This window comes from Theropithecus gelada, chromosome 13 (assembly GCF_003255815.1).
Source record: "Theropithecus gelada isolate Dixy chromosome 13, Tgel_1.0, whole genome shotgun sequence".
NCBI classification, from domain to species: domain Eukaryota; kingdom Metazoa; phylum Chordata; class Mammalia; order Primates; family Cercopithecidae; genus Theropithecus; species Theropithecus gelada.
Genome location: NC_037681.1, coordinates 3,578,794 through 3,644,060, shown reverse-complemented (window position 1 = coordinate 3,644,060; position 65,267 = coordinate 3,578,794). Strand labels below are relative to the sequence as shown.

General features: G+C 41.1%; 1 pseudogene and 4 gene segments (V, D, J or C); 4 read left to right on the top strand and 1 right to left on the bottom strand.

The window, feature by feature from the left end:
• Positions 1–6,814: 6,814 nt before the first annotated feature.
• Positions 6,815–23,171, top strand: LOC112605312. The segment is given in 3 exon segments: positions 6,815–6,863; positions 7,239–7,558; positions 23,082–23,171. Coding segments are annotated over 3 exon segments (459 nt in total).
• A 1,441-nt stretch (positions 23,172–24,612) lies between these two features.
• LOC112605311 lies at positions 24,613–25,474 on the top strand. The segment is given in 2 exon segments: positions 24,613–24,686; positions 25,065–25,474. Coding segments are annotated over 2 exon segments (459 nt in total).
• Positions 25,475–55,547: 30,073 nt separating this feature from the next.
• On the top strand, positions 55,548–56,385 carry LOC112605310. The segment is given in 2 exon segments: positions 55,548–55,596; positions 55,973–56,385. Coding segments are annotated over 2 exon segments (462 nt in total).
• A 2,031-nt stretch (positions 56,386–58,416) lies between these two features.
• On the bottom strand, positions 58,417–59,333 carry LOC112605309 (annotated as a pseudogene).
• Positions 59,334–64,617: 5,284 nt separating this feature from the next.
• Positions 64,618–65,098, top strand: LOC112605308. The segment is given in 2 exon segments: positions 64,618–64,666; positions 64,791–65,098. Coding segments are annotated over 2 exon segments (357 nt in total).
• The last annotated feature ends 169 nt before the right edge of the window (positions 65,099–65,267 follow it).

The following is a 65,267-nucleotide window of genomic DNA, read 5'->3' as shown; positions in this document are numbered from 1 at the left end:
AAATTCCAGCCTGGTAAATTCTAGTCAGACTGATTCTCTGCTCTCGAACCCTATTTCCTGTTAAGATGTTTACCAAGACAATACGTGCACAGCAGGACATACACCCTCATCGGTAATTCTAATTTTGCCTTGCCTTGTGATCTTTATTGCCCTTTGAAGCATGTGATCCTTGTGACCTACTCCCTGTTTGTACACACACTCCCCTTTTAAAATCCTTAATAAAAATTTGCTGGTTTTGTGGCTCAAGGTCGCCTTCATGGTCCTACCAATATGTGATGTCACCCCCGGAGGCCCAACTATAAAATTTCTCTCTTTGTACTCTTTCTCTTTATTTCTCAGACAGCTGACACTGATGGAAAATAGAAAAGAAGCTACATTGAAATATTGGGGGCTGGTTCCCCTGATAAATATTTAGTACTATGTGGTCATAAGAAAATGGTTTAAAATATGAAAAAATGCATTATTTTATATGACACTATTTTATTCCTGAAGATGAATCTGAATCTTCTCTTTTAGTTGTACATGTATAGAAAAGTTACACTCTTAATAGATTCCATTGACAATAGTGCACTAAATTTATATACTTTTTTAATATGAGGGCTACAGTCTGATAAATATCTACACACATTTTGTCATGCAACTTTTAAACCTAACAGACATGCTTTCTGTTAAAAAAGCAATAGTGCTTTCTCCACCATAATACTAGAGAGGGCAGTTTCGTGTGAGTGGTAAAGGAGAGATAATGTTTGGAAAGTGGGAAGATAACAATTTCCCAATACGACCAAGTGTTATCATGTAGAAAACTATTCCCAAACCAGTCGTTTCTAACATGCATTTCACTTGTGTTACCACTAATCTGCATTCATGATCTGATTGTTCTGCCAAATAAATTTATGTGAATCCGAGTAATGAGTGATGTCTGCTACATGTGATGATATGGTATAGAGACACTAAAGACTGCCTGAATTAATAGAACAAGATTCTGATGCAGGCTAAGGGCTTAAATAATACTTGAGATGATTTATTTCAAGACAATAGATTCCATAGGAAGTGCAATTAAAATTCCAATGTGTCATTTCTGTTAGGTTTAAAAGTTCCATGGCAAAATGTATATAGATATTTATCAGACTGTAGCCCTCAAATTAAGAAACATAAGACACTTAATATGTTATTCAAAAATACTAATTAATGCATCATTGAACCTAAATGTTATTATAGAATACAGTGAAAGAAAATAAAATATGAGTAGCAAGAACAGGAGCTAAGCAATGCCATTGTCACCTTTAGCCCTCCTGTGATTGACAGCACCTAGTCACCTTGAGTTTCTGCTTTTCTGTGAGACAGGAGATAAAATCAAAACCCATTCAAGGTGGTTAGGTATTTTTTTTAGGAAAAGCAAACAAATGTACAACCTACATAATGCTGATTTCCCAAAGGTCTATATTCTCAAGTCAAAATGGTGAAAAATACATGATTCTAAATCTGAAAGGGGAGAGATACAAGGAGAATCACAGCATAATCAAATTTATTACAAAGAAGCCTCAAAATATGGTGGACTTAATGTGACAAGGTTTCTGTATCTGTGCCATGGCAGTGCAGAGGCAGGCAGGTGGCCTTGGTGTTGTGGGTGGTTCTTCTCTATAAGGTCACTCAGGTGGGCAGGAGGCACAACCACCCTCAGAACACAGCCTTCCTCCTTCCTCACAGTGACTTCCCCCATGGTCATCTTCAGCAGCATGAGGTGGAACTGAGTGGGGAGAAAGCTGCTTTCTTCTAAGGACCAAAAACAAAAACAGAAACAGATTAGACCTCGAGCTTTCCATCAGTGACAAATGTACTTTTGACTCAATCACATATTTGAGACATTTTCCGTTGAGTGGATCTGCATAAACCCACATTCGCTGTTTGTTTTTTTAATCTGAAAATGTGTTTATATGATTCTTGAATATACTTTTGACTATAAACTTATACATGTGGTAGCCTATTTGAAATTATCATTTACTATTTCATAATTGCTGCTAAAAAGTCATTGTTAAAATAATCTAAATAATCTGTGACTCTAACTGTTCTTGTTTGAAAGAAATGAAAGAAATACATCTTTTTAAGACACTGTCTTCTTTTACGCTCCTCATTTGACCCTCCTTTTTTTCTGATTCAATGTGTTGTTTAATTTGTTATTTGTGATTAATCAATAATTAATTTGCACAATCACAGAATCAAATGTCCTGTAAGTTGTTATGTCAAAGACCTGCCTGAAAATGGCAAACACACTCCACAATAAAAAAGAGACAACACCATGGTCTCAGGAACACTGGGAAAGTAGGAGTACTGGTGTCCCATTATCAACAGGGAGCCCTAGAGTTAGAGTCAGGTCTTTCTTGTGACCTGGGCACCTAGAAGCAACCACCGTGTGCTGAGTTGTGGGAACCTGCCCCGTGCCCTGAGACTGGAAGCATGGCCTTGGCTTTGTCCCACCTGCTATGGACTGAATTTAGCCCTCAGATTCATGTTGAAACCCTAATTTTCAATGTGACTGTTGAAATTAGGACCTCTAAAGACGTAATTGAGGTCATAATGGGGAGAGGTCTCTGATCCAGCAGGATTCATGTTTGTACAAGGTCCAGAGAGCTCTCCTTTTTCTTCTGTCTCTCTAACTGCCTTCCGCTCCACGGAAAGGCTGTGGGAAGACATGGTGAGAAGGTGTTATCTGCAAACCAGGACGAAGGTTTTTACCAGAAGACAAACCCTGCTGGACATCCGTCTGGGGGCAACAGAAATGTGGAAATTAAATTCTGTGGTTTATGCCATCCAGTCCCATGTTTTTGGTGTGGCAGCGCAAGCTGACTCATCCACCTTCCCCACTCTCTGTGAGCAGGAGCAGCCTCAGGAGGCCCTCGGGGACGTCGGGACCCAGCTTTGCTCCTCTTCCTCCTGCTTTTCCAACTCTCTGGTGAGGAGGGAGGACTCAGGCTTCGTCTTCAGTTTCTGTGCATTCAACATGAATGTTTCCTTGAGGATGAAATTTTTAGCCCATTTTGCTTTCTCATCAGAATTAAATCAAACATGTAAATTAAGGATTATGAAATGGGCAGATTATCGTGTATTGACCAGATGGGTGCTGGTCCAGGTGGTCAATAAAAAGTCTTTGTTAAATGTCTATCATCATCCTATAAGGACATCAAGATTTTCCTTATAAGATAGAGATAGACATTTTAACAAAGCCCGCAGAAGAGAAGCCAATTTGAAGACAGACACAGAGATTGAAGTGACTTGGACACAGAATTCTCAGGAAGGAAACAGAATCATTGCTTCACTTTGTGCAGTTTGTTAGTTGAGGTGGGCTTGGCAGAAACATTAACAAGCACAGAGGAAAAGCGCATCACTGAATCCCACAGCTGTGAGTACAGTTTTACAGGATTTCTAAACATTTATTTCCAAGAAAAAGTAAAAAACAATACTTCAACCATTTGGAAACAGGTTCAGCTTAGACAGGTCTGCAATAGGGTTTGAAGATGCAACATATGAACAACCCTGTTTTTTCCGGTGCCGGAGAGATGGATTCTCAGAAGCAGAAGATACGCATTCACGGAGCCTTCATTCCCTGAGCTCTCTGTGTTCCAGAGTGTTTATCTGTGAATCGATGCTCCAGTGAGTGACAATTTACAGTTAGTGAGATAATGCAGACAGCTTCCACCCCAGGTTCCTTGCAGCCAGGAATCCAGTCACAGGACCTGCAGCTTCACAAAGGGACGCTCCGTGGGTGACCTTGTCTTAATTCTCAACCAAAGAGAAACTCTCCCCTTTAATCAAAAATCTCTCCCCTTTAATCTTCATTGTGAAAAAAACTCTCCCCTTTAATCTTCATTGTGGCCCAGGCGGGGAACAGGCCTCTGTGTTTCTCAACCTCTCCACGGTAGTGTTGATTTGGACACTTTGGACTAATACCATCTGTAGAACAAAGTCTACAGAGTTGGAAACAGTGATATATAAATGAGTTAAAGGTGACCCATGTGTCCCGGCCCCTATGTCGTTTATTTCAAAACTGTGTTTACTTCTTAATGGCCTGTTTCAAACTCAAATTTTAAATGCAATTACTTTAAAAACACCCCAAGGAAGAATGTTTTTAATCTTCTAGAATATACTTACTTTGCATGTCGAGAAAATTTCAACCACTTCTGCTAGCAATAAGATAAACCCCAGTTATGCAAACCTTAAACCAGAAACTCCCCACTGTGCTGCTGTTCAGCGTCCCCCAGACATACAGCCCCTTGTCCAGTGACCCATCTGTTTTGAGAAGCAACTCTGGCATCTTATTCTCTGCACAGAGTCCTGCTGGGAGAAACTTGTCTCTGCAAACCTGTCAAAGCCTCACTCAATAAAGTCATGTGTGCGACCGCCCCCTGTGGTCATCTCTTCTCCTTGCTCAGCCCACAAGTCCTTCCAATCCCCTACAAATCAGATCACAGTGTCCACCCCAAACACTGACTCCAGGGTCATGAGCACAAACAATTCCACTTCTAAGACTCTCTTCCCAAGTCCTATTAATAATGCAGTTGCTCCCAATTCTATGGACCCCAAACTAACTGCACCAGGAAAAGGAGACACAGCCACAATAAACCCCACCTGTGTAAGTCCTCCCTCATTCGGGTGACCATGGTTCATGTTAGAGACACAGAGGCCTGTTGTACACCTAGATCCGAATGGAGGTGGTTTTGACATCTTCTGATCTTTGTCCACTGTGGAGTGACTAGCTTCTCCTGCTGTTGTCAAAGTCTTGGCATAAGTTTCATAGGAAATAGCAAGGCTGTCTTAAATTCATACACCTTAAAGAATATTTTGCAAAAATAGCCTTTTCAATAATTGACTTTTAGTAAAAGAAATCATGACAATTTTTTTGCTGTTACTCACTTTCCTGCAATTCAAGTTTCCATATTGGATAATGGATAGAACTGATTCTTCACTTAACACCCTTTGAGAATAATTATTTAGAACTTGCAATGAGATGCACCATCTCGCTCTATGTTAGTTTGGCTGATTGTTTTGTGTTTTCTTTTTCTTTTTCTACTGCCTCTGATGTTTCTTTTTTCCACTATTTTCATTAATTAGGAGTCTGACTTTTTAAAGACTTAGAAGCAGATTAGACTTGGTTAATAACATAAGAAAAGAAAAAGTCGGGTACATGAAAGTTATTCAATTTAATGAGAAAAGAGTAAATAAAATTGAAATAGTATAATATAAGCCTTTATTCTAATCCAACCTCTTAAGTACAATTCGATCTCCTTAACCCACATTATTGCAATGGAGTTCAATATTTAAAGATTAATATCATTGCTATTCAATTATTTTTTCCAGTCTTGGAAAAGATGTTATTTTGGTAGATATCCCGGAAGATATTTAAACCAAGCCTTCCTCTGGAATCTTACCTAGAACTAAATTTGTTTGCATTCTTGGGCAATTAAATGTAAATTTCTGCTAAATTACTCAAGATTACATAGCACTACAAGCTAGTCTTTCAATTGTTACCGGATTTTTTTTTTTTTTTCCAGAAATGTCACTGTCCTTGTGATGGTGTTTGATGTCGGCACCATTATTCAGGAGCTGTTCAATTAAATATTAAGTACATCACTAACAAATGAGTAAACATGAGATTGTTTCCCTTTGTAACGATCAGCTATGGGGCAGATTCACATCCCTGAGCTGTGCGCATCTTTACATGAAACCATGAAAATGTCAGTTTCAGGTACAGGTTACCCTGAGACATCAGACTGTAGATGCAGTCCTTGTGCTTCTCATGTAGACAATTTCCTTCTGAACTGCAGACTCATGGCTGTGACTGCACCGCATCTAGGCTGGGGGTGATTCAGGTGTCACTCAGTGTTGGCAATAACCTGGAAGCCCTGATAAGACCTGATCCCACATGACCAGGGAGATTGTGTGAAGAGAGTTTTCCTAAGAACCACTCGGGAAAACATCATGCAATGTGATTTCTTATTGGTCTGTATCATTAACCGAGGACATTCTTACCTATGAGATCCTGCTGGTTAATCTTGTATATGTGAGATGATTATGATGGGATTACCCCAGATTGAACAGTTGGTCACCACGAATTTTACATTCACTGCCTGAGGCACAATATTCTTGTGCCTTTTCCTCTTACTTATGCTGGGCTCTTGGTTCTAAACGTAAAGACCCACATCATTCGCCCTTTGAGGCCCTCAGACAGAACACTCTTTTGGGACCTACTTACCAGGTCCCAGGGAAAGGGAGATTCTAACACTTGCATTGAAAGATCTTCAACAGTTTTACTGGAAACAGCAGACACCAGGCAACACTTGAACTGGCTCAGGAGCACTTTTCATTTGCAGGCCCTCTGCCCGTCTGTGCTTGTGGGAATGGGGCTGTTTTCTTCTCTAGACTGACTGGAGGGAGTCATGCAGGATGGCATTCACCTCCCAGAGATGCATCCTGGAAACACATTTCCACATTGTCAGGGTCCTTGTGCTTTCTCAGTGTGGCATGCTCTGCACAATGTGTCCCTGCCCGAGGTCCCAACTAGCACAGCCAGAGCCTTCTTCCCTTGACCACATGCAAACTTGACTTGAACTATCTTTGTTTTGCTCCAACAAACATTTTATGTCACATTGTTCACAGAAGAGACATTCCCCCTGCCCCATCAACATTTTCCACACCACTGCACCCACCAGGGGATTTGCATACTGTCCCCTAGGGAGGACCTTCCCTTGTGAGTCTGAGATAAAAGCTCAGCTCTAACCTTGCCTTGACTGATCAGGACTCCTCAGGTCACCTTCTCACAATGAGGCTCCCTGCTCAGCTCCTGGGGCTGTTAGTGCTCTGGCTCCCTGGTAAGGATAGGATTAAAATGAGGTGGGAAAACAGAGTGGGAGGGTGAGTTCTGTGGGCTCCACAGCTTTCTATATTTATTTCAACCATGTGTACAGGCACATGGTCTATGCTCCAGCAAAGATAATTCATGTTTTTCTCTCAGGAATAAGCATGAATCATCTCCCAGGAACAATGATCAGTGCTCTGGTTAAGATTTTGAAAATAGAGGGTTCCCTGCTGACTAATAAATACTGGATTCATTTTAGAAAGTCTATTTTTTATGATATAAATCAAAACTTTAAAAATATGTAACCATAAATCAAAATCTTAAGGGAAATCATGAAAGTTGCTCATAATGGTCTATATAACCTTGCACTTCTCTGTTATTATTTCAGGATCCAGTGGGGACATTGTGATGACCCAGACTCCACTCTCCCTGCCCGTCACCCCTGGAGAGCCGGCCTCCATCTCCTGCAGGTCTAGTCAGAGCCTCCTGCATAGTAATGGATACACCTATTTGTATTGGTACCTGCAGAAGCCGGGCCAGTCTCCACAGCTCCTGATGTATTTTGCTTCATACCGGGCCTCTGGAGTCCCAGACAGGTTCAGTGGCAGTGGGTCAGGCACTGATTTCACACTAGAAATCAGCAGGGTGGAGGCTGAGGATATTGGGGTTTATTATTGCATGCAAGGTACACAGCTTCCTCCCACAGTGGTACATCCCCAAACAGAAACCTCTCTGCTGGGGTGTCCCAGCTGCTCACATGCACTGCTTGTCTTGGGAGCAGCTCAGCAGGGTCTCTGAGACCGCAGAAGAGGAGGCTGTTGGAGGAATCAGGTCAGAGTTTGCTTCTGAGGACTCTGGGATGACAGGTGCATGCCACTAAGCATGGTTAATTTTTATATTTTTCATAGCATCAGTACTTCACCATGTTGCCCAGCCTGTTGTCAAGCCCATGGACTCAAGCCACTCACCTGACGTGGCCTCCCAACCTTCTGGGTGTATAGGTGTGAAATATTGTGTCAGGTCAGTGCCCTGGTTTATGTTCCTGTCACCTTACACAGCCTTCACCCTCATAAGCAACAGGAGAATGAGGAGGTTCAAGGACGCTGTGAGTAACAAATTGGGACAAAAGGAAAAGGAGAATGGAATCTCATCTGAATCCTCCTTCCTTGCCTACATTTGTTGAAATTTATTGAGCAAAACAGCCAGACAATTGATTATTTCTGGCAAAACATGTTGAATACATCTTAGGGTTTAACAATTTTTGGTAAATTTTAAAGAAAATATTTGGTTATATGTAAAATTGATATTTTCCCACTTTTTAAATTCCTGCTTCTTCTATTTACTATTCTTCTCCGCTCCATGAGACAGTAGAGACAGGATTCTCCACTAGTTCTCCTCACGGGGAGCTGGCTGAGGACAATCAGCAACATCTTGGTTGTGAGTGTCAAATAGATTTTATAATTTCATAGCAGGCACAAGATACTAATACTAAAACTCTTTGATTACAATTAAATCTTGCTAATAGAAAAAGGGAGTTCTTGAAATTTGGAAAGTCGGTATTAAAAATAAACTGCAGGCATTCCAAGATGGCCGAATATCAACAGCTCCTGTCTACAGCTCCCAGCGTGATCAATGCAGAAGATGGGTGATTTCTGCAATTCCAACTGAGGTACCTGGTTCATCTCACTGGGACTGGTTGGACAGTGAGTGCAGCCCACAGAGGGCAAGCTGAAGCTGGGGGGGCATTGCCTCACCCAGGAAGTGCAAGAGGTCATGGGATTTCCCTTTCCTAGCCAAGGGAAGCCATGACAGACTGTACTTGGAAAATCAGGATACTGCCGCCCAAATACTGGGCTTTTCTAATGGTCTTAGCAAACGGCCACCAGGAGAGTATATCCCACGCCTGGTTCAGTGGGTCCCATGCCCACGGAGCCTTGCTCACTGCTAGCGCAGCAGTCCAAGATCAAGCTGCAAGGCAGCAGCCTGGCTGGGGGAGGGGCATCCACCATTACTGAGGCTTGAGTAGGTAAACAACATGGCCAGGAAACTCGAAGTGGTTGGAACCCACTGCAGCTCGACAACGCTTGCCTGCCTCTATAGACTCCACCATGGGGGACAGGGCATAGCTGAACAAAAGGCAATGGAAACCTTTGCAGACTTAAATATCCCTGTCTGACAGCTCTGAAGAGAGCAGTGGTTCTCCCAGCACAATGTTTGAGATCTGAGAACAGACAGACTGCCTCCTGAAGTGGGTCCCTGACTCCCATGTAGCCTAACCAGGAGACACCTCCCAGTAGAGGCCAACTGACACCTCATATAGCTGGGTGCCCCTCTGGGACAAAGCTTCCAGGGGAAGGACCAGAATGAATATTTCCTGTTCTGCAATATTTTCTGTTCTGCAGCCTCTGCTGGTGATACCCAGGCAAACAGTGTTTGGAGTGGACCTCCAGCAAACTCCAATAGACCTGCAGCTGAGGGACCTGACTGTTAGGAGGAAAACTAACAAACAGAAAGCAATGGCATCTACATCAATGGAAAGGACATCCACACCAAAACCCCATCAGTAGGTCACCATCATCAAAGACCAAAGGTAGATAAAACCACAAAGATGGGGAGAAACCAGAGCAGAAAAGCTAAAAATTCTAAAAAGCAGAGTGCCCCTTCTCCTCCAAAGGATTTCAGCTCCTCACCAGCAATTAACCAAAGCTGAATGGAGAATGACTTTGATGAGCTGGCAGAAGAAGGCGTCAGAAGGTCAAACTTCTCTGAGCTAAAGGGGGATGTTCGAACCCATTCCAAGGAATCTAAAAACCTTGAAAAAAGATTAGATGAATGGCTGACTAGAATAAACAGTGTAGAGAAGACCTTAAATGACCTGATGGAGCTGAAAACTATAGCACGAGATCTATGTGGTGCATACACAAGCTTCAATAACCGATTCAATCAAGTGGAAGAAAGGGTATCAGTGATTAAAGATCAAATTAATGAAATGAAGCTAGAAGAGAAGTTTAGAGAAAAAAGAGTAAAAAGAAATGAATAAAGTCTCCAAGAAATATGTGACTATGTGAAAAGACCAAATCTACATTTGATTGGTGTACCTGAAAGTGACAGGGAGAAAGGAATCAAGTTGGAAAGCACTCTTCAGGATATTATCCAGGAAAACTTCCCCAACCTAGTAAGGCAGGCCAACATTCAAATTCAGGAAATACAGAGAACACCACAAAGATACTTCTTGAGAAGAGCAACCCCAAGACACATAATTGTCAGATTCAACAAGGTTGAAATGAAGGAAAAAATGTTAAGGGCAGCCAGAGAGAAAGGTCGGGTTACCCACAAAGTCCATCAGACTAACAGCAGATCTCTCACTTGAAACTCTACAAGTCAGAAAAGAGAGGCGGCCAATATTCAACATTCTTAAAGAAAAGAATTTTCAACCCAGAATTTCATATCCAGCCAAACTAACCTTCATAAATGAAGTAGAAATAAAATCCTTTACAGACAAGGAAAAGCTGAGAGACTTTGTCACCACCAGGCCTGCCTTACAAGAGCTCCCGAAGGAAGCACTAAACATGGAAAGGAACAACTGGTACTAGCCACTGTAAAAACATGCCAAATTGTAAAGACCGTCAATGCTAGGAAGAAACTGCATCAACTAACAGGCAAAATAACCAGCTAACATCATAATGACAGGATCAAATTCACACATAACAATATTAACCTTAAATGTAAATGGGCTAAATGCCCCAATTAAAAGACACATACTGGCAAATTGTATAAAGAGTCAAGATCCATCAGTGTGCTGTATTCAGGAGATGCATCTCATGTGCAGAGACACACACAGGCTCAAAATAAAGGGATGGAGGGAGATCTACCAAGCAAGTGGAAAGCAAAAAAAAGCAGGGGTTGTAATCCTAGTCTCTGATAAAACAGACTTTAAACCAACAAAGATCAAGAGACAAAGAAGGCCATTTACATAATGGGAAAGGGATCAATTCCACAAGAAGAGCTAGCTATCGTAAATATATATGCACCCAATACAGGAACACCCAGATTAATAAAGCAAGTCCTTAGAGAACTACAAAGAGACTTAGACTCCCACACAATAATAATAGGAGACTTCAACACCCCACTGTCAATATTAAACAGAGCAATGAGACAGAAGGTTAACAATGATATCCAGGACATGAACTCAGCTTTGCACCAAGTGGAACTAACAGACATCTACAGAACTCTCGACCCAAAATCAACAGAATATACATTCTTCTCAGCACCACATCACACTTATTCAAAAATTGACTACATAGTTTGACATAAAGCACTCCTTAGCAAATGTACAAGAATAGAAATTATAATAAACTGTCTCTCAGACCACAGTGTGATCAAATTAGAACTCAGGATTAAGAAACTAACTCAAAACCACTCAACTACATGGAAACTGAACAACCTTCTCCTGAATGACTACTGGGTAAATAATGAAATGAAGGCAGAAATAAATATGTTTTTTGAAACCAATGAGAACAAAGACACAACATGCCAGATCTCTGGGACACATTTAAACCAGTGTGTAGAGGGAACTTTATAGCACTAAATGCCCACAAGAGAAAGCAGCAAAGATCTAAAATTGACACCCTGGCATCACAATTAGAAGAACTAGAGAAGCAAGAGCAAACAAATTCAAAAGCTGGCAGAAGGCAAGAAATAACTAAAATCAGAGCAGAACTGAAGGAGATAGAAACACAAAAAACCCTTCCAAAATCAATGAATCCAGGAGCTGTTTTTTCGAAACAATCAACAAAATCGATAGACTGCTAGCAAGACTAATAAAGAAGAAAAGAGAGAAGAATCAAATAGGTTCAATAAAAAATGATAAAGGGGATATCACCACCGATCTCACAGAAATACAAATTACCATCAGAGAATACTATAAATACCTCTGTGCAAATAAACTAGAAAATTTAGAAGAAATGGATAAATTCCTGGCCACGTACACTCTCCCAAGACTAAACCAGGAAGAAGTTGAATCTCTGATTAGACCAATATCAGGTTCCAAAATTGAGGCAATAATTAATAGCCTATCAACCAAAAAAAGTCCAGGACCAGACGGATTTACAGCCGAATTCTACCAGAGGTACAAAGAGGAGCTGGTACCATTCCTTCTGAAACTATTCCAACCAATAGAAAAAGAGTGAATCCTCCCTAACCCATTTTATGAGGCCAGCATCATTCTGATACCAAAGCCTGGTAGAGACATAATAAAAAAAGAGAATATTAGACCAATATCCTTGATGAACATCAATGCAAAAATCCTCAATAAAATACTGGCAAACTGAATACACCATGATCAAGTCAGCTTCATCTCTGGGATGCAAGGCTGTTTCGACATAGGCAAATTAATAAATGTAATCCATCACATAAACAGAACCAAAGACAAAAACCACATGATGATCTCAACAGATGCAGAAAAGGCCTTTGACAAAATTCAGCAGCCCTTCATGCTAAAAACTCTCAATAAATTTGGTATTGATGGAACGTATCACAAAATAATAAGAGCTCTTTATGACAGACCTACAGTCAATATCATACTGCATGGACAAAAACTGGAAGTATTCCCCTTGAAAACCAGCACAAGACAGGGATGCCCTCTCTCACCACTCCTATTCAACATAGTGTTGGAAGTGCTGGCCAAGGCAATTAGGCAGGAGAAAGAAATAAAGGGTATTCGATTAGGAAAAGAGGAAGCCAAATTGTCCCTGTTTGCAGATGACATGATTGTATATTTAGAAAACATCATCTCAGCACCAAATCTCCTTATGCTGATAAGCAAATTCAGCAAAGTCTCAGGATACAAAATCAATGTGCAAAAATCACAAGCATTCCTATACACCAATAACAGACAAGCAGAGATCCAAATCATGAGTGAACTGCCATTCACAATTGCTACAAAGAGAATAAAATACCTAGGAATCCAACCTGCAAGGGATGTAAAGGACCTCTTCAAGGAGAACTACAAACCACTGCTCAATGAAATAAAAGAGGACACAAACAAATGGAACAACATTCCATGCTCATGGATAAGAAGAATCAATATCATGAAAATGGTCACACTGCCCAATGTAATTTATAGATTCAACACCATCCCTGTCAAGCTAACAATGACTTTCTTCAAAGAACTGGAAAAAACTACTTTAAAATTCATATGCAAACAAAAAGGGGCCTGCCTTGCCAAATCAATCCCAAACAAAAAGAACAAAGCTGGAGGCATCACACTACCTGACTTCAAACTATACTACAAGGCTACAGTAACCAAAACAGCATGGTACTGGTATCAAAACAGAGATACAGACCAATGGAATAGAACAGAGGCCTCAGAAATAACACCACACATCTACAACCATCTGATCTTGGACAAACCTGACAAAAATAAGAAATGGGGAAAGGATTCCCTGTTTCATAAATGGTGCTGGGAAAACTGGCTAGCCATATGTAGAAAGCTGAAAATGGATCCCTTCCTTACACCTTATACAAAAATTAATTCAAGATGGATTAGAGACTTAAATGTTAGACCTAAAACCATAAAAATCCTAGAAGAAAACCTAGGCAATACCATTCAGGACACAGGCATGGGCAAGCACTTCATGACTAAAACACCAAAAGCAATGGCAACAAAAGCCAAAATAGACAAATGGGATCTAATTAAACTAAAGAGCTTATTCACAGCAAAATAAACTACCATCAGAGTGAACAGACAACCTACAGAATGGGAGAAAATGTTTGCAATCTACCCATCTGACAAAGGGCTGATATCCAGAATCTACAAAGAACTCAAACAAATTTACAAGAAAAAATCAAACAACTCCATCAAAAAGTGGGCGAATGATACGAACAGACACTTCTCAAAAGAAGACATTTATGCAGCCATCAGACACATGAAAAAATGCTCATTATCACTGATCATCAGAGAAATGCAAATCGAAACCACAATGAGACACCATCTCACACCAATTAGAATAGTGATCATTAAAAAGTCAGGAAACAACAGGTGCTGGAGAGGATGTGGAAAAACAGGAATGTTTTTACACTATTGGTGGGAGTGTAAACTAGTTCAACTATTGTGGAAGACAGTGTGGCAATTCCTCAAGGATCTAGAACTAAAAATACCATTTCACCCAGTGATCCCGTTACTGGATATATATCCAAAGGATTACAAATCACACTGCTATAAAGACACATGTACACGTATGTTTACTGCAGCACTATTCACAATAGCAAAGACTTGGAACCAGTCCAAATGTCCATCAATGATAGAATGGATTAAGAAAATGTGGCAAATATACCCCATGGAATACTATGCAGCCATAAAAAAGGATGAGTTCATGTCCTTTATAGGGACATGGATGAAGCTGGAAACCAACATTCTGAGCCAACTATTGCAAGCACAGAAAACCAAATACTGTATGTTCTCACTCATTCATAGGCGGGAATTGAACAATGAGAACACTTGGACAAAGGGTGGGGAACCTCACACACTGGGGCCTGTCATGAGGTGGGGGGATGGGGAAAGGATAGCATTAGGAGAAATACCTAATGTAAATGATGAGTTAATGGGTACAGCAAACCAACATGGCACATGTATACATACATAACAAACCTGCACGTTGTGCACATGTACCCTAGAACTTAAAGTATAATAATTTTTAAAAAAATTAAAAATAAAACTACTATCTGATTCAGCAATCCCACTACTGGGGATATATCTAACAGAAATGAAATCGATATGTCAGAGAAATACCCGCACTCCCATGTTTCTTGCAGCATTATTCAAAATAGCCAAGATACGGAATCAAACTAAGTGTGTAACAGTGGATGAATGAAGAAAGAACATTTGGCATGTATACACAATCGAATACTATTGTTTCATAAAAATGAGTAAAATACTGTCATTTGTAACATGGGTGAGCCTATAGGACGTTACGTGAAGTAAAATAAATCAGATGTAGAAAAATACCACATGATCTCACCCATATGTGGAATATAAAAAATAGTTAATCTTCAGGAAGAGGTTCATCAACAGTTACAAAGTTACAATCAGGTTAGGAGGAATAAGTTCTGGTGTTCTATTAAACAGTAGGGTGACTATGGTTAAGATTCAGGTATTGCAAAATAGCTAGAAGAGAGGTTTTTGAATATCCTCACCACAAAGGAATGATAAATGAGTGAAATGATAGATATGCTAACTACCCTGATTTGATCATCATACAACATATGCATATATCAAAACATCAAATTATACCCCATAAGTAGGTACAATCACAAAGTTTGTTTAAAAAACAATGCCTCTTCACTTGATGAATTATTAAATTAAATAAGCAGGAACTTTCTATAGTTATTCCCCGCAAAATTCAAAAAGGCTGAGTGTAGATACTGTGAGAAAAGAAACAATATTACAGATCTTGCTAATAAAGACTTTAATCATTATCTTATCTTCCCCCCAGGCCATTGTCTCTTCCCACACTCCAAAAGTAAGTATAACATAGGTGTATAGCCTTTTATTCCATTTATCCATTTTGGTGTATAGTTTTCCATTTCATAGATATAATTTAAAATATGTTAATATACTGCACGTGTTTTTGTATTATAGAATATAACAATATTGTTGTGTAATTTGCTTGTATGACTCTACATTACGCTTTAAGAACTATCCAATACATGTAGGAACAGTTACATAGTGATATATGACACAACAGTGTATCTTTTTTAACTGTGATATGATCTTATTACAACTTATAGTATAATTTATTTCTTCCTTTATTGATGACTAGTTTGTTTGCAAATTTTTGCTGTCATACACAATCTTAAGTAGAAAAAAAAACTGCATATACTGGAAGATGCAGTATACTAAGGATGTAGTATTTTCCATGGATCACTGAGGAAATACAGCATCCTGTATTTCTGTAAACTTTTTTATTTTCCAAAGTTCAGAATTTGAGATTGGGCAGACTGCAGGAATGAGCATGAATAGAACACTGAAAAGGTCAGCTACTGTTCAATTAAACTGCCCTTGATTATGGTGGGTGGGATGTGGCTGGTGGTGACCATGGCAGTTGATGATGTGGATCCAAAAAGGGGCCAAATATATTACTTGTGAAGAACCACAGAGTTGAATGCACTGCTGCCTGGCTTCCTGGGTGGAGCCTGTGACACTGGGAGTCTCACAGGAAAGTAATGTCTTGAGTAGGGCTTTAGGTCTGTAATCACCAAAGGTTTATTCAAGTCCCTGTGCAAGGAGACCTGAAGCCATGTCACTCAGTCTGAGTCAAATCACAGCAGCCAAGCAGAGCTTCTGAAACTCATTCTGCCCCTAGAGGAGGTCTAGCAGAGACCACTGGTTGGGTCTGGGAGATGTCACAACTACTGATATGCTGAGCAGAAGGCCAAGCAAGTTGTTAACCTGTAAGTTTTTGTCATAAAAAACAATAAAATGTTTTGAAATAAGTAAACATATTATTTTTACACAATGTGGTCATTACCTAAAAATAAATTTGATTTCTGTATTCTAGCAGTAATGGTATAGAAAAATGTGTGATTTGCATATATTCACTTAAAATAATTCTCTAAAAATATTTATGAATTATTCATGGGCATGTCAGTTACTTTCATGAGGTGATATAATTAAAGTAATGTTTGTATCAAAAGGATAAAGTATATTTTTTTCTGATAAAAAATGAATCATATCAGAAATTATTGTCTATTCTAAGATGATGGATCCCATGGTGAGTGAGTTTAAAATTGTGTTTCCAAGCAGAAGTGTCAATAAAAGAAAGCATGGAATATAGTAAATAATTTTTCACACATACAAAGAATAACTAGTCTTTAGAGTACTTTTCCATTCATGAGTGAGAACACACATCCAACCCGAAATCTGTTGATTTCATTCCCACAATCACCAGTGTGGAGACTAAAGGTAGCACAATTAAAATTACATTTTTAACCAGAAAGTACAAAAACGAAGAAAAGATGGTTCTTAGAAAATAGTTTGCAAAACAAAGAATGACATGTCTGTAGAAGGTATTCACAAGTGGGGACTCACATCTAACCAAAATTCAAGGGATTTCACCATCATAAACACTACTTTGGAACCTGGAGATGTTGCACATCCTCCTGTGAGCAAGACGCTCATTGGGACCCTGCACAGTGTGATGGCCCCAAACACAAAGCTCCCAAGGAAGCTCAGCCTTTCAGTGTGGCAGGAGAGGCTGCGGTGCTAGGGGCTATTTCCACAGCAGGTGGAATCAGGTGGACTCAGGCAGTTGGCTGGAGATTCTTTGAGGAAGAGTACATGAGGCCTCAGTCATGGGTACATGCTCCTCTTCTGTGTGAACAAGGGCCGGGGCTCTGTAGGGCACCTTCCAGAGCCTCTTCCTTCCTAACTATTTGGGGCACTCAAGTCACACAGACTCTCTAGGGTTGGCTGCCACATCCTCCCTGGAACAGCCACTAAAGTTTCCTGCTGTCCTCACGGCTGCAGGGATGCTCAGTCACGTCACTGGGAGGAGATCCTAGTGTGTCCTGTCCTTAGCTGCTGCCGCTGATGACCTTCAGGGCACTTCTTCTTGATTTTGCTAAGTGACCCCATAAGTGCCCATCGTTCTGACCAACATCCTCCTGACCAAGCATCAGGAGGTTAGAAATCAGCCTGCACTGCATGACTTTTGGCTTGTGAGCAAATTGTGAGCAAATCAGAGCTCACAGGAGTCTCATGTATGTGCAGCTCATAATAATATCATATGAGAATCTTATTCTAACTTTCTCAGTCTCCCAGCTCTCTGTGAGTATTTACTCACTCTGATCATCCACTCTAAAACATTCCTCTTGTGAAGCTACGGCAGATGTTTTTATTTTGAGACCGATATGATTCTAATGGTGGAATACATGATGTGTGCTTACCACATTCTCACATTTCCAAGAATAAATAACCCTTCTTTTGAGTGTAATTTGCCCCCCCTTTTTTTTAACTAGTTTATCAGGGTTGGAGATCAAGTGATTGATTTTAAAACTTTCTTGCTAAAGTGCATGAATATTGCTAGAAATTTGCTGCTTTTTCGTATTCCACAAATGTGGATATGCCATATATACTTTCAGTTCAAAATACTTTTTAATTTTCATTTTTGTTTTTTCTTTGTTCCAAATTATATTTAGTAGTATTTTACTTAGTTTTAAATTATATGGATTTTTTTTATAAATATCTTTTTAAAACTGATTTTTGTATTTCAGCAGTTTTAGGGGAACACGAGGTTTCAGGTTCTACTGGTGAGTTGTATAGTAGTGGAGTCTAGGCTTTTAGTTATCCGCCACCTGAAGCATGTATATTGTACCCAGGAGGAAAATTTTCATCCCTCCTCTTGGTGCACCATCTCCCTCCAAATCACTCTCTGTTGCCGATTTCTAATACAATTCTTTTGGTTATCGAGAATTTATTTTGTATGATTTATGTCGGTTTAATTTCACTGAAATATCTTGTGGCTCAAAATATTATGTATCTTAGCAAATGTTTTGAAAATAATTTGCTGTGGTTTGGTGGAGTGTTCTTTAAGCACTAATCTTGTCCAGATGGTTGATAGCGTTGTCCAAGTTGTCTGTACCTGCAATGGCCCAAGAAGAAGGGCTGTTTGCACTGCAATGTGCACCTGCTGCAGAGCACTTGTCTACCCTGAGCCCCACTCAAGGCTTCAGACTTTCATGTCATCTGGTGAGCCAAACCTGTATTCCAAGGGGTAGAATATGTAGCCTTCAGAAATCAAAAAAAGCCCACTAGGGGCTTCCTTCTTTTAAAGACAAACACACTCATTAAACACACTGGAATAGAAGAGTTATTGCTGTCATTCTGAACTCTGATTCTCTCCATGTTGATGTAGCACGCATTACAGTGGCCTTATTAATTATTAATGGACACACTTTTAGTGCTGTTCTATGACAGCTGTACAGATGAATGCCCAGCTACAAGGTGCAGGGCAATGCCAGCTGTGGTAAATCAGCCTCCCAACCACAGCCACCATATGAATAGGCAGCCACAAAGAGTCCCTAAGTCAATTCTGATCATTTACCTGATCTTGGTGCAGTATCTGGACTTGCTCTCTAATGAAGAGGGTCTAAAAATTTGACATTGTGATGTCCTTGATTCTGTTGCACCAACTTTCATCTGGTCTTTCTGTCAGTCACTCACTAGGGCACACAAGTCAAACTCTCCATATATATGATTATCTTTTTCCAAGTTCTAGTTAAAAGGTCTTTTCTAGATTTGCCTAGCAAATGAAATATTTTAATTCTATGAATAGTGTTGCGCAAATTGTGCCTCTCTCTGTGTCTCTCTGCAAATGTTAACATGAGGACAAATGTCATAATATGTTTCTCATTATTTTTATTTTCCTCTACATTTTCTGAGTAAAATAAACTGTTATGAGAGTACTATGAGTTTAGTTTGAACCCTAGACAGACTTGCTGAAATTGAATATGTTAGCATCAACCCAGAAACCAAAGATACTCGTCTTTCTTAATGACATACTCACAATTGTTATGTAGAACTAGATATTTGCTTTGATTTTCCACAGAATGAATAGAATTTTCTCTTTTATTTTGCCTTATATTGTTAATTTTTGTATAATCAGTTTTCCCGGGGTAACAGATTAATACATATTCTCATATTCAGTTTTAATTTCTTTTTATGGCTGCTAGGATTCTAGAACACAAAATAAATCATTTTGCAGGTTGAGGATGTTTCAAATTTACTAAGTTAAGAATATTAAATATGAGTAAGATGGAGCCAAGTAAGTGTCTAGCAAGAGATGATGCCTCTAGTCCTTTGTTAAACTTAGTAGTTACGTTCCTGATTGCTCCTGGGAGGTCAGAATTTATCTTTTTAAATTTTATTTTATTAATGATTCTTCATTCTCTTCCTCCTTGGAGGCATTTTATAAGAGCCAACTTCTAGAAGTACTGAAAAGCAAGGTCAGTTGGTTGTTCATGGAGCATTTACACTTGGGTGATTCTTAGCTACTGCTCTAGAGAGACCAAGTAACAATGAAGTTCAGTACCGTGAGGTGAAGCTGCTGCTTCCAGTAGGGCAGGGAGTCACTCTTTCCAGTTGTCAATGCAGAGATTGTGTTATTATTATTATTAACTATTATTTTAAGACAAGGAATGAGAACTAAATAATTTATTCAGCTCTTACCTGCTTCCCGTTCTGAAGTTTCGATTTTTGCTAGCAGGAGATGAAAGGAAGAAGCTAAAAGACAATTTCAGTTATTTTAGGAATCAGTTTACGTGAGTTAATTTGATCCCTGATTTTTTTCCTGAGAGTCTTAAAATTTCTTTAATTATAATTAATATGAGTATTTTATGGATTCTTAGAATTATTTAAAATGAAAGAAAAAGCTATGAGTGTGAGAACTCTCAAACTCTATTTCCGTTTTTTCTATAGGTAAATTATCTAAGTTAAGAGAAAAAAAGTTACTTTACTTTTTCTCACACAAATTGTCATATCAACTGCAGTTTCCACTACAGTTTAAAGGATAAATTTGCCAATTAAGTCTCAGGAAAGTTTTTGGGTTTACCACTTCCCATCTTTCAAGTAAGCCAGGGTTTATTGTATGGTTAACAAGGCCAATATCACATTCAAAGAGTGGAAAAAATTACTAACCTCCTAAGCAAGCTAAGGTTTTATGAAGACCTACTTTTGAGAGCAGAAGACCTTTTATGCAAGAATGAGAATTGAGAGGTAACTTTTAAGACACAGAATGCTCAGGAAGGAAACAGAATCATTTCTTCCCTTTGTGCAGTTTGTTTGTAGGTGAGGTGGGCTTTGCAGAAAGATTAACAAGCACAAAGGAAAAGCTCACCACTTAATCCCACAGCTGTGTGTATAGTTTTATAAAATTTCTAAATATTTTTTCCAAGAAAAAGTGAAGAACAATACCTCAAACATTTGGAAACATGTTCAGCTTAGACAGGTCTAGAACAGGGTCTGAAGGTGAAACACACAAACAATCCTGTTTCTTCCAGTGCTGGAGAGATGGATTCTCAGAAGCAGAAGATACGCATTCACGGAAACTTCATTCCCTGAGCTGTCTGTGTTCCAGAGTATTTATCTGTGAATCGATGCTCCAGTGAGTGACAATTTACAGTTAGTGAGAGAATGCAGAGAGCTTCCACCCCAGGTTCCTTGCAGCCAGGAATCCAGTCACAGGACCTGCAGCTTCACAGAGGGACACTCGTGGGTGGCTTGGTCTTAATTCTCAACCAAAGAGAAACTCTCCTTTAATCAAAAAGAACCTTCATTTTACCCCAGGTTAAACAGGCCTCTGTGTTTCTCGGCCTCTTCCATGGTAGTGTTGGTCTGGAGAATTTGGACTAACACAATCTGTAGAACAAAGTCTACAGAATTGGAAACAGTGATACATAAATGAGCCAAACATGGTCTGTGTGTTCTGACCCCTATATTGCTTATTTCAAAACTGCATTTATTTCTCAATGGCCTGTTCCAAACTCAAATTTTACGATGTAATTATTTTAAAAACAGCCCAAAGAAGAATATTTTTAGGCTTTTAGAAAATAATTACTTTGCATGTACAGAAAATTTCAACCACATCTGCTAGCAATAAGATAAATCCCAGTTATGAAAACTTTAAACCAGAAACTCACCACTGTGTTGCTGTGCGGCGTCCCCTAGACACACAGCCCCTTGTCCAGTAACCCATCCGTTTTGAGAAGCAACGCTGACATCTTGTTCTCTGCACAGATTCCTGCTGGGAGGGTCTTGTCTGCAAACCTGTGAAAGCCTCACTCAATAAAGTCATGTGTGCGACCGCCCCCCTGCGGCCATCTCTTTTCCTTGCTCAGCCCGCAAGTCCTTCCAATCCCCTACAAATCAGATCACAGTGTCCACCCCAAACACTGACTCCAGGGTCATGAACACAAACAATTCCACTTCTAAGTCTCTCTTCCCAATCCTTATGAATAATGCAGTGGCTCCCAATTCTATGGACCCCAAACTAACCGCATCAGAAACAGGAGACACAGTCACAATAAACCCCACCTGCATAAGTCCTCCCTCATTCAGGTGACCATGGTTCATGTTAGAGACACACAGAGGCAGAGGCCTGCTGCACACCTAGATCTGAATGGAGATGTTTCTGACACCTTCTGATCTGTGTCCACTGTGGAATGACCAGCTTTGTCTGCTGTTGTCGAAGCCTTGAGGTAAGGTGTCAACAGATAAGAGAGGGAGGTTTCTAATCAGAATTAGTAATATTATTATTTAAGTATATAGGTAATATAGGTAATATAGGGTAATTTCAATGCCCTTTTCTGACTATGAAAGATCTTTACAAGATTTGACGTTTTATGGTATGTAAGGCAACAGGTCGTGAGATTTTTTTAAATCACAGTGGTAGCCTTCTTAACGATTTTTGATTAAGTTTCATAGGAAACAGCAAGGCTATCTTAAATTCAAGCATCTTAAAGAATACTTTGCAAAAATAACATATTTAAGAATTGACTTTTAGTATAAGACAACCTAAAAATTTTTTTACTGTTATTCACTTTTTTGCAATTCAAATTTCTATATTGAATAATGGATAGAACTGGTTCTTCATTTAACACCCTGTCAGAATAATTATTTAAAACTTGCAAGAAGATGCACCATCTTGTTCTATTTTAGTTAGGCTGATTACGTTTTGTGTTTTCTTTTCCTTTTCCTGCGGCCTCTGACATTTCTTTTTTTCACTATTATGATTAATTAGGAGTCTAATTCTTTCAAGACTAAGAAGCAGATTAGAATTGGTTAATAACATAAGAAAAGAAAAAGTCAAGTACACAAAAGTTACTAAATTTAATGAGGAAAAGAGCAAATAAATTTGAAATCGTAAAATATGAACCTTTATTCTAAACCAATTCTTAAGTACAATTTGATTTCCTTAACCCAAATTATTGCAATGGCATTCAATATTTAAAAGTCAATGTCATCGTTATTCAATTATCTTTTCCAATCTTGGAAAAAGCATTATTTTGGCAGATTTCCCAGAAGATATTTTAAACCAAATTTCATCTGGAATTATACCCAGAATTTCATTTATTTATGTTCTTGGACAATTAAATATGAATTTCTGTTAAATTACCCAAGATTACATAGCAGTACAAGTTAGTCTTTCAATTGTTCTACGATTTTTTTTTTTTCCAGAAATGTGACTGTCCTTGTGATGGTGTTTGGTATCGGCACCATTATTCAGGAGCTGTTCAATTAAATATTAAGCACGTCACTAACAAATGAAGAAACATGAGATTGATCCCCTTTGTAATGATCAGCTGTGGGGCAGACTCATATACCTGAGCTGTGCGCATCTTTACATGAAACCATGAAAACGTCAGTTTCGGGTACAGGTTACCCTGAGACATAAAACTGTAGATGCAGCACTTTGGGAGGCCGAGACGGGCGGATCACGAGGTCAGGAGATCGAGACCATCCTGGCTAACACCGTGAAACCCCGTCTCTACTAAAAATACAAAAAACTAGCCGGGCGAGGTGGCAGGCGCCTGTAGTCCCAGCTACTCGGGAGGCTGAGGCAGGAGAATGGCGTAAACCCGGGAGGCGGAGCTTGCAGTGAGCTGAGATCCAGCCACTGCATTCCAGCCTGGGTGACAGAGCGAGACTCTGTCTCAAAAAAAAAAAAAAAAAAAAAAAAAAACTGTAGATGCAGTCCTTGCTCTTCTCATATAGACAATTTCCTTCTGAACTGTGGACTCACAGCTGTGGCTGCAGCACATCCAGACTGGGGGTGACTCAGGTCTCACTCAGAGTTGGCAAGAACTTGGAAGCCCTGATAGGACCTGATCCCACATGACCAGGGAGACTGTGTGAGAAGAGTTTTCCTAAACACTACTCGGAAAAACATCATGCAGTGTTATTTCTTATTTGGTCCGTATCATTAACCTAGGAAATTCTTCCCTATGAGGGCCTGCTGGTTAATCTTATATATGTGAGATGATCACGATGGGACTATCCCAGATTGAACAGTTGGTCACCAGGAACTTTATATTCACTGCCTGAGGTATAACACTCTTGCCCACTTTCCTCTTACTTATGCTGGGTTCTTGGCTCTAAATGTAGAGACCCACATCATTCTCCCTGTGAGGCCCTTGGACAGAGTGCTCTTATGGGGCTCAGTCATCAGGTGCCAGGGAAGGGGAGATTCTAACACGTGTATTGAACAATGTTGACCAGTTATCCTGGAAACAGCAGACACCAGGCAACACTTGAACTGGCTCAGGAGCACTTTTCATTTGCAGGTCCTCTGCCCGTCTGTGCTTGTGGGAATGAGGCTGTTTTCTTCTCTAGACTGACAGGAGGGAGCCATGCAGGATAACATTTACCTCCCAGAGATGCATCCTAGAAACACATTTCCATATTGTCAGGGTCCTTGTGCTTTCTCAGTGTGGCATGCTCTGCACAATGTGTCCCTGCCCAACGTCCCAACTTTCACAGTCAGAGACTTCTTCCCTTGACCACAGGCAAACTTGACTTGAACTATGTTTGTTTTGCTCCAACAAACATTTTATGTCACATTGTTCACAGAAGAGACATTCCCCCTGCCCCATCAACCTTTTTCACACCACTGCACCCACCAGGGGATTTGCATGTTGTTCCCTAGGGGAGGACCCTCCCTTGTGAGTCTGAGATAAAAGCTCAGCTCTAACCTTGCCTTGACTGATCAGGACTCCTCAGGTCACCTTCTCACAATGAGGCTCCCTGCTCAGCTCCTGGGGCTGCTAATGCTCTGGGTCCCTGGTAAGGAGAGGATTAAAATAAGGTGGGAAAATGGGGTGGGAGGGTGAGATCTGGAGGCTTCACAGCTTCCTGTATTTATTTCAACCATGTGTTATAAGCACATGGTCTATGCTCGAGGAAAGAGAATTCGTATTTTTGTCTCAGAAATAAGCATGAATCACCTTCTAGGAACAATGACCATTGCTCTGGTTAAGATCTTGAAACGAAAGAGTTTCCTGCTGGCTAGTAAATAATGGGTTCATTTTAGAAAGTCTACTTCTTATGATATAAATCAAAACTTGAAAATATATGTAACTGTAAATGAATATCTTAAGGAAAATCATGAAAGCTGCTCATAATGTGTCTATATAATCTTGCACACCTCTGTTATTATTTCAGGATATAGTGGGGATATTGTGATGACCCAGACTCCACTCTCCCTGTCTGTCATCCCTGGAGAGCCGGCCTCCATCTCCTGCAGGTCTAGTCAGAGCCTCTTGGATAGTGACGGGTACACCTGTTTGGACTGGTACCTGCAGAAGCCAGGCCAGTCTCCACAGCTCTTGATCTATGAGGTTTCCAACCGGGCCTCTGGAGTCCCTGACAGGTTCAGTGGCAGTGGGTCAGGCACTGATTTCACACTGAAAATCAGCCGGGTGGAAGCTGAGGATGTTGGGGTGTATTACTGTATGCAAAGTATAGAGTATCCTCCCACAGTGCTACATCCTCGAACAGGAACCTCCCTGCTGGGTTGGCCCAGCTGCCCACATGCACTGCTTGTCTGGGGAGCAGCTCGGCAGGGTCTCTGAGACTGCAGAAAAGGAGGCTGTTGGAGAATACAGGACAGAGTTTGCTGCTGAGGACTCTGGCCCATGAGAGCCTCAGCTGTGTTTTAGTCCCACGTGTAAGGTCCCATCAGCTGCCACAGGTGGCCACCTGCTCTGGGAGCAAGCAGCTCTGATGAAGGGAGAATGAATGAAAGCTCATCCTCACCCTCCCTGTCTGGCCCACATTTGTCGAGTCCATTTATTTGGCAGAACAATTAGATCACGGATGCAGGTTAGTGGTAACACAAGTGAAATACATGTTACAAACGACTGGTTTGGAGATAGTTTTATGCATGATAACAGTGGGTCATACTGGGAAATTGCTATCTTCCCACTTTCCAAATGTTCTCTCTCCTTTACCACTCACACAACCCTGGCCTCTCTAGTATTATGGTGGAGAAAGCATTCTGCACCAGCTGTCCTCACGGGAGTATGGCTAAGAATAGTTAGTTACAATGTTTGATTTTTATTTACTACTTGTAGATTTTAAAAATCCAGGGCAGGCTGGGCGCGGTGGCTCAAGCCTGTAATCCCAGCACTTTGGGAGACCGAGACGGGCGGATCACGAGGTCAGGAGATCGAGACTATCCTGGCAAACACGGTGAAACCCCGTCGCTACTAAAAAAAATACCAAAAAACTAGCCGGGCGAGGTGGCGGACGCCTGTAGTCCCAGCTACTGGGGAGGCTGAGGGAGGAGAATGGTGTGAACCCGGGAGGCAGAGCTTGCAGTGAGCTGAGATCTGGCCACTGCACTCCAGCCTGGGCGACGGAGTAAGACTCCGTTTCAAAAAAAAAAAAAAAAATCCAGGGCAGATATAAATCCTAATACCAAAATAGTTTGATTTTCCTCAGTTACCTTTTACTGACTGAAAATGGAGTTCCTGCAATTCCAATAGTGGGCTTTGAAAATAAACAAAATAACTCAGAAGGAAAACATAAAAGTCTCTGTAATGTACCACAGGAACAATGCAGAATTATATGAGATTTTTATTTCCTCCTCAAATTTTTAGAATTTTAAAAGTATTTTACTGACATAGTGTTTTAGAGAGGAAATACTTAGTAGTATGTTTTCATAAGAAAATGATTCAAAAACTGAATAAACGCGTTATTTTTTTATGACACTTTTTTTGAAAATAAATCTGAATCCTCTATTTTAGTTGTAAATGCATAGAAAAATTATGCTCTTAATAGATTCCATTAACAATAGTGCTGTAAATTTACATGCTTTCTTTTTCTTTTCTTTTCTTTTCTTTTTTCTTTCTTTTTTTTTTTTGAGACGGAGTCTCTTTCTGTCGCCAGGCTTGAATGCAGTGGCACGACCTTGGTTCACTGCAACCTGCGCCTCCCGGGTTCAAGCGATTCTCCTACCTCGGTCTCCTGAGCAGCTGGGACTGCAGGTGTGTGCCACCACACCCAGCTAATTTTTGTACTTTTAGTAGAGATGGGGTTTCACTATGTTTTCCAGGATGGTCTCAATCTCCTGACCTTGAGATCCACCTGCCTCAGCCTCCCAAAGTGCTGGAATTACAGGCGTGAGCCCCGATGTCCGGCCTATGCTTTCTTAATATGAGGGCTATGGTCTGATAAATATCTATATACATTTTGCCATGCAACTTTTAAACCTAACAGAATTGCTTTCTGTTGAAAAAGCGATAGTGCTTTTTTCACCATAATACTAGAGAGAACAGTTTTGTTTGAGTGGTAAAGGAGAGAGAAAGTTTGGAAAGTGGGAAGATTGCAATTTCCCAGTATGACCAAGTATTATCATGTATAATCATGATTTGATTGTTCTGCCAAATAAATTTATATGAATCCAAGTAATGAGTGATGTCTCTTACATGTGATAATATGGTGTAGAGACACAAAAGACTAGTTAAGCCAAGAGAACAATATATCGATGAAGGCTAAGGACTTAAATTATAGTGAGATGATTTATTTCAAGATAAAGGATTCCATAGTAAGTGCAATTAAAATTCCAATATGTCATTTCTGTCAGGTTTAAAAGTTGCATGGCAAAAATGTATATAGATATTTATCAGACCATAGCCCTCAAAGTAAGAATCATAAGACACTTAATATGTTATTCAAAAATACTAATTAATGCATCATTGAGCCTAAATGTTATTACAGAATGCAGAAAAAGAAAATAAGATGTAAGTAGCAAGAGCAGGAGATACAGCAATTCCGTTGTCACTTTAGCCCTCCTGTGATTGACAGCACCTAATCACCTTGAGTTTCTGCTTTCTGTGAGACAGAAGATAAAATAAAAATCCATTCAAGGTGGTTAGATATGTTTTTAGGAAAAGCAAACAAATGTACAACCTACCTGATGTTGATATCCCAAAGGTCTATATTCTCAAGTCAAAATGGTGAAAAGTAAATGATTCCAAAAACTGAAAGGGGAGAGATACAAGAAGAATCACAGCATAATCAGATTTATTACAAAGAAGCCTCAAAATATGGTGTACTAAATGTGATAAGGTTTCTGTGTTGCCTGGCAGTGCAGAGGCAGGCGGGAGGCCTTTGTGGTGTGGGTGGCTCTGCTCCACGAGGTCACTCAGGTGGGCAGGAGGCACGACCACCCTAAGAGCACAGTCTTCCTCCTTCCTCACAGTCACTGCCTCCATGGTCATCCTCAGCAGCATGAGGTGGAACAGAGTGGAGAGAAAGCTGTTTTCTTCTAAGGACCAAAAGCAAAAACAGAAAAAAAAAAAAAAAAAATCTGAAGCTTTCCATCAGTGACAAATGTACTTTTGACTCAGTCACGCAATTGAGAAATTTTCCATTGATTGGATCTGCTGATAAACCCACATTCATTGTTTGTTTGTTTTAATCTGAAAATGCATTTACATAATTCTTGAAAATATTTTTTGGCTATAAACTTATATTTGTTGTAGCCTATTTGAAGTTGTCATTTGCTATTTCATAATTGCTGCTAAAAAGTCATTTATCAAAAAATCTGTGACTCTAACTGTTCTTGTTTGAAAGGAATACATCCTTTTTAGATACTCAGACTCCTTTTAAGCTCTTCATTTGGCTCTCCTTTGTTTCTGATTCAATGTATTGTTTGTTATTTGTGATTAATTAATCAATAATTAATTTTCACAATCACAGAATCAAATGTCCTGTAAGTTGCTATGCCAAAGACCTGTCTGAAGATGGCAAACACACTCCACAATAAACAAAAGACAACACCATGGTCTCAGGAACACTGGGAAAGTAGGAGTGCTGGTGTCCCGTTATCAACAGGGAGCCCTAGAGTTAGAGTCGGGTCTTTCCTGTGACCTGGGCACCTGGGAGGAGCCACCTGTGTGCTGAGTTGTGGGAACCTGCCCCGTGCCCTGAGACTGGAAGCACGGCCTTGGCTATGTCCCACCTGCTATGGACTGAATTGTGTCCTCAGATTCATGTTGAAACTCTGATTTTCATTGTGACTGTAGAAATTAGGACGTCTAAAGATGTAATTGAGGACATGGGGCGGGGGAGGTGGCATCTGCAAACCAGGAAGAACGTCTTTACCAGAAAACAAACCCTGCTGGACATCGATCTGGGATATTCCAGGCACCAGAAAGGTGAAAATGAAATCCTGTGGTTTATGCCATCCAGTCCCATGTTTTTCGTGTGGCAGCACAAGCTGACTCATCCACCTTCCCTACCCTCTCTGAGCAAGGTCAGCCTCAGGAGGCCCTCATGGACATGGGGACCCAGCTTTGCTCCTCTTCCTCCTGCTTTTCCAACTCTCTGGTGAGGAGGGAGAACTCAGGCTTCAACTTCAGTTTCTGTGCATTAAACATGAATGTTTCCTTCAAGATGAAATTTTTAGCCCATTTTGCTTTCTTATCAGAATTTAATAGAACTGAATAAAGCATTTACTTAGAATTAATATTTGGGGATGTTCATATTTGTTCCTCACTTATATGACAGTTGGGATATTGTGGGGTGCTCGTCTCCAGGCCCCTCCCTGTATTCCAGGAGACAGGGTCACTGTTACCAACTGGACCAGTCAGGGTAATAGCAGTGTCCTTGCCTAGCTTAATGGGAAAAAATGCCTGGCTGCTAGCTCTTGCTCGCTCTCACAGCCCCCTGGACACGATGCCTGCCTGGGTCAAGGGGGTGAGTCTGGACAGATGTCACTCTGTTCATGAGCAGCCTAACTACCTTGATAACCTCCCATTGTGAACAGAGTCCCAGAAGTTGCTCCAACTGTGAAAGTTGGACAGAGAAATCCCACATCACTGCAGTCAGAGGGGGGCTGTGAAAAGACCATGGAGGAGTTTCATACTATGACCACTCACCACTGAGCCATGGTGACCAGTCTGTCTGACGGGAGCCTTCAGGGGAGGACTGGCTCATGATGTGGTCTGGAGGTTGTTTTTGTCACCATCTTGGTTCTAGCCGGTTTGGGCCAGTTTCTGTAATGCATCCTGTTTTGTCCAGATCCTGTTCTGATCAGCATTGTCATGACCAATGCTGTGATCGGTGCTCAGAATACAAGCCCTGATGATCTCCTACCTTACACTCGCTGCCTTCTGTGAATCAGATATTCCGATGAGGATCCTGTTGGATCCTACTCGAGTCAGGGGCCACACAGACCCTCATTGTGGGCTGAGGACCACAGGCATCTGAAGACAAGCAGAGGTCCAGAGAATGATAGCCTGTGACTGTTCCCTGTAAAGACAGCTGTCTGGAGCTGCACGCCCCGGCCATAGCGAATAATAATTGACGATTAAAAACGCCTGAGCTTTATTCATTTCCACCTTACACCTCCTCCCTATCTTTGCCTTTTCCCCTGTATTAATACCTCATAAAAGATGGCGCTCTTCCTGCTTCTTCTTCACCCATTTTTCCCGCGCCTGCGAAAATTGCTACCTGACAGCGCAGGCGCCACATGACGTTCGACCAGAGAAACCAATACCTATCTGGCCACACCCTCCGTGATGAGATCATTTTCGCCTTGGCCCAACCCCTTCCCCTCCAAGTGTATATAAGGCACTGCATTACCGCCATTAAAGGAGAGACTTGATCAGAGCACTGTCTTGTCTCCATTTCTCGTATCTCTTGTTCCCCAAATTCCCACCCCCTCTTCCAGGGCCTGCAGTGATGATCCCGCGGGCCGGGATAGACAGCTTCTCCCCAGATGGCTGAGGGCTGTCTTTGGCTGTGTCTTCTTTCTGAATGATAATAAGGGAAAGAGCAGGTCTCTAAGCAAAATCACAGCAAGACCCTCCTCTGTGTGCCGCTCTGACCTGGACATAGGTGGCACTGGATACGCTTAGGACAGTTAGGAGATTTATAATCACAAGGAAGAGAAAGAGAGAGCAAGGAGGAGAGAGAGAGAAGAGCATGTGTTGTGTATAGAGTACCAACACCGAGAGTACATTCTATCATGGTTTAGTGCTGAGTGTGATGCTCAAATGATCAGATTCTATTTCACGGAGCCTATACATATACCTTATATAGGAAAAGGGACTTTGAACATGTAAATTAAGGATTATGAAATTGGCAGATTATCCTGTATTGACCAGGTGGGCCCTAAACAGGCCTGTCTTTGTTAAATGTCTCTCTCTCTTATAAGCACATCACGATTGTCCTTATAAGATAGAGACAGACAGATATTTTAATAAAGCCTGCAGGAGAGAAGGCAATTGGAAGACAGTGACAGAGCTTGAAGTGATGTGGACTCAAGCCAATGAAAGGTGAAGCAAACAAAAGCTGGAAGACGCAAAAATAAAATAAAATAAAATAAAATAAAATGAAATAAAATAAAATAAATTCCCCCACTGGAGTCTCGTAGAAGCTTGGTCTGATGACAGCCTGCTTCTCATTCCTGAAACTAATGCTGGACTTCTGGCTTCCAGAACTACAAGAGAATATATTCATGTTGCTTTAACCCACCAAAATTTTGTTAGTTTGTTATAGCAGCCCCAGAATACTAATACAAATGGGGCTTAGGATACATCTAGCCAAAAGGTACTGTGATGATTTGTAGTCTCTATCTTCAATTCTCTAATCTTACACATAATTAGTTAGAAGAAGATTTTTACTATGGAAATATTATGCAGGAAACCCCACAGTGTATACAGGGGCATCTGTTGGTTATAGAATAAATACGATAATTCTTAGTTGAAAATAACATCTGACTAGCAGTATCTTATAGAGAATCTTCTTTCTAAGACATTCAAGGATGCATAAAAAGGGCCCTAAGTAGTCTTTTTATACATATATAAGAACAGGTACATTTCCTGGTGAATCAACTAGAGAAACCCTCAGGACAGCCCTTGATATCCTCGGTGATACATTTCAGATGAGTAAACTGTTCACCAGAGCCCGTAATTGAAACTGTCCAACAGAGGTGGTTTGCCCAAAGACACATGGTCAGCAATTGTCAGGGCTGAGCTTGGAACCCAGGTCTGCATAATCTTAAATATGTTGCTTCCACATGGCCACGTTTATTTCATAGAGGACTGAATGGCCTTTAAACTCAGAGAAGAGACAAAGTCAGAAAAGTGGTGTGAAATTCTCAATACAAGCTCCCTGCTACCTCTGCAGCTTGCTGTGATTACCTGAATTATAATCTCAGGCCCTTTTGGAGTTTTGTCTACAAAGCCAAACTTCCTCAAGGCTTTTACAAATACTAAATGTCATTCTTTCAGAGTTGAGGGTAGGGGCACATCTTGCATTGCCCATTTTATCGTCCTAAGCCTCAAGGCCTGAGGTCAAATGAGCTGCCCTGACGACCTCTGACATGTCCTGGAGAGGTTCTCCCCATTGTCTTGGTGATTAACATTTGGCTCCTCATAACTTATGCAAATTTCTGCAGCCACCTTGACTTTCTCAGAAAATGGGTTTTTCTTTTCTGTCACATCATCAGGCTGCAAATTTTTTGAACTCTTATGCTCTGCTTCCCTTTTAAATGTAATTTCCAATCCCAAACCATATCTTTGTATAAAACTGAATGCTTTTAAGAGCATTCAAGTAATCTCTTGAATGATTTGCTGCTTAGAAATTTCTTCCACCGGATACCTTAAATCATGCCTCTCAAGTTCAAAGTTCCACAGGTCTCCAGGGCAGGGGCAAAATGCTACCAGTCTCTTTGCTAAAGTACACCAAGAATCATCTCTATTCCAGTTCCCAATAAGTTTCTCATCTCCATCTGAGACCACCTCAGCCTGAACTTTATTGTCCATATCACTATCAGCATTTTGGTCTAAGCCATTCAACAAGTCTCTAGGAAGTTCCAAACTTTGCCACATCTTCCTGTCTTCTGAGTTCTCCAAACTGTCCCAACCTCTACCCATTACCCAGTTTCAAAGCCACTTCCACATTCACAGGTGTCTTATAGCAATGGCCCGCTACCTGGGTACCAATTTAATGTATTAGTTCATTCTAATGCTATCATGAAGAAATACCTGAGACTGGGTAATTTTTTTATTTATTTTTATTTATTTATTTTTTTTTGTGAGACAGAATCTCACTGTGTCACCTGGACTAGAGAGCAGTGGCGTGATCTCTGCTTACTGCAAGCTCTGCCTCCGGGTTCATGCCATTTCCCTGCCTCAGCCTCCTGAGTAGCTGGGACTACAGGCACCAACCAGCACACCCAGCTAATTTGTTTTTTTTTTTTGTATTTTTAGTAGAGACAGGGTTTCACTGTGTTATCCAGGATGGTCTCAATCTCCTGACCTCGTGATCCACCCACCTTGGCCTCCCAAAGTGCTGGGATTACAGGCGTGAGCCACTGCACTCGGCCGACTAATTTATAAAGAGGTTTAATAGTTTCACAGTTCTGCATGAATGGGGAAGCCTCAAGAAACTTACAATCATGGCAGAAAGGACCTATTCACAGGATAGCAGGAGTGAGAATGAGTCCAAGAGAAGGGGGAGGCCCCTTAGAAAACCAACACATCTCGTGAGACTCACTCACTATCACAAAAACAACATGGGGGAAACCACCTCCATGATCTAATTACCTCCACCTGGTCCCACCCTTGACAGGTGGGGATTATGGGGATTACAATTCAAGGAGAGATTTGGGTGGGGATACAGAGCCAAAACATATCAATCAGTAATAGAAGACAACAACAACAAGAACAACAAAGAATGGAATAAAATAAATGTTTCTGAGCTCTCTGGAACAGCCATTGGATGAAATTATAAAGTTTACAAATATCTGGAGTCTATGATGACTTGGCAATTACTTATTTAGGTAGATCTTATTCATTTTTTCCATTCTTGCTTTGGAAAACAGCCAGCTCTAAAACCAGAGACTGTATGGTTTTCACATAGGATGGAATCTAACAGTCCAAGAAGAAATTTGAAACAAAATATAAGAATTTATTTAATCTATTCACTCAAGACCTCTGATTGCACCAAAAATTATCTAAGGCAAAAGAAAGAGAATTTAGTTGATTAAGTGAAAAAATTAAAGCAAATGTTTGCTGCTAAATTATATTCCTGAGTATAATTCTAAACAAGAGCAACCTCTTTTAGCTGGCATATGTTTTCAAGATGCAATACAGGCAATTTATTTGAAATAAAAATTCTTACTAGTGGTCAGAATCACAGCTTAGCAATGGAAGAATCTGTGGCTCTATGCAGACCTTATTTTAGAAACAAGGCTCCTTTCTTTAAGAGTGAGAAGTGATGGGATCTTAGAGAAAATAAAGAACACATAAAACACAGAATGTTCAGAGACGCAATAGAATCATTAGTTCACCTTGTGTATTTTGATTGTGGGTGAGGTGTGCTCTGCAGAAAGATTAACATGCACAGAGAAAAAGCCTTCATGCCAACAAAGGTTTCCACTAATCTCATAGCTAAGTCTGTACATTATATTTTTTTGTATTTTCCATGAAAAAGAAAAACAATAATTAAAAAATTTAGAAACAGATTTGGATGAAGAAGATCTAGAAAAGGATCTTGAAGAACCAAAGAGTCAGGCTTGTAAACAAACATGTTTCGCCCAGAGTACAGAAAGATTTTTTTTCTCAGAAATAACACATTCAAAGAACCTACTCTGAGCTCCCTGTGTACAGAATATTCATCCACGAATTGATGTTCTAGTGAGGGACAGTTTGTAGTTAGTGAGATAATGTGGCCAGCACCAATCCGAGGTGCCTGCAAGGCAGAAATTGAGTCAAGATTACCTGGAGTTACACAGAGGGACGTTCCCTATGCTGTCGGTTTGGTCTCAATTCTCACCCAAGGAAAACATTCATTTTTAATCAGAAAAATTGTCCAGTGAGGTCCAGGTGGAGAACAGGGCTCTGTGTGACTCCATCTCATCCACAGCAATGTGGGATTGAGCTATCTGGACTAACTCAGTCTGTAGAAGAAGTCTACAGAATGGGCCACAGTGTTGTATTAATGAACCAGTAATGGCCCATGTGAACTGACCCGGTGTTATTTCTACAGTGCAGGCTTATTTCTCAATGACATATGACAAACTCAAATTTTACAATACAATCATTTCATAAAGAGCCTAATGAAGACTTTTAGCCATTTAAAAAATGCTTGCTTTGCCTATTCCAAGATATTTTACCCATACCTGCTGGTAATAGATAAGCCCCAGGTAATGCAAACCCCAAACTACCACTGCCCTGGGAGCTCTATGACCCAGAATTTTCCCACTGTGCTGCTGTGTGACATCCCCCTGGACACATAGCCCCTTCTCCAGTAAATCTCCATTCCCAGCTTCTGAGAAGCAACCTTGGCACCTTAGCCCCTGCTCAGACTCTTGCTGCAAGGAACATCTCCCTGAAAACCCGTCAAAGCTTCACCCCATAAAAGTCATGTGGACTATTACACTCTTGTGGCCATCTCTTTTTCCTTGATCAGCCCACAAGCTCCTCAAACTCTCTTGCAAACAAGATCTTACACAGAGAAGTTACAAAATTTAATGAATGAAAATCACAAACATATTAAATAGTAAAATATGAGACTTTCATTCTAATCCTACCTCCTCATCACAATCTGTGATCGTCAACCCAGGTTATCACCCTGGAGTTTAACATTTAAAGTCAATATCATTTTTACTTAATTATTTTTTCCAACCTTGTGAAAAATTTCTTATTTTGGTAGATTCCTCATAAATATCATATTTTGGTAGAAACCAAACTTTCTTGTGGAATCATACTTAAAAATTTGTTCATTTGTATGTATTTTTTTTTAAACAGATATGACTATGGGTTACATTTCCGAAGATTGCATAGCATAGAAATCTACTATTTCATTCTTCTTAGATTGTTTTCCCCTGCAGGACAGTGAGTGTGCCTGTGAAATCAGTTAGGCACCATTTATCAGGAGTTGTTCAATGCAATATTAAGCACAGTATTGATAGATAAAGAATAGTCAGGTTGTTTCACTATGTTAATTATTAGCTGTGTTGCAGACTCACATCCATGATCTTTGGTTGTCTTTACATGAATGTGAAGAACAAGCCAGTTACAGATACAGGTGATTCAACACATAAAACTGTGGATCCAGCTCTTGTACTTCTCACAGCATCTCTGTTTGAACTGTGGACTCGTGACTGTGGCCATACCACATACAGGCTGGGGGAGACTCAGGTCTCCCTCAGAGTTGACAAAGACCTGACAGGACCTCATTCCACACAATGAGGAAGACTGTAAAAAGAGTTTTCTTAAACACCACACAGAAAAACATAATGCAAAGTTATTTCTTCTTCATTCTCATCATGAGCCTATGAAATGCTTCTCTTTTGAGAGAGCCCTCTGGCTAATCTGGTATAGGTGAGATGATTAGGATGGGATATATTCCAGGTTCAACAACAGCTCATCAGGAATTCTATATTCACTGCCCGAGGCATAAAATTCCTGCCCCGTTTCCTCTTACTCTAGCTGGGCTCTCGGCTCTAAATGTAGAGACTCATATCCTTCTCCCTGTGAGGCCGTTGGACACAGTGCTCTAATGAGGCTCACTTACCAGGTGCCAGCGGAGAGAAGATCCCAGCACTTGCATCGAACATTCTTGAACAGTTATCCTGGAAACAGCAGATACCAGACCGCTGTTGAAGTGGATCAAGACCACTTTTTATTTGTAGGTTCTCTGCATGTCAGTGCTTGTGGGGATGGGGCTGTTTCTTTCTCTAGATTGATTGACTGGGAGGGAGCCATGCAGAATGGCACTCACCTTCCAGAGATGCATCCTAGACACACATTTCTACATCATCAGGGTCCTTCTGCTTTCTCAGCATGGCATGCACTACACAGTGTTTCCCGGCCCAAGGTCCCAGCTTCCACCGCGAGATCCTTATTCACATCAGTATAGGCAAATATGACTTCATCTTTCTTTGTTTTCCTTCAAAGGACAATTGATGTCACATTGTTCACAGGATAAACATACGTCTCCCCCACTGGCTATTTCCACACTCCTGCACCCACCAGAGGACTTGCATATTGTCCCCTAGGAAGGACCTTCTCTTGTCAGTCTGAGATAAAAGCTCAGCTACAACCTTGTCTTCACTGGTCAGGACTCCTGTATTCAATTTCTCAAAATGAGGCTCTCTGCTCAGCTCCTGGGGCTACGGATGCTCTGGGTGCCTGGTAAGCACAAAAGGAGATGAGTGTGGAGCATGGGGTGGAAGGATGAGCTCTGGGACTCCACAGTGTCCCATGTTTATACTAACCAAGTGTTAGAGGTGTATGGCTTATGTTTCAGGGAAGGGAATTTATAATTTGTGAATAATTAGAAACCTGTGAATAAGTAGAAACCATCTGAAAGGAACAATGACCAGTACTCTGAATAACATTTTGAAAAATAAAGGAGTCTCTTGTACCTAGTAGATAATGGGCTCATTGTTAAAAGTTTATTTTTTATGATGTAAATCAAAATTATTTTTAAAAAATAAATCAATATTATAAGAACAATTACAAAAGTTGCTCATAATGTTTGGACACAACTTTGTACTTTTCTCTCATTGATTCAGGATCCAGTGGGGACATTGTGATGACCCAGATTCCACTCTCCCTGCCCGTCACCCCTGGAGAGCCAGCCTCCATCTCCTGCAGGCCTAGTCAGAGCCTCCTGCATAGTAATGGATACACCTATTTGCATTGGTACCTGTAGAAGCCAGGCCAGTCTCCACAGCTCCTGATCTATTTGGGTTCCAATTGGGCTTCCGGGGTACCCGACAGGTTCAGTGGCAGTGGGTCCTGCACTGATTTCACACTGAAAATCACTCAGGGTGGAGGCTGAGGATATTGGCTTTTATTACTGCATGCAACATCTACAAATTCCTTCCACAGTGCTACATCCTCAAACAGAAACCTCCCTTCTGGGGTTGCCTAGCTGCGCATATGCACTGCTTCTCTGGGGAACAGCTCAGTTTGGTCTCTCACTCTGCAGAAGAGGAGGCTGTTGGAGAGCTCAGGAGCAGGGTTTGCTGCTGAGGACTCCGGTCCATGAATTCTCAGTTGGGCCTCAGTCTCGCATGTTAAGGCCCTATCGGTTGCCACAATCTGGGAATGACATCAGCAGTAGGAGAATTCAGGTGGCCACAAGCCCTGTGAGCAAGCAGCTATGATGAAGAAAGAGTAAATAAAATCTTATTCTCACTCTCCCTGTCTTGCCCTCATTTGAAACATACATTAGGTTGGGCCAGGCGCGGTGACTCACGCCTATAGTCCCAGCGCTTTGGGAGGCCGAGGCGGGCGGAGTCCGAGACCAGCCTGGCGAACACGGTGAAACCCTGTCTCTACTAAAAATACAAAAATTAGCCGGGCATGGTGGTGCGTGCCTGTAATCCTAGCTACTCGGGTGGCTGAGGCAGGACCATCGCTTAAATCCAGGAGGCACAGGTTGCAGTAAATCAAGATTGCACCGCTGCTCACCAGCCTGGTTGACAGAGCAAGATTGTCTCTAAAACAACAACAACAACAACAAATTTGGTTGACAGAGCAACCAGTCCATGGATGCAGATTAGTGCCAACACGAGGGGAACACATGTTGGAAATTATGAGTTTAGGGTGTATTTTATACAAGATAATGCTTGGTTATATTGAGATATTGTTTCTGCCCTACTTTCCCAACTTCGTATCTCCTTTATCAATGATACACTAAACTGCCATTGCCAGTGTCATGATGGAGAAAGCACTCTACACAAACTGTCCTCAGGGGAGTATAGCTAAGAATAATTAGTAAAAATGTTTGATTTTTGACTATTAATAGAGTTTGTAAATTCATGACAGATATACGATCCTAATGCCAAAATACCTTAAGTTTTCTCAATTCCCTTCTTTCCAGTGAAAGAAAATTCTTGCAATTCCAAAAGTAAGCTTAGAACATAACGTGTTCAGAGATGTAGAACATAGACTTTACTAAATGCAATAATACTTGACATTTTTCTTCTTCACCCCAGTTTTAAGAGTTTCAAAAGTATTTAACCGAAGTATCATTTTAGAGATGACACATTTAGTATTATATTCTCATAAAAATACATTTCAAATAATACAAAAATATCTTATCCTCATATTACTTCATCATTACCAGAAAATAATTATGAATCCATTCTTTTAGTTCTAAAAGCACAAAAAACCTATGCTTTCAATTGATCCCCCTGAAGATAGTGTTCTAAAGTTCCATCAAAATCAATGATGAGTCATGTCAATTACATGACATAATGTAGTGTGATAGACACAAAAGAATGATTGAAGCAACAGAATAAGAAGCTCCTGCTTCAGGCTTAGGGTTTAAAGTGTATTTGAGATGATTTTCAACTCCAAGATAATGAATTTCATGGCAAGTGCAATTAAAATTTCAAAGTGACATTTCTTTATAATTAAAAGGTATATAGATAAACTTACATAGAAATCAAGCAAACTGGAACCATCAAATTAAAAAACATGACGCTTAATATGCAATTTTAAAGTACTCCTAAAAGCAACATGAAGCTTAAAGATATGAAATATTACAGAATGCAGTGGGAGACAACAAAGTGTGAGTAGCTAGAGCAGGAGGTGAGCAGCCATCATCATCGTTAGCCCTCATGTGATTGACAGCACCTAGTCACTACAGAATCTGCTTTGGTGTGAGACAGGGGATAAGTTATAAAACCACTCGATGTGGTTGGATACACCTTAAAAATAAACAAGCTCAAAATCTACATGATGGTGATATCCCAAGGGGCTATACTCTTAAATAAAAATGGTGAAAAATAAAATATTCCAAAAACTGAAAGTGGATACCAAGCAGAATCAGAAGACAATCAAATTAGCAATTACAGAGAAGCCTTAAAATAAGGTGGACTAAATATGACAAGGTTTCTCTGTCTATGCCATGGCAGGTCACAAACAGGGGGGTCACCTTGGTGGTGTGGACGGCTCTGCTTCATAAGGTCACTCAGACGGGCAGGAGGCACAACCACCGTGAGAGCAGAGCCTTCTTCCTTCCTCACAGTCATTGCCCCCATGCCCATTCCTCAGCAGCATGAGTGGAACAGAATGGAGAGAAAGCTGTTTTTTTCTAAAGATCAAAGAAAATTTAAACTTTCCGTCAGGGATAAATGTTCTTTTGGGTAAAGCATACATTTGTGAAATTTTTCACTCTGTGAATCTCACGATAAACTCACGGTTTTGTTTGTTTCAATTTGAAAATGTATTTACACATTATTTGGAAATAACTTGGAATATCCAATCACATTTTGGCAGCCTATTTGAAATTGTCATTTGCTGTTGATATTTACTGCTCAAAAGTCATCTGTAAAAGAGACTTTCATCTGTGACTTACACACCTCCTCTGAAAGGAATCTTTTTTTTTAATCTCTTCAGACTCTTTCTAAGCTCTTTAATTAGTCTTTGGTTTTTTAAATATTCGATTTATTTAACTTAATATATTATTTATGTGAATTAATGAATCAGTTTTCACTATTACTAAATTAAAAATCGTATATGTTGCTATGTCAAACACCTGCCTGTAGATGGCAAACAAATCCCACAATAAAAAAAGAGAGTACCATGAACTAAGAATTACTGGGAATGCAAGGGCGATGGTGTCTTACTGTCAATAGGGAGCTCAAAGGCTGGAACAGGGTCTCCTGTGTGACTGGAGCACCTGGGAGGAGCTGCCAGGGTGCTGAGTTGTGGGGGACATCTGCTCTGTGCTCCGTGCTCTGAGACTGGAAGCCGGGCCCTGACCTACAGTGCAGCTGTAGAAGATGATCGAGCCTGGGTGAATGGCTGTGTTGTGCAGAATGGAGTGCTCTAGAGAAGAGAAGATAACATTCCCCACTTATCCTGGCCAGCTGGACAGCACCATCGTCTGTCTGCAGGGAGTGGAATCACATGCTGAAGAGTCTGAGCCTGGAGTCTGCTTATCTTTGCAGCTGTGATCATTCATGCACCCACAGGGCTTGGCCTAACAAAGTGATGTCCTTTACTAGTTCTTCCAAAGAATTCAATATGTTCAGGGCTCATAGAAAAGATGGATAAGCTGCAAAGGAAACGTGTGTATGGAAGATGAATTTCTGATCAACGACTTCAGCCAGGTACAATCATGCAGCAAGGAAGACGACTGGGCATTTTGGGGGAAAAAAGAGAAAAAGAAACCACAGATTTTTATTTTTTCTTTCAAGAGGTTTGTACTAAACACCATCTGTCTCAGTCTAGGTGATTGGTGAGGTAGGAGGACAGGGATAAAATTGTGTGTCCAGAGGGGAGAAGGTCTACTCCTAAGCTGAGCCAATAGCCTTTCTGACCTGATCACCTGGGCAGGGGCTTCTCAGTGCAAAGAAGAGGAGGCAGGTGGTCTCTGCAGCTGGAAGTCCGGCCCCTTCCCATACTTCTTTACATGTTCCTCCCAGCCACGCTGCTGTCTAGAGCCCATATCAATGCCTGGGTCAGACCTCAGGGGAAGAGCTGCTCAGTTAGGACCCAGAAAGACTTATGGAAGCCCCAGCTCAGCTTCCCTGCCTCTTGTAACTCTAGCTCCCAGCTGAGGGGAAAGGGAGATGTCTCTGCACTGAACCTCTCTCAATCTTGTTGGTTCCTCTGGCCTGGCATCCCTGCTGAGCAAGAACAGTAATTATAATTCAATGTAGATCAGTGACTGTGGCTATACTATAAGTATGGTATACTGGATGCAGTTTATATGGATGACTTTCCTGTTTTATTCCAATCTCAGGTACCTCCAGAGATGTTATGCTGATGCGGTCTCCTGACTCCTTGTCTTTGTCTTCAGGGTAAAGAGACCCTGTCGTCTGTGGGTGCCGTCAGAACACTGGAAGCTCCTTAGCCTTGTATCAGCGGAAACCTGGGGAGGCTCCCTGGCTTCTCATCTATGGTGCATCCAGCAGGGCCACTGGCATCCCAGAGGGGTTCAGTGGTCATGGGTCGGAGACAGACTTTACTGTCATCATCAGCTGCCTGGAGCATGAAGATTTTGTCTTTTTTGATCTTTGTTGGTTTAAAGCCCGTTTTGTCAGAAACTGCAACCTTTCCTTTTTTCTGTTTTCCATTCCTTGGTAGATTTTTCTCCATCTCCTTATTTTGAGCATATGTGTGTCATTGCATGTGAGATGAGTCTCTTGAAATCACCATACCAATGAGTCTTAGTTTTTTTTCCAGCTTTCCGCTCCATGTCTTTTAATCAGAGCATTTAGCCTACTTGCATCTAAGGTTAGTGTGAATATGTGTGTATTTGATCCTGTCATTATGATGTTAGCTGGTTATTTCACAGACTTGTTTATGTGGTTGCTTTGTTGTGTCGCTTGCCTGAGTACTTCTGTGTGTTTTTGTAGTGGCTGGTAATGGTCTTTCCTTTCCAAACCTAGTGCTTCCTTCAGGAGATTTTGTAAGGCAGGTTTGGTAGTGACGTATTCCCTCAGCACTTGCTTGTTTTAAAAGGATGTTATTTCTCCACACTTATGAAGTTTAGTTTAGACGGATATAAAATTCTGGGTTGGAGTTTCTTTTCTTTGAGAATGTTGAATATTAACCCACAATCTCTTCCAGTTTGTAGGATTTCTGCTGAGAGATCCACTGTTGGTCTGATGGGTTTTCTGTGTAGGTGAGCGGGCCTTTCTTTCCAGTTTCCTTTAATATTTTTTCTTTTATTCTCACCTTGGAGAAGCTGATGATTATGTGTCTTGGGAATGATCTTCTTGTGGAGTATCTGACTGGTTTTCTCCAAATTTCCTGAATTTGAGTGTTGGCCTCTCTAGATAGGTTGGGGAGGTTCTCATAGATGACATCCTAAAATACATTTTCGAAGTTTGCTTCATTTGCCCCATCTCTTTCAGGTATACCAATAAGTCGTAAAATGGGTCTCTTTACATAATCCAATATCTCTTAGAGGTTTTGTTCATTCCTTTTCATTATATTTTCTCTCCTCCTGTCTCCCCACCTTATCTCAGAAAGTCAGTGTTCAAAGTCTGAGATTCTTTTCCTCACTTGGTCTATTGTGGTATTAATACTTGTGATTGCATTATGAAATTCCTCTAATGTGTTTTTCAGATCTATCATGCTGGTTATGTTCTTCTCTGCACTGGCTATATTGTCTGTCAGCCCCTGAAATGATTTTTTATTACTTTTAGCTTTCCTGAATGGGATTACAACATACTCCTGTAGCTCAGTGACCTTTATTTCCATCCCTACTTCTATCATTTCAGCCAGCTCATGTTCAGCCCAGTTCTGAACCCTTGATGGAGAGGTGAGGCAGTCATTTGGAGGAAAGAAACCATTCTGACTTTTTGAGTTTTCTGGGGAGAACTAGTTGATCAACTTTTTTTGTACTTAGTGATTTATGGACCTTCTTTACGGTATATTTTTTTACATGTATAGTCATGAAATACCTTTTCATACTGTTTTTGAAAAGCTTTATATTTTTGACTTGTACATTTCAGGTTATGATTCATTCAGAATTAATATTTGTATCAATGTACAGGGAAAATATACAGGTTAAGATTCATTTTAATGTAATATGGATATCTAATTGATTCAATATAATTGAATATTATACTTTTTTCTACTAAATGACTGCTATCGTCTGATCATTTGTGTCCTCTCCAAAGTTCCTGCTGAAAGTAAATTTTTATGGTAACAGTATTAAAAGTTGGACTCTTTGGGTGTTTAGGTCATGAGGGCTCTGCACTCAGGAATAAGACTAATGTCTAATAAAAGCGGCTTCACATAGAGTTACCCCTTTTGCTCTCCCACCTTCACCATGTCATGATGCAGCTCACAAGGTGCCATCTTGGGAGCAGGAGCAGCTCTCACCAAACACCGAGATTGCCAGTGCCTTGACCCTGGACTTCTCAGTGTCCATAACTGTGAGAAAATAAATATGTATTGTTCATTAATTACCCAGTCTACATTTTTCCTTTTCTCAGTACAAGTGCCTTGAGACAATTGTCGTAGGACTTCTATTGTAAATTGAGTGACTATATATATGCAAAATTGGTTTCAGATTTACTAACTCTGGTTTGTCTCACCCTTCACTAGAACAATAATTTTTAAATTTTTAAATTAATTAGTTATGTTTTGGGACAAGGTCTTGCTTTGTTCTCCAAGCTGGAGTATAGTGGTGCGATCCCAGCTCACTGGAACCTCTGCCTCCCAGGCTCAAGCGATCCTCTTACCTCACCCTCTCAAGTAGCTGAGACCACAGGCATGCACGACCATGCCCAGGTAATTTTTTAATGCTTTCTGTATCAGTGGGGTTTCACCATAGTTCCCAGGCTGATCTTAAACTCCTGAGCTCAAGTTATCCACCCACCTCAGCCTCCCAAACTGCAGCAACTACAGGCATGAATCATTGTACCCCGCCACAAAATGGTTATTTAATATAGGTTTTCATATCGAGAAGTGTTCATCCTTCCATCTTGTTTTCCTTATGTAAGATTACCGTAGCTGTTTTTTGCCTCTTTTTTGCTTGTCTGTCTGAGTTAGAAAAATTGTTTCCATTTTAACAAAACTCCCCAGTGTTTTTGATTGTGACTGTATTGAATTAATTTGGGGAGATTTATGTTTACAATATTAAGTTTTCTGATACATAGACATGGAATAACTTTCCATTTATTGGGTCCCTTGATTCTCTTTCCATAACCTTTTGTACATTTGCATATATTCTTCATACCTTTTTATTTTACCATAATGTTAAACAGAGACAAGTTGCAAAAATACTGTCAGAAATATAAGAAGGACCCACATTCATTTGTCTATCAATAGTTGGCTTTCTACTTCCATCTTCCTTCTCTAAGTTGATATTCTGGGTAATATTGATGCAAACATCAAAAACTACTCCCAAACTTGACACATGTAAACTGCAACCATCTGTCTATCATCTCTGTGGTTCTGGGTGTTGCCTGAGCTCACCAAGCTTCCTGCCAGGCTCTCCTAAGAATGGAGTCAGAGGGTGGGGAAGGTGTCATCTCAAAGGTGGTTGATGCTAGATATAGAGTTCTCAGCTGGGGCCCTTTGCCTATTCATACGCGGACTTGGTTCACTCAACCCTTTCCTAAGGAGTAGACAGAAGTTATGTAGCCTAAATGGCCTCTTATAGCCTCAGAAGGCAAATAATGTTACCTTACCACTGTCCAATACCACCAAGAGTCAACAGAAATGAAGTGTAAGGCAGTAGGTTTAATGGGAGGACCATCAAAATCACGCTGTTAGAAGGAACTGTAAGATGGGAGCTCTTCTCACAGGCATCTTAGAGGATACAACAGGCATCAGTGCACCCTGTGACCAAAGCAATTCATTCCTCCCACCTGCTAAATACTCTAATTCTCAGCTCCACATGCTCAAGTATGATTCCATGATAGTGCTAGGGTACCCTCAAAATGTTGTCCTGGGGGAGTGATATTAGCAAGATGATAGAGTAGGAGATACCAGCCTTCACATGCCCACCCAAAAAACCACAAACACAAAGAAACAAAAGGAAAACCAACAATTAGACAGCTCTCCAAGAAGAAAAATAGCCCTTAGAGAGCTCGAGGGTCCAATTAAGGAAGTGCAGGAACACAGTGGGCAAAAAAGCCCGGAATAATCGTACAGAAAGGATCACTGGGAGATGGCACACCTGAGAGTTTTGAGAAATCTAGGAAAAAAGAAGCAGGAGGCAATTGCTACCAGCCAGGAGGCAGGGCCACTGCAGTCCCCATGGCCTGCTCTGTGGAAGACCCTGCAGTCTTTGCAGCTGAGGATCTCAGAATCTCCCAAGGCAGCTCCACTCTACAGCTTTCCTAATGAAAGTCCTTTAGTGTTCACTGATGAAGATCACAGCAGCCTGCTCCACAGAGGACACTGGTGATTTTGGCACTAAAAAATACCTGTAGCCATGGGCATGTACATCACCCCAGAGAGGAAGATCCTGTGATACCCTCTCTCTACATCCTCCCAAGAAGCAGTCACTGTTGTGCTGCCTGGGATGGGGCTGCCTCCTAGCCCCAACTCTGCGTCATCCCAGATCCAGGCTCCAGGACCTCATCCTGTATTGGCAACTCAGACCCTGAGCCTCTTCCATGTGGACCTGTCCAGGCCCAGGCCCAGAGCTGCTGTGACTACAAGTGCACCCACACTCCAGAGCCTGGCCCTGAGGCTGCTCTGGAAATTACCTAAGACATAACATCAAAAGAGAATGTACAGCAACACGGTAGAGTGAAATGCAGAGAATAACCACACAGAAAGCATCTCTGGGAGGTGGCACACCTGAGATACCTGAGAAATATTGGCAAATGTGTCAAGAGTAATGAAACACATTAGTCTATAATATCAAAAAAAATGAAACTTATCCAGGATAAACATCAATAAATGCGTTACTATACAGATTATAGTTAAAATGCTGAATCACATACAAAGAGAAAATCTCAAATGTATCAAAAAAAAAAAAACTGATTCATTATACCAGGGAAACAGCAATAAAACCTTTGTTTAACTGTTCATGGGACCAATAAAGGCAAGAAGACAGTGAGATTATATATTTAAATACTGGGTGGAGGGGACTCAACCAAAGATTCATTATCCAGTAAAAATATGTTTCAAAAATGAAGGTAAAGTAAAAACACTTCTGATGAACAAAATGAAGAGAAATGATTCCTTGCAGATATGCTCTATGAGATATTCAAGAGGAAATTTTTCAGAATCACAGGAGATGAGAGCAGATAGTAAGTTGAATGCGCAGAAATAAATGAAGATTTCATAATAGTAAAGAAAAGAGCAAGAAGCCAGGAAAAAACAAAACAGAAAAAAAGTGTGTTTCCTTCAATTTATATGAAATTCTAGTCCAAGAGAAACCAAGCTATTGTGATGAACATCTGAATTCCAGTTACCCTGATTGGGATGGGGGAGCAGCTGTTGCCTGGGAAGGTGCACGAGGAATGAATCTGGATAATTTGAAATATTCTAGAGATTCATCAGGATGGAGAACATACATAAAACTTTGTTGCATATTTAACATTTCAGCTCTTTACTCGGTATGTGTATCACTTCAAGAAAAAAAAAATTGAAAAAGCGAATTCTAGACTCAAACCAATAAGAACAAAGAAAGAAGAATTATCAATTATTTATGGAATCTCAACCTTTCTAAGGAGAAGTGAAAAATGCCCCTGGGAAGTGCTAAGAAACAGGAAATCTAAGAGAGAAGACAAAAGGGAACAGGGAATTTATCTTACTCATGCAGCATAGATTTTATCTCTGTTGTTTTCCCTCCAAACAGAGAAGACATTTAAAGAACTTTTCTCACAAGAGAGGCCCCTTCACCCTTCCCTTGGCTCTTTCCACTTTACTGCACCCACAAGGGATTTTGCCTATTGTCCCCTAGGGAGTACCTTCCCTTGTGAGTCTGAGATAAAAGACTCTTGAAAAAACCTTGCCTTGACTGATCAGGACTCCTCAGTTCACCTTCTCACAATGAGGCTCCCTGCTCAGCTGCTGGGGCTGCTAATGCTCTGGCTCCCTGGTAAGGACAGAAGCAAAATGAAATGGCAAAATGGGGTGGGAGGGTGAGATCTGGGTGCTCCACAGCTTCCCACATTTATTTCAACCATGTGTTAGAGGCACACGGCCTATGCCCCAGGAAAGAGAATTCATATTTTTGCCTTATGAATAATCAGGATTCACCTCCCAGGAACAATGACCAATGCTCTCGTTAAGATCTTGAAAATAAAGCGTTTCCTACTGGCTAGTAAATAATGGGTTCATTTTAGAAAGTCTACTTTTCACGATATAAATCAAAACTTGAAAAAAATATGTAACTGTAAATCAATATCATAAGGGAAATCATGAAAGTTGCTCACGGTGTGTCTATACAATCTTACACTTCTTTCATATTATTTCAGGGTCCAGTGGGGATATTGTGATGACACAAACTCCACTCTCCCTGCTCGTCACCCCTGGAGAGCCAGCCTCTGTCTCCTCCTGCAGGTGTAGTCAGAGCCTTCCATACAGGGGTGAAAAAACCTACTTGTATTGGTATCTGCAGAAGCCAGGCCAGTCTCCACAGCTCCTGATCTATTTTGTTTCAAACCGGGCCTCTTGAGTCCCAGACAGGTTCAGTGGCAGTGGGTCAGACACTGATTTCACACTGAAAATCAGCTGGGTGGAGACTGAGGATGTTGGGATATATTACCGCATGCAAAATATAGAGCTTCCTCCCACAATGGCACAGTCCCATAGAGAAACCTGCCTTCTGGGGTGTCCCAGTTGCTCACGTACACTGCTTGTCTGGGGAGCAGGTCAGTAGGGTCTCTGGGTCTGCAGAAGAGGTGGTTCTTGGAGAATTCAGGGCAAAGTTTGCTGCTGAGGACTCTGGCCCATGAGAGGCTCAGCTGTTCCTCAGTCCCACATGTTAAGGCCCCATCAGCTATCACAGGTGGCCACGTGCTCTGGGAGCAACCAGCTCTGATGAAAGGAGAGTGAATGAAAGCCCATCGTCACCCTACCTGTCTGGCCCACGTTAGTTGAGTCCATTTATTTGGCAGAACAGTCAGATCATGGATGCAGGTTAGTGGTAACACAAGTGAAATACATGTTAGAAGTGACTGGTTTGGGGATAGTTTTATACATGGTAACACTTGTTCATGTTGGGAAATTGTTCTCTTCCCACTTACCAAACTTTCTCTCTCCTTTATGACTCCCACGAAACTGCCCTCTCTAGTATTATGGTGGAGAAAGCGTTGTACACCAGTTGTCCTCAGGGGAGTGTGGCTAAGAAAAATTAGATAAAATATTTTATTTGTTTCCACTTATGGATTTTTAAAAACCATGTCAAATATAAGATCCTAATACCAAAATAGCTTGACATGCCTCAATTACCTTTTGCTGACTGAAAATGGAGTTCCTGCAATTCCAATAGTGGACTTTGAAAATAAACAAAATAATTCAGATGGAAAACAAAAAGTTTACATAATGTACCACAGGAAAAATGTAGAATTATATGAGATTTTTATTCTCTTCTCAAATTCTTAGAATTTTAAAAGTTTTTTGCTGACATAGTATTTTAGAGAAGAAATATTTAGTACTATATTGTCATAAGAAAATGATTTAAAAAATTAAAAAATGCGTTTTTACATGACACTATTTTTTTCCTGAAAATAAATCTGAATCCTCTCTTTTAGTTGTAAATGCATAGAAAACATATGCTCCTAATAGATTCCATTGACAATAGTACATTAAATTTATATGCTTTTTTAATTTGAGAGCTAAGGTCAGATAAATATCTCTATATATTTTGCCATGCAACTTTTAAACCTAACAGAAATGCTTTCTGTTAAAAATGCAGTAGTGCTTTCTCCACCATAATACTAGAGAGGGCAGTTTCGTGTGAGTGGTAAAGGAGAGAGAAAGTTTGGAAAGTGGGAAGATAGCAATTTCCCAATATGACCAAGTGTTATCATGTAGAAAACTATCCCCAAATCGGTCGTTTCTAACATGAATTTCACTTGTGTTACCACTAATCTGCATGCATAATCTGATTTTTCTGCCAAATAAATTTATATGAATCCGAGTAATGAGTGATGTCTGTCACATGTGGTAACACGGTGTAGAGACAGAAAAGGCTGATTGAATCAATAGAACAAGATCCTGATGCAGGCTAAGGGCTTAAGTTATACTTAAGATGATTTATGTCAAGATAACGGATTCTGTAGTAAGTGCAATTAAAATTCCAATGTGTCATTTCTGTTAGGTTTAAAAGTTGCATGGCAAAATGCATATTGATATTTATTAGATCGTAGTCCTCAAATTAAGAAACATAGGACACTTAATATGTCATTCAAAAATTCTAATTAATGCATCATTGAGCCTAAATGTTATTACAGAATGCAGTAAAAGAAAATAAAATGTAGCTAGCAGAACAGGAGCTAAGCAATACCATTGTCACCTTTACCCCTCCTGTGATTGACAGCACCTAGTCACCTTGAGTTTCTGCTTTTCCACGAGACAGAAGATAAAATCAAACCCCATTCAAGGTGGTTAGATATATTTTTAGGAAAAGCAAACAAATGTGCAACCTACATGATGCTGATATCCCAAAGGCCTATACTCTCAAGTCAAAATGGTGAAAAATACATGATTCCAAAAACTGAAAGGGGAGAGATACAAGGAGAATGAGAGCATAATCAAATTTATTACAAAGAAGCTTCATAATATGGTGGACTAAATGTGACAGGGTTTCTGTGTCTGTGCCATAGCAGCGCAGAGGCAGGCAGGTGCCCTTGGTGGTGTCAGTGGCTCTGCTCCATGAGGTCACTCAGGTGGGCAGGAGGCATGACCACCCTCAGAACACAGCCTTCCTCCTTCCTCAGTCACTGCCTGTCCGGCCATCCTCAGCAGCATGAGGTGGAACACAGTGGAGAGAAAGCTGTTTTCTTCTAAAGATCAAAAAAAAAACAAAAAACCAGAAACAAACAAACAAAAAAAACATGGAACTTTCCATCAGGGACAAATGTATTTTTGACTCAATCACAGATTTGAGAAATTTCCCAGTAAGTGGATCTGCTGATAAATCCACCTTTGTTGTTTGTTTTAATCTGAAAATGTGTTTACATGATTCTTGAAAATAATTTTGACTATAAACTTATATATGTGGTAGCTTATTTGAAGTTGTCATTTACTATTTCATAATTGCTGCTAAAAAGTTATTTGTTTAAAAATCTGAGACTCTAACTGTTCTTGTTGAAGGAATATGTCTTCTTAAGACATTTTGTTTTTTTTTAAGCTCATCATTTGTGCCTCCTCTTTTCTGAATAAATGTATTGCTTAATTTATTATTTGTGATTAATTAATCAATAATTAATTTTCATAATCACAGAATCAAATATCCTGTAAGTTGCTATGTCAAAGACCTGCCTGAAGATGGCAAACACACTCCACAATAAACAAAAGACAACGCCATGGTCTTAGGAACACTGGGAAAGTAGAAGTGCTGGTGTCCCATTATCAACAGGGAGCCCTAGAGTTACAGTCAAATCTTCCCCGTGACTATGGCACCTGGGAGGAACCACTCATGTGCTGAGTCGTGGGAACCTGCCCCGTGCTCTGAGACCAGAAGCACAGTCTTGGCTGTGTCCCACTTGGTATGGACTCAATTGTGTCCTCAGATTCACATTGAAACCCTAATTTTAATGTGACTGTAGAAATTAGGACCTCTAAAGATGTAATTGAGGTCATAATGGGGAGTCTCTGATCCAGCAGGATTCATGTTTTCATAAGATCTGTAGAGCTCTCCGTTTTCCTCTCTTTCTCTAACAGCCTTCTGTTCTATGGAAAGGCTGTATGAAGACATGGTGAGAAGGTGACATCTGCAAACCAGAAAGAACGTCTTTACCAGAAAACAAACCCTGCTGGACATCGATCTGCAATATTCCAGGCACCAGAAATGTGGAAATTAAATGCTGTGGTTTATGCCATCCAGTCCAGTGTTTTTGGTGTGGCAGCGCAAGCTGACTCATCCGCCTTCCCCACTCTCTGAGCAGGAGCAGCCTCAGGAGGCCCTCGGGGACACGGGGATCCAGCTTTGCTCCTCTTCCTCCTGCTTTTCCAACTCTCTCATGAGAAAGGAGAACTCAGACTTCATCTTCAGTTTCTGTGTATTAAACATGAATGTTTCCTTGAGGATGACATTTTTAGCTCATTTTGCTTTCTCATCAGAATGTAATTGAACATGTAAATTAAGGGCATTAATGAAATGGGCAGATTATCCTATATTGACCAAGTGGGCCCTGGCCCAGGTGGGTCAATAAAAAGTCTTTGTTAAATGTCTGCCTATCTCTGTCTTATAAGGATATCACGATTGTCCTTATAAGATAGAGATAGGCAGACATTTTAATAAAGCCTGCAGAAGAGAAGTCGAATTGAAGACAGAGACAGAGATTGAAGTGACGACACAGAATGCTCAGGAAGGAAACAGAATCATTGCTTCACTTTGTGCAGGTAGGTGAGGTGGGCTCTACAAAAACATTCACAAGAACAGAGGCAAGGCTCACCACTTAATCCCACCGCTGTGTGCATAGTTTTATAGGATTTCCAAACATTTTTTCCAGGAAAAAGTAAAGAACAATAACTCAAACATTAGAGGTTCAGCTTAGAGAGGTCTAGAACAGGGCCTGAAGGTGCAATATACAAACAACCCTGTTTCTTCCAGTGCTGGAGAGATGGATTCTCAGAAGCAGAAGATACACATTCACGGAGCCTTCATTCCCTGAGCTGTCTGTGTTCCAGAGTATTTATCTGTGAATCTATGCTCCATTGAGTGACAATTTACAGGTGGTGAGATCATACAGATAGCTTCAACCACAGGTGCCTTGCAGCCAGGAATCCAGTCACAGGACCTGCAACTTCACCAAGGGATGCTCAGTGAGTGGCTTGGTCTTGATTCTCAACCACAGAGAAACTCTCCCCTTCAATCAAAAAGAACCTTCATGGCGCCCCAGGTGGGGAACAGGTCTCTGTGTTTCTCAGCCTCATCCGTGGTAGTGTTGGTTTGGACAATTTGGACTAATACAGTCTGTAGAACAAAGTCTACAGAATTGGAAACAGTGCTATATATAAATGAGCTAAGGACGATCTGTGTGTCCATCCTGTCCCCTATGTTGTTTATTTCAAAACTGTGTTCACTTCTTAATGGCCTCTTTCAAGCTCAAATTTTATGATGTAATTATTTTAAAAACAGCCCAAAGATGAATATTTTTAGCGTTTTCAGAAAATACTTACTTTTCATGTCCAGAAAATTTCAACCACATCTGCTAGCAATAAGATAAACCACAGTTATGAAAAGCTTAAACCAGAAACTCCCCACTGTGCTGCTTTGTGGCGTCCCCTAGGCACACAACCCCTTGTCCAGTGTCCCATCGCTTTGAGAAGCAACCCTGGCACCTTATTCTCTGCACAGATTCCTGCTGGGAGGGACTTGTCTCTGCAAACCTGTGAAAGTCTCACCCAATAAAGTCATGTGTGCGACTGTTCCCTCTCCCCGCCCCGTGGCCATCTCTTTTCCTTGCTCAGGCCGCAAGTTTTTCCAATCCCCTACAAATCAGATCACAGTGTCCACCCCAAACACTGACTCCAGGGTCATGAACACAAACAATTCCACTTCTAAGACTCTCTTCCCAAGTCTTATGAATAATGCAGTTGCTCCCAATTCTGTGGACCCCAAACTAACCGCATCAGAAACAGGAGACACATCCATAATAAACCCCACCTGCATAAGTCCTCCCTCATTCAGGTGATCATGGATCATGTTAGAGACACACAGAGGCAGAGGCCTGCTGCACACCTAGATCTGAATGGAGGTAGCTGTGACACCTTCTGATCCGTGTCCACTGTGGAGTGACCAGCTTTGTCTGCTGTTGTCAAAGCCTTGGCATAATGTGTCAGCAGATAAGAAAGGGAGGTTTCTAATCAGAATTAGAAATATTATTCTTTAAGTCTAGAGGTAATATAGAGTAATTTCAAAGTCCTTTTCTGATTGAAAATATTTTTACAAGATTTCACAATTTATAACTATGTAAGGCAACAGATTATGAGATTCTTTAAAATCACACTTGTAGACTTCTTAATAATTTATTATTAAGTTTCATAGGAAATAGGAAGGATATCTTAAATTCAAGCATCTCAAAGAATACTTTGCAAAAACAACATTTTCAAGAATTGACTTTTAGTAAAAGAAAACATGACAATTTTTTTTTTACTGTTAGTCACTTCCCTGCCATTCAAGCTTTTATATTACATAATGGATAGAACTGATTCTTTATTTAACACCCTTTCTGAATAATTATTTAAAACTTGGAATATGATGCACCATCTTGTTCTATTTTAGTTAGGCTGATTGTGTTTTGTGTTTCCTTTTTCTTTTCCTTCAACCTCTGATGTTTCTTTTTTCAATATTATGATTAACTAGGAGTCTGACTTTTGAAGACTAAGGAGATTCAAATTGGTTAATAACATAAGAAAAGAAAAAGTCAGGTATGCAAAACTTACTAAATTTAATGATAAAAGAGTAAATAAAATTGAAATAGTTTAACTACGGCTTACTGTGAGCCTTTATTCTAATTGAATTTCTTAAGTACAATTTGATCTCCTTAACCTACATTGTTGCAATGGAGTGAAATATTTAAAAGTCAATTTTATTTTTATTCAATTAACTTTTCCAATCTTGGAAAAAAGATTATTTTGGTAGATTTCCCAGTAGATATTGAAATCAAGCTTTCCTCTGGAATCTTACCTAGAATTTCATGTGTTCTTGGGCAATCAAATATGAATTTCAGTTTAATTATCCAAGATTACATAGCACTACAAGCTAATCTTTCAGTTGTTCTGGATTTTGTTTTCCAGAAATGTGACTGTCCTCGTGATGGTGTTTGGTATCAGCACCATTATTCAGGAGCTGTTCAATTAAATAATAAGCACATCACTAAAAAATGAAGAAACATGAGATTGTTACCGTTTGTAATGATCCGCTGTGGGGCAGACTCACATCCTTGAGCTGTGCACTTCTTTACATGAAACCATGAAAATGTCAGCTTCAGGTACAGGTTACCCTGAGACATAAAACTGTAGATGCAGTCCTTGCTCTTCTCACGTAGACAATTTCCTTCTCAACTGCAGACTCACGGCTGTGACTGCACCACATCCAGGCTGGGGGAGACTCAGGTCTCACTCAGGGTTGGCAAGAACCTGGAAGCCCTGATAGGACCTGATCCCACATGACCAGGGAGACTGTGTGAGAAGAGTTTTCCTAAACACCACCCAGAAAAACATCATGCAATGTCATTTCTTATTTGTTCTGTATCATTAACTGAGGAAATTCTTCCCTATGAGATCCTGCTGGTTAATCTTGTACATGTGAGATGATTATGATGGGATATATCACAGATTGAACAGTTGGTCACCAGGAATTTTAGATTCACTGCCTGAGGCGTAAAATTCTTGCCCCATTTCCTCTTGCTTACACTGGGCTCTTGGCTCTAAATGTAGAGATACACATCATTCTCCCTGTGAGGCCCTTGGCCATAGCGCTTTTTTGGGGCCTACTTACCAGGTGCCAGGGAAGGGGAGAGTCTAACACTTGCATTGAATCATCTTCACCAGTTACCCTGGTAACAGCGGATACCAGGCAACACTTGAACTGGCTCAGGAGCACTTTTCATTTGCAGGCCCTCTGCCCATCAGTGCTTGTGGGAACGGGGCTGTTTTCTTCTCTAGATTGACTGGAGGGAGCCATGCAGGATGACATTCACCTCCCAGAGATGCATCCTACAAACACATTTCCACATTGTCAGGGTCCTTGTGCTTTCTCAGTGTGGCATGCTCTGCACAGTGTGTCCCTGCCCAAGGTCCCAACTTTCACAATCAGAGCCTTCTTCCCCTGAACACAGGCAAACTTGACTTGAACTATGTTTGTTTTGCTCCAACGAACATTTTATGTCACATTGTTCATGGAAGAGACATCCCCCCCCCACCACTGACCCTTTTCACACTGCTGCACCCACCAGGTGATTTGCATGTTGTCCCCTAAAAAGGTCCCTCCATTGTGAGTGTGAGATAAAAGCTCAGCACTAACCTTGCCCTGACTGATCAGGACTCCTCAGGTCACCTTCTCACAATGAGGCTCCCTGCTCAGCTCCTGGGACTGCTAATGCTCTGGCTCCCTGGTAAGGAGAGGATTAAAATGAGGTGGGAAAATGGGATGGGAAGGTGAGTTCTGGGCTCCACACCTTCATATATTTATTTCAAGAATGTGTTAGAGGCACATGGTCTATGCTCCAGGAAAAAGAATTCATATTTTTGTGTCAGGAATAAGCATGAATCACCTCCCAGGAACAATGACCAGGGCTCTGGTTAAGATCTTGAAAATAAAGAGTTCCCTGCTGGCTAGTAAATAATGGGTTCATTTTAGAAAGTTTACTTTTTATGATATAAATCCAAACTTGAAAATATATGTAACTGTAAATCAATATCTTAAGGGAAATCAGGAACCTTGGTCAAAATGTGTCTATATATCCTTGTGCTTCTCTGTTATTATTTCAGGATCCAGTGGGGACATTGTGATGACCCAGACTCCACTCTCCCTGCCCGTCACCCCTGGAGAGCCGGCCTCCATCTCCTGCAGGTCTAGTCAGAGCCTCTTCGATAGTGATGATGGAAGCACCTATTTGGATTGGTACCTGCAGAAGCCAGGCCAGTCTCCACAGCTCTTGATTTATGAGGTTTCCAACCGGGCCTCTGGAGTCCCTGACAGGTTCAGTGGCAGTGGGTCAGACACTGATTTCACACTGAAAATCAGCAGAGTGGAGGCTGAGGATGTTGGGGTTTATTACTGCATGCAAGGTACACAGCTTCCTCCCACGGTGGTACAGCCCCGAACAGAAACCTCCCTGCTGGTGTGTCCCAGCTGCTCACATGTGCTGCTTGTCTGGGGAACAGTTCAGCAGGGTCTCTGAATCTGCAGAACAAGAGGCTGTTGGAGAATTCAGGGCAGAGTTTGCTGCTGAGGACTCTGCCTGGGACGACAGGGGCATGCCACTAAGCATGGCTAATTTTTCTATTTTTTTGTAGAGTCGGTGCTTCACCATGTTGCCCAGCCTGTTCCCAGACTCATGGGCTCAAGCCACCCACCTGGCTTGGCCTCCCCACGTGCTGGGAGTCCTGTGTTAGCCATTGTGCCAGGTCAGTGCCCTGTTTATGTTCCTGTCTCCTGCCGCAGCCTTGACTCTCATAAGCGACTGGAGAATGAGGAGGTTCTAGGGCCCTGTGAGTAAAAAATTGGGAGGAAAAGGCAAGGAGAATGGAAGCTCATCTGAATCCTCCTTCCTTGCCTGCATTTGTTGAAATTTATTGAGCAAAACAGCCAGACAATTGATCATCTCTGGCAAAACATGTCGAATACATCTTAGGGTTTTATAGTTTTGGGTACATTTTAAAGAAAATATTTGGTTATATGTAACATTGGCATTTCCCACTTTCTAAATCCCTGCTTCTTCTATTTACCATTCTTCTCCACTCCATGAGACAGTAGAGACAGGATTCTCCACTAGTTCTCCTCAGGGGGAATTGGCTGAGGACAATCAGTAACATCAAGGTTGTGAGTGTTAAATATGTTTTGTAATTTCATAGCAGACACAAGTTCCCAATACTAAAATCTTTTGATTACAATTACCTCTTGCTGATAGAAAAAGGGAGTTAATAACATTTCAAAAGTTGGTTTTAAAAATAAAATGCATATGCTGGAAGATGCAGTATACTAAAAATGTCATATTTTCCATGGATCACTGAGAAAATACAGGATGATGTAAACTGTTTTATTTTCCAAAGTTCAGAATTTGAGATTGGGCATACTACAGGAATGGGAGCATCAAAAGAACACAGAGAAGTCAGCTACTGTTCAATTAAACTGCCCTTGATTATGGTGGATGGGGTGTGGATTGGATGGTGGTGGATATGGTAGTTGATGATGTGGATCCAAAAAGAGGCCAAATATGTTACTTGTGAAGAACCACAGAGTTGAAGGCACTGCTGCCTGGCTTCCTGGGTGAAGCCTGTGCCACTGGGAGCCTCACAGGAAAGTAATGTAGTGAGTAGGTCTTTACTTCCATAATCACCAAAGATTTAGCGAAGTCCTTGTACAAGGAGACCTGAGGTCATGTCACTCAGTCCGAGTCAAATCACAGCAGCCAAGCAGAGCTTCTGAAACTTATTCTATCCTTAGAGGAGGTCTAGCAGAGACCACTGTTTGGGTCTGGGAGATGTCAGAAGCACTGACATGCTGAGCAGAAGGCTCAACAGAATGTAATCCAGCAGGTTTTGATAAATGACAATTTTTATATTAAGTTGCCATAAAAATCAATAAAAGATTTTGAAATAAGTAAATGTATTATTTTTACACAATGTGGTCATTACTGAAAAATAAATCTGATTTCCGTATTCTAACAGTAATGGTATAGAAAAATGTATGATTTGCATAGAGTCACTTAAAATAATGTTCCAAAAATATTTATGAATTATTCATGAGCATGTCAGTTACCTGTCATGAGGTGATATGATTAAAGTAATGTTTGTATCAAAAGGACAAAATATCTTTTTTTCTGGTTAAAAAATGAATCACATCAGAAATTATTGCCTATTCTAACATGATGGATCCCATTGTGAATGAATTTAAAATTGTATTTCCAAGCAGAAATGCCAAAAAAAAGGAAATCATGGAATACAGCAAGGAATTTGTCACACATACAAAGAATGACAAGTCTTTACTTTTCCATTCATGAGTGAGAACACACATACAAACTAAAATCTATTGATTTCACTCCCACAATCACCAGTGTGGAAACTAAAGGTAGTGCAATTAAAATTATATTCCTAACCAAAAAAATGTTCAAAAACAAAGAAAGGATGTTTTATAGAAAATATTTTGCAAAACAAAGAATGACATGTCTGTAGAAGGTATTCACAAGTGGGGACTCACATCTAACCAAAATTCAAGGGATTTCACCATCATAAACACTACTTTGGAACCTGGAGATGTTGCACATCCTCCTGTGAGCAAGACGCTCATTGGGACCCTGCACAGTGTGATGGCCCCAAACACAAAGCTCCCAAGGAAGCTCAGCCTCAGTGTGGAAGGAGAGGTTGTGGTGCCAGGGGATGTGTCCACAGAGGGTAGAGCCAGGTGGGCTCAGGCAGTTGCCTGGAGAGTCTTTGAGGAAGAGGACATGAGGCCTCAGCCCCACCCGGCTGATTTTCAGTGTTAAATCAGTGCCTGACCCACTGCCATTGAACCTGTCTGGGACTCCAGAGGCCCGGTTTGAAACAAAATAGATCAGGAGCTGTGGAGACTGGCCTGGCTTCTGCAGGAACCAATACAAATAGGTGTATCCATCACTGGACAAGAGGCTCTGACTAGACCTGCAGGAGATGGGGGTGGCTCTCCAGGGGTGACAGGCTGACAGGCCAGGAGAGTGGAGTCTGGGCCATCACAATATCCCCACTGGATCCTGAAATAATAACAGAGAAGTGCAAGTTATATAGACACATTATGAGCAGTTTTCATGATTTCCCCGTTTTACAGTTACATATATTTTCAAGTTTTGATTTATATCATGAAAAGTAGACTTTCTAAAATGAGCCCATTATGCTGGAACTCTTTATTTTCAGGATCTTAATCAGAGGTCATTGTTCCTTGGAGGTGAATCCTGATTATTCTTAAGACAAAAATACGAATTCTCTTTCCTGGAGCATAGACCATGTTCCTCTAACACATGGTTGAAATAAATATGGGAAGCTGTGGAACACCCAGAACTCACCTTCTGACCCCATTTTCCCACGTCATATTTTTTCTGTCTTTACCAGGGAGCCAGAGCATTAGCCGCCCCAGGAGCTGAGCAGAGAGCCTCATTGTGAGGTGAACTGAGGAGTCCTGGTCTGTCAAGGCAAGGTTACAGCTGAGCTTTTACCTCCTCCCCTAGGGCACAATATGCAAATCACCTGGTGGGTGCAGCAGTGTGGAAAGGGTCAATGGTGGAGGGGTATGTCTCTACTGTAAACAATGTGATATAAAATGTCCGTTGGAGTAAAACAAACATAGTTCAAGTCAAGTATGCCTGTAGCAGGTGAGGACAGGACACACTAGGACCTCCTCCCAGTGACGTGACTGAGCATCCCTGCAGCCATGAGGACAGCAGGAAACTTTAGTGGCTGCTCCAGGGAGGATGTGGCAGCCAACACTGGAGGGTCTGTGGGGCTTGAGCCCCCCAGGGATATCCTTGCTATGTCAAAGACCTGTCTGAAGATGGCAAACACACTCCACAATAAACAAAAGACAACACCATGGTCTCAGGAACACTGGGAAAGTAGGAGCGCTGGTGTCCCATTATCAACAGGGAGCCCTAGAGTTAGAGTCAGGTCTTTCCTGTGACACTTGGGGGAACCACCCGTGTGCTGAGTTGTGGGAACCTGCCCCGTGCCCTGAGACTGGAAGCACGGCCTTGGCTGTGTCCCACCTGCTATGGACTGAATTGTGCCCTCAGATTCATGTTGAAACCCTAATTTTCATTGTGACTATAGATATTAGGACCCTAAAATGTAATCGAGGTCATAAGGGGCGTTCCCTGATCCAGTAGAAGTCATGCTTTGTTTTTGTTTGTTTGTTTGTTTTTGAGGCAGAGTCTCACTCTGTCGCCCAGGCTGGAGTGCGGGGACCCGATCTCCACTCACTGCAGGCTCCGCCTCCCGGATTCACGCCATTCTCTTGCCTCAGCCTCATGAGTAGCTGGGACTACAGGCGCCCGCCACCACGCCCCGTTATTTTTTTGTATTTTTAGTAGAGACGGGGTTTCACCGTGTTAACCAGGATGGTCTCGATCTCCTGACCTTGTGATCTGCTCGTCTTGGCCTTCCAAAGTGCTGGGATTACAGGCGTGAGCCACCGCGCCCGGCGAATTGGTGTTTTTATAAAATCCAGAGAGCTCTCCTTTTTCCCTTCTCTCTCTAACTGCCTTCCACTCTACGGAAAGGCTGTGTGAAGACATGGTGAGAAGATGGTATCCACAAACCAGGAAGAAGGTCTTTACCAGAAAGCAAACCCTGCTGGACATTGATCTGGGATATTCCAGGCACCAGAAATATGAAAATTAAATTCTGTGGTTTATGCCATCCAGTCCAGTTTTTTTTCATGTGGCAGCGCAAGCTGACCCATCCACCTTTCCCACTCTCTCTGAGCAGGATCAGCCTCAGGATCTCCTACCTTACACGCACTGCCTTCTGTGAATCAGATATTCTAATAAGGATCCTGTTGGATCCTACTCCAGCCAGGGGCCACACAGACCCCCACTGAGGGCTGAGGCCCACAGGCATCTGAGATAAGCAGAGGTCCAGAGAATGATAGCCCTTGTCTGTTCCCTGTAAAGACAGCTTCTCCCCAGATGGCTGAGGGCTGTCTTTGGCTGTGTCTTTCTTTCTGAATGATAATGAGGGACGGAGCAGTTCTCTAAGCAAAACCACAACATTTCAGAACAATAATGCCTATGCAGGCTCTCCTATGTGTGCTGCTCAAACCTGGACATAGATGGCTCTGGATACACTTAGCGAAGTGAAGAGATTCATAATCACAAGGAAGAAAGAGAGAACGAGAGGAGGTGAGAGGGAGAGAGAAGAACATGTGATATGTGTTTAGTACCAACACTGAAGAGTCATTCTGTAATGGTTTAGTGCAGAGTATGATGCTCAAATGATCAGGTTCTATTCCATGGAACGTGTACAGGTACCTTTCATAGGAAAAGAGCCTTTGCACATGTAAACTAAGGATTATAAAATGGGCAGATTGTCCTGTATTGACCATTTAAAAAATGTCATTTTTTAAAAGCCTGCAGAAGAGAAGATCATTTGAAGACATCAACAGAGATTGAAATGATTTGGACTCAAGCCAATGAAAGCTTAAGTCACCAAAAGCTGAAAGAAGTAAAGAAATAGACTTGCCCCTGGAACCCCTGTAGCAGCTTTGTCTGATAACTAGCAGCTTTGTCTGATAACAGCCTGCTCTTGGCTGCCGAAACTGGTGCTGGACTTCTGGCCTCCAGAACTATAAGAGAATATGTTTCTGTTGCTTTAAGTTACCAAAGTTTTGGTTAATTTGTTATAGCAGCCCCAAAATACTAATACAAATGGGGCTTAGAATAAATCCAGCCTAAAGGTAGTGTAATGATTGGGAATCTCCACGTTCAATTCTCTAATGTTACATATATTAGAAGAAGATTTCTGTGATGGAAATAGTGTACAGGAAACCCCACAGTGTATACTGGAGCATCTGTTAGTTATATGATAAATATTGATAATTCTTAGTAGAACATGACATCTGAGTAATAATATCTTATCTAGAATCTTCATTCTAAGAATTCAAGGATGCAGAAAAGGGGTCCTAAGTGATCTTTTCATACATATATATGTACTGATACATTTCCTGGTGCATCAACTAGAGAAACCTTCAGGACAACCCTTGATATCCTTGGTGCTACTTTTCACAGATGAGTAAACCGTTCATCAGAGCACAGGTGTGGTTTGCCCAAAGATACATGGCCAGTAATTATCAGGGCTGAGCTTGAACCCAGCTTAGATAAATATGTTGCTTCCACACGGCCACGTTTGTTCTGTAGAGGAATGAATGGCTTTTAAACTCAGAGAAGAGACAAAGCCAGAAGGGTGGTGTGGAATTCTTAACACAAGCCCCTTGCTACCTCTGAACCTTGCCAAGGTTACCACAATTATAAACTCAGGCCTTTCTGCAGTTTTATCTACAAAGCAAAACTTCCTCAAAGCCTTCACAAATATTAAATGTCTTTCTTTAAGATTTGAGGGCAGGGGCACATCTTGCATTGTCCTAAACACTTCGCATCTTCTCTACCATCCTCATCTCTCTGACCCAGTCCTTCCCTCTCAAATTGTGTCTTGTAAATCTGATTTCTCTCCGAATATGAAAACAAATGAACAAATAGCCCCCTACTTTTCTCATATCCAGAGAATACAAGAGCTAATCAGATACCTAGAGAGTATGAGAGTTAAAGGATTTATCCAAGAGCTTTTATACATAAGAAGTATTCTGGTGCTAGCCCTATTCACAGTGAAATGTCCTGTGTGTCTTATTAAAATTGACACTAAAAAATGACAAAATAGAACTATTTTGAAGAACTGAGGATGATCATTCCAAGATAATTCAGGTGTTTCCTAAACTTTCTGAATATCTCTTTGCATTTAAAAAAAAAAAAAAAAAAGAATTGGCAAGAACTCAGACCATACTGTCCAAGAAAGAGTGTTTTTCCACTTTCTTAGGTTGGATCTTTCAGGGATAATGATGCCTAGGCAGGCAACATATTTATAATGCACAGGAAACACTGGGAGGAAACAAGGCAGTGAAAGAGGAAAGAAAGTAGGGATACCAAAAGTCTCCTCATCAAGGAGCTACAGCTGAGGATGACTGGAGCTCAAGCCCATGTGGAAACATGGGAAAATATCTTGCTATTATTCCACCTGAGAAGGGAGGGAGCTGGGGTATGTATACACCTCCACTGTCCTCACTGATTGAGGGCTTTCCTAGAGGATACTCATTCCAGGTGCTGTGAAAGGCCATGTGTGCAGGCAGAGCTGCCTTCTCCAGCTTCAGATAGAGCAGTGAGGAACAGATATGGCCATGGGGAGTCAGCAGAAGTACAGCAAAGGGGAAAGGCAAAGGGTAGCAAGAGTGACTGCTACATTCACCCCCTAGTCCCCGTACACAAAAATTTGTGTATTTCAATCCAGAGCTTCTTCTCTCTGAACCTAAATCTTAGCAAGCAGTTTGCCAGTAATTTCCCTTGAAATTCAGGCCCCTGGAAAGCAGCAGGAGATCTGTGTACAGACTATACCACTGTGGTCTGGCCATTCCTAGTGAGGCATGAGTAATGCTCCCTGGACTCCCCAGGTTCTAGTCTTTTCATGTCGATGTAGTTGATTCCACTTGCCTTGATGCACAATCAGGCTGGGATGCCTGGGCAGAGGCAGATATGTGAGGTATAGGGGTTCAAATCCGTTTCCAAGTTTTATCGAGATTCAAAGGATTTCTTCATGTACATGGGCGGTGGCTTGGTAAGAGATGCAGATTCTCTCTCCTGGAAGTGAGGCAAGGAGGCCGGCATCTGGGTAAGGATGATGTCCCCACATACTGCTGAAGAGTCAAAGAGGAAAGTGGCATCGATAGTGCAGGGCAGGGATATGCACTGAGTAGTCACTACCCTCACAGAAGAGAAAGTGTCCACTGATCTGGCCTTTCCCCAGGGCCTCTCCCTCACCTGCTTTCTAGAAAGCCCAGTTTTTTGGAAGCTGTACCTGAACACCTGAGAACATTCCAGTAGGAAAGGCAGCTCAGAGCATTAGCAATGGTACGTTACCTTGTTCTTCCTGTGAAGACAATTGATCATATGGGTCACCAAGATGAAAGTGCTGTTCATTTAGTCCCTGGTTATTACAGAGAACTACAGCTCTGGGTAATGGAAGATGTGTGAGTGGCAGAGGTATTGAGGAATCACAGCATCATTATTGTGCATCTGCAGGGAATTGCTTGAAAATACACTGGTAATAATAAATGTTTAAGGTCACTACAAAATACCTTTGAATATTTAAGTATGCTTCTGATAAAGGCTTTTTTCCCACAAGAAACAATGGGAGCAATGGGAAAATCACAGAGTTGTTGTCAGTATAGCAAAAGGGATTGTTATTCTCATCACATCCATTCAAGTAACTTGAAGACCTGATAGCCCCACTCTCTAAGACATTATTAGACGACATTCCCTACAAGTGGTCATACTCTCCTATATACTCCCAATACAACTCTAAAATATACTACTCCATGTAGTCCTTAGGTTTGTATTAAATTTTGACTTTTTTTTCCCCAAAATATCTCTTGTTGAAACAATGGATCTAGAGAGAAATACAATCCCTCCAGGCAAATCTATCAGGCCTGGTCTGACCTGGGACCTTGAGGACACTGCCCCTGTGCTGAGTTACTGAGATGAGCCAGCCCTGCAGCTGTGCCCAGCCTGCCCCATCCCCTGCTGATTTGCATGTTCTAGAACACAGCCCCCTGACCTGAAGACTTTTTTATAGTCTGGTTGCAACCTGTGCAGGAGTCAGTCCCATCAGGACACAGCGTGGACATGAGGGCCCCCGCTCAGCTCCTGGGGCTCCTGCTGCTCTTGTTCCCACGTAAGGAAGGAGAACACTAGGAATTTACTCAGCCAGTGTGCTCTGTACAGCCTGGCTCTTCAGGGAAATTATCATATAATATGGTTAAAAGTGTAAATATTTGTTTTTGTGTTTCCAATCTGAGATGCCAGATGTGACATCCAGATGACCCAGCCTCCATCCTCCCTCTCTGCATCTGTAGGAGACAGAGTCAACATCACTTGCCAGGCTAGTCAAAGCATTAGCAACTATTTAAATTGGTATCCACAGAAAACATGGAAAGCACCTAAGTTCTTGACCTATAGGGCATCCGGTTTGCAGAGAGGGGTGCCATCTCAGTTCAGTGGCAGCGGATATGGAAGAGATTTCACTCTTACCATCAGCAGCCTGCAGCCTGAAGATTTTGCAACATATTACTGTCAACAAGAGAGCATTTTCCCTCTCCCAGTGTGACAAGTCATAACATCAACCACTAGGATAGCAGATGAGTGAGGCTGGGCTGCCCCAGATGCTCCTCCTGGTGCCTCAATCTGCCGAGTTGTTTTCCAGATGCAGCCAGGTTTTGAAGGTCATCTGGAAATTTTGGTAGATTGTGATGAGTTGGCTCCTTTGCACCCACTCT